Raw genomic sequence first — 72,089 nt, 5'->3', positions numbered from 1 at the left:
TGAGAGGATGGTTCAGACACTATGCGGAAAGGGAGGATGGTTCAGACATAATGAGGATGAAGGAGGAAGGATCAGACACAATGAGGAAGGAGAAGATGGTTCAGACACAATGAAGATGTAGAGGAAAGATAAGACACAATGAGGAAGTAGAGGATGGATCAGACACAATGAGGAATGAGAGGATGGTTTAGACACTATGCGGAAAGGGAGGATGGTTCAGACATAATGAGGATGTAGAGGATGGTTCTGACACAATGATAAAGGAGAAGATGGTTCAGATACAATGCAGAGGGAGAGGAAGGATCAGACACAATGAGGAAGTAGAGGATGGATCAGACACAATGAGGAATGAGAGGATGGTTCAGACACTATGCGGAAAGGGAGGATGGTTCAGACATAATGAGGATGTAGAGGAAGGATCAGACACAATGAGGAAGGAGAAGATGGTTCAGACACAATGAAGATGTAGAGGAAGGATCAGACACAATGAGGATGTAGAGGATGGATGAGACACAATGAGGAATGAGAGGATGGTTCAGACACTATACGGAAAGTGAGGATGGTTCAGACATAATGAGGATGTAGAGGAAGGGTCAGACACAATGCGGAAAGAGAGGATGGTTCAGACATAATGAGGATGTAGAGGAAGGATCAGACACAATGAGGAAGGAGAGGATGGTTCAGACACAATGCGGAAGTAGAGGATGGATCAGACACAATGAGGACACAATCACGAGGAAGAGGATGGATGGTTCAGACATAATGAGGAAGTAGAGGAAGGGTGGATGAGACACAATGAGGAAAGAGAGGATGGTTCAGACACAAATGAGGATGTAGAGAGGATGTAGGAGGATGGACACAACAAGGAAGGAGAGGATGGTTCAGACAACAATGAAGAGAGGATGGATGAGACACAATGAGGAATGAGAGAGGATGGTTCAGACATAATGAAAGGTGAGGATGGTTCAGACATAATGAGGATGTAGATGGTTCAGATATAATGATAAAGGAAGGTCAGACACAATGATAAAGGAGAGAGGATGGTTCAGACATAATGAGGATGTAGAGGAAGGATCAGACACAATGAGGAAGGAGAGGATGGTTCAGACACAATGCGGAAGGAGAAGATGGTTCAGACACAATGAGGAAGTAGAGGATGGATGAGACACAATGAGGAAGGAGAGGATGGATGAGACACAATGAGGAATATTTATTGAAAGGTAAACAACTGCAGTGACAACAGTGAAATCCTGAAACATTTGGAAGCTGTGATATTTTAGAAGGACATGATTCTGGTGGTAAATAGGTTCAGGGTATTTATCACCAGAGAAGGGAGACATAATTTACTGGATACTGTAGGATAGTCTTGTAACTATCACCTCCCATAAGCAATCAGTACAATTACAATAACACAAATATTATCATACCATTGCCGAGTTCAAATCCTGCAAGCTTGTATCCTCTCGACTTGGTGTAATTCATTAACAACATGGCATTTGCTGGATCCCAGGATCCATGTTCTCGGATCAACACATTAAGGTCAAAGATCATCTCCCAGCCAACTGCTGCTGAAAACTTGTTGATCAAATCCCAGTCAGCCGCTGTAACCAGATATATGTTAAACTATCAGTGAAAATATTCCATTTGATTTTCAATTCTATTAGTTCATTGTAACATCAACAAAACCTCCAACCAGTTATCTTTCAACATGGTAATGTTTAGACTATGTACATCTTTAGGAAATACAGCATCACTGTTCTGTTGTTACAAAATTTCCATTTTATATAACAATAGTTGATGTCTCAACACACAAGAAGTGAGCAGTTTAAGAGAATATAGACAATACCTGACAGCCATCTAAACTACTGAAACAGAACCATTCACTATAACCATAAGTCTCTGGAAAATCAGAAAAGACTTGGCAAGAGTATACAGACAATGAGACTCTATGTCTTTTGTACATGTGATGCATTATGATTTTGCTTATAAACCTCCAGTGACGTCACTCTATTGTGTCGCCAGGCTCTCCTTCTACCGAGTAAACCTCTACGGGCAGTTTCACGGGCATTCTCCAAGAAATCCCAGGGATTTTCTACAGAATTGCCCGGGAATTTTAGCCCTGAGTAAAATAGCCCTTGACTTTGAATTATTTTATTTGTACATGTTTTGAAGATTGATGTAACTTTGTCTGGCTATTACTGAATATGATCGTAAAATATCACAGAGCTGAAAACTTATATTGTGCTGATGCCTGGTTTCGAACCTGCAACCCTTCGCTTACTAGTTTGGCGGTTTTATCCACTAGGCTACAAGGGATCGCTATGAAGACCGTTCTTGTTTGTCAGCATGAACCATGTGTTCCTCACAAGATGGGGACTGTGTGCAGAGCACATGCTTTGCGCGTGCAAGGCACGCTGCCAGTCGCATCCCAGTTGATTTCAACAGCAATTAGAAAATATTAAAAGTATATCTTCGGTCGGTTTATAAGTTGGATCCTAACCTCCTCCTCGGTTTTGTTAGAAAAAGTAAGCCCTTGGCCTCTGAAAATTGGGGAGGGTTGATCCTTCACTACCAACCTGACATTGTGAAGTTCTTGTAGTGTTTCTTCAGCAGGAATTCTTGATATTTTTTAGCAGACCATGGTTTGTTTGGAACTGTCTTTTGAGGATCAAAGGTCAGTAAGTCAGCAGCAGTTCCTCCAAGACGCAGATAGCATGGTGCCAAACCATGAGCTAGGTTTGCAGTTTTTTCCAGAACATTATTGAGAAAATCTTTGTTTCCTAATACTGATAATAGAATGTTAAGATAGGTGTTACATTATGTAGAAAGGTACTCAATATGGGAGGCAACTCTTGTAGGCTTAAGAATGAACATTACTACATCAAGAGTTATCTCCCCTGGTGTATCAGACGGCTTCCTTTGTTGACATGGCAGATTTGACAGCAGAAGAGAAAAGAAAGCTGGTTCTAGATGATTTTGAAAGAGGTGTGACTAATGCAAAAGAGTTAGCAGGTAGACATGACCCCCCCCCCCCCCAGGTGATGGTGATGTGTTCCCTCCCCCAGGTCATGTGTTCCCCTACCTCAGGTGATGTGTTCCCTCCCCTAGGTGATGTGTTCCCCTCCCCCGGGCTGTGTTCCCCTACCCCAGGTGATGTGTTTCCCTTACCCTGGTGATGTGTTCCTCCCTACCCCAGGTGATGTGTTCCCTCCCCCAGGTGATGTGTTCCCCTAACCCCAGGTGATGTGTTCCCCTACCCCAGGTGATGTGTTTTCCTACCCTAGGTGATGTGTTCCCCCTACCCTAGAGTGAGTGAGTGATGTGTTATTCCAGCAGGTGATGCATGGGGACCCCAGATGTGTTCCCCTTCCCACATGTGTTCCCGGTCTTTGTGACGAGCAAGGCTTTAACCCTAGGCTACCCCCACCACCCAGGTGATGTGTTTCCCCTACCCCCCAGGTGATGTGTTCCCCTACCCCAGGTGATGTGTTCCCTACCCCTTGTGATGTGTTCCCTACCCCAGGTCATGTGTACCCCTACCCCAGGTGATGTGTTCCCTACCCCAGGTGATTTGTGACACCCCTACCCCAGGTGATTTGTTCCCCACCCCAGGGGCTGTGTTCCCTACCCCAGATGATGTGTCCCCCTACCCCAGGTGATTTGTTCCACTACCCCAGGTGATGTGATTCCTACCCGAGAGGTTTGTGTGGCCCCTACCTTCTAAATGCTTGTGTTTCTCTCCATCTGTGAATGTTATAATGACAGATAGTACCTATATATCGTGTACAGTGTTCACGAATAGTGTCTGACCCTCTGACAAATCCGTCAGATTCGCCAACGGTCAGACAGAAGTCTACAACCCGCCGGCCCCAGTGTCTGACTGTATATTTCACAATGACTTTGACTGAAGTTGTTTTATGTGACATGTGACACTTGTTTGCTGTTTATAAATCTTATGTTTGTTAATAATTTCAATGTCAATTATAAGAAATATTAAATCTGAAATGTGTGTTTAATTTTATTCCATGGGTCCTGTGTATTTTCAATGGGTCAGACAGACATCTGAAACTTACAGGACCCAATGTCCTGTGACTTTGAAACACCATTCGTGAACACTGCGTATCGTGCATCTATACTTACCCAAAATCAAATTTCAGCCATCCTTCCTGAATGAGGTGTGAATCTAGGGTCACAGCAACAAATTTTTCATCGATCACCTGCAGAACACTGTTGAACTCAACGTTTACCTCAGTTGCAAAACTAGCTTGAAATCCGTTCATCACGTAAGTTAATACGATGTGCAAAACCCTGATAAGAAATGCGTCCATATTTATGCTGTAATCGTTGATGACTCAGGGGGTATCACGTGAGAGTCTTGTGAGTTTTGATTTTGTTTGTTATCAAAAGCCAGGAAACAAGGATGTATTCAATTTGCTGATATTGTGGGCCCGAGTGTCACGTGTATGTCTTCAACTTAACATGCTAAGTAAATGAAAGCAAGAGATGTTTTTGTAAATGCTTTCTTTATGATGCTTTTTACACAGAAATTGAGGCATAATGTAGGAATGTAATTTTCATTCACGGGCTATATCGTTTGTAGTACCGTATGTACACATACATGTCTTGTTTACATGCCATTTACACACTGGGTTTATACCGGAAGTAAACACTGCCGGTCACGCCCTCTTGGACGAGAAACATAACTCTTGCAAGACTGTGAACATTTGAATCACACATAAAATATCAAATTGACGTCATTCATGTAGACAATACACGACATATTCGACAGTGCAAAAAATACCAAGTATCACCCAGGCGTAAAGTGACCCTAATATCCCATCAATACGATCTCAATCTGATGTTGTGAGTAGGTTTTAGTTTCGGCATGAAAGGATATACATAAATATAATTTGTAAGCGACGATGGTTAAAGGGAGATAACTTTTGGTACCCTTAATGTTAACACGCCTCGAAATGGCTTTTGTTGTACGCGTCGCAACTGTGACTCTTTCTGTGGATATTTCTGCTGATCACGTGAAGCAGTGTATGTGAAAATGCAGTTCACCAAAACCATTCCTTAGAGTTACAAATTTAAGTGTTTTAAATGTAATCATGTCATGCACGTTAAGGCTTTATATTCCAATTAATAAAAGAACAAAATATTTCGATAACGCTATAGTACTTGTTTCCATTCACCCAGACGTTTCGGGACCGGTTACTTTTCATTCTTATACTATTGGGTTAATCCTGACTGATGCTTATAATGTGATGTTACACGTACAGGTAATACTGGTGTTGACACTGGTGTTGGTGTCGATACCCCTAGTGGTGAGACTGTTGATGGTGATGATACCCCTAGTGTTGACACTCGATTGAGTGGTGAGACTGTTGATGGTGTCGATACCCCTAGTGGTGAGACTGCTGTTGTGATGATACCCCTAGTGTTGACACTGTTATGGTGTTGATAACCAAGTGATGAGACTGCTGTTGTGATGATACCCCTAGTGTTAATACTGTTATGGTGGTGATAACCCTCGTGGTGATACTGTTGTTGTGATGATACCCCTAGTGTTAATACTGTTATGGTGTTGATAACCCTCGTGGTGATACTGTTGTTGTGATGATACCCCTAGTGTTAATACTGTTGTTGTGATGATACCCCTAGTGTTAATACTGTTATGGTGTCGATAACCTCGTAGTGATACTGTTGTTGTGTTGATACCCCTAGTGTTAATACTGTTGTTGTGATGATACCCCTAGTGTTAATACTGTTATGGGGTCGATAACCCCTCGTGGTGATACTGTTGTTGTGATGATAACTCTAGTGTTAATACTGTTGTTGTGATGATACCCCTAGTGTTAATACTGTTATGGTGTTGATAACCCTAGTGGTGATACTGTTGTTGTGATGATACTAGTGTTAATACCCCTAGTGTTAATACTGTTATGGTGTTGATAACCCTAGTGGTGATACTGTTGTTGTGATGATAACCCCCTAGTGTTAATACTGTTGTTGTGATGATACCCCTAGTGTTAATAATACTCTGTTATGGTGTTGATAACCCTAGTGGTGATACTGTTGTTGTGATGATACCCCTAGTGTTAATACTGTTGTTGATAACCCTCGTGGTGATACTGTTGTTGATGATACCCCTAGTGTTAATACTGTTATGGTGTCGATAACCCCTCGTGGTGATACTGTTGTTGTGATGATAACTCTAGTGTTAATACTGTTGTTGTGATGATACCCCTAGTGTTAATACTGTTATGGTGTTGATAACCCTCGTGGTGATACTGTTGTTGTGATGATACCCCTAGTGTTAATACTGATATGGTGTTGATAACCCTCGTGGTGATACTGTTGTTGTGATGATACCCCTAGTGTTAATACTGTTGTTGTGATGATACCCCTAGTGTTAATACTGTTATGGTGTTGATAACCCTAGTGGTGATACTGTTGTTGTGATGATAACCCTAGTGTTGACACTGGTGTTGGTGTTGATAACCCTAGTGGTGATACTGTTGTTGTGATGATACCCCTAGTGTTAATACTGTTATGGTGTCGATAACCCTCGTGGTGATACTGTTGTTGTGATGATACCCCTAGTGTTAATACTGTTATGGTGTTGATAACCCTCGTGGTGATACTGTTGTTGTGATGATACCCCTAGTGTTAATACTGATATGGTGTTGATAATCAAAATGGTGATACAGTTGTTGGTGATGATACCCCTAGTGTTAATATATCGTGTTGATAATCCAAGTGGTGATACTGTTGTTGGTGATGATAACTCTGGTATTGATACTTTTTTTTGGTGGTGATAAACATTCTGAAGTGTAGTATGATATGCTATATCTAGCTGTGGTATTATATCCAGTGTCATTCCATGGTGTCGCGTCGCTATCCTTTGCTGTTGTGTAATATGCTGTGCTATGCTGTGGTCGGATTTAGTGTGCTGTGCTATATCTTGCTGCAGTGAACGATCCTGTGATATATCATGTTGTGTTGTAATATATTGCTGTGTAATAATATGCTGTGCTATGCTGTGGTCGGATTTAGTGAGCTGTGCTATATCTTGCTGCAGTGAACGATCCTGTGATATATCATGTTGTTGTGTAATATACTGTGATGTATCATGCTGTTGTATAATATGCTGTGTCATGCTGTGGTCGGGTTTAGTGAACTGTGCTGTATCTTGCTGCAGTGAACCATACTGTGATATATCATGCTGTTGTGTAATATACTGTGATATATCGTGCTGTTGTGTAATATGCTGTGTTATGCTGTGGTCGGGTTTAGTGAACTGTGCTGTATCTTGCTGCAGTGAACCATACTGTGATATATCATGTTGTTGTGTAATATACTGTGTTATGCTGTGCTGGTTTAGTGAACTGTGCTATATCTGTGCTACAGTGAACCATGCTGTGCTATATCTTGCTGCAGTGTACCATACTGTGATGTATCATGCTGTTGTATAATATGCTGTGTCATGCTGTGGTTGGGTTTAGTATGCTGTGCTATATCTTGCTGCAGTGAACCATACTGTGATATATCATGCTGTTGTGTAATATACTGTGATATATATATCATGCTGTTGTATAATATATGCTGTGTCATGCTGTGGTCGGATTTAGTATGCTGTGCTATATCTTGCTGCAGTGAACCATACTGTGATATATCATGTTGTTGTGTAATATACTGTGATAAATATCATGCTGTTGTATAATATGCTGTGTCATGCTGTGGTCGGGTTTAGTATGCTGTGCTATATCTTGCTGCAGTGAACCATACTGTGATATATCATGCTGTTGTGTAATATACTGTTGTGTAATATGCTGTGCTATGCTGTGGTCGGATTTAGTGTGCTGTGCTATATCTTGCTGCAGTGAACGATCCTGTGATATATCATGTTGTTGTGTAATATACTGTGATGTATCATGCTGTTGTATAATATGCTGTGTCATGCTGTGGTCGGGTTTAGTGAACTGTGCTGTATCTTGCTGCAGTGAACCATACTGTGATATATCATGCTGTTGTGTAATATACTGTGATATATCGTGCTGTTGTGTAATATGCTGTGTTATGCTGTGGTCGGGTTTAGTGTGCTGTACTATATCTTGCTGCAGTGAACCGTCCTGTGATATATCATGCTGTAGTGTAATATACTGTGATATATCATGCTGTTGTGTAATATGTAATATGTCCTGTGCTGTCTTCCCAGATGTGCTGTGCTGAGTGGACACTGAAACATCAACCTGGCTGTCTTTGGCTGAAATACATTATCCATATGAATGATACAAATTGTTACCAATTGTTGTTGATTTCAGCACCAAACATTCCTGGTGAATATATACTGTAGACAGCGGCGCTTTACGCCTGCAATTGCCAGTGTTTATTGCAGTCAATCAGACAAAAGAGAGAGGCTGACATTTTCCATTAAAATGACCGACTGAAAACACACTGACCACTGACACTTAGAGATTTATCTAAGTGAGGTGAAAGTCTCAGTGCTCGGACACACCTCGTTTAGCCCCAACATAATGGATAAACAAAGCACGCATGCGCATGACACTGATGAATGGGTTTATGGGTTTTCCAGGCTGCAGGAAGCGCTGATTCCCGCCAATCTTTCTTTAGCATTGACAAACATGAAAATATACTGTGAGTAAATAAACGACGCACTCAGTACATATATCTGTGTTTATACTATTGTTTCTTTATAAACGAATGTGAATATGTGTTCCAACAACTGCAATCACAACACTGTTGTTATACTTATGTTCCAATGAAACTGCAACTACAACAACAACAGCTGCTGTCGTCAATGCTGCTCCTAATCTACTACATACCCTGAATGGTTGTTACTGCTGCACTGCTGTTGTTGTTTCTACTACTGGTATTAAATTTCTGTTGCTGCCTCTTCTAGTACTTAACCAATGTTGCTGTTTCTAGTACTAAATCACTGTTGCTGTTTCTACTACTAGTACTAAATCACTGTTGCTGTTTCTAGTACTAGTACTAAATCATTGTTGCTGTTTCGACTACTAGTACTAAATCACTGTTGCTGTTTCTAGTACTAAATCACTGTTGCTGTTTCTAGAACTAAATCACTGTTGCTGTTTCTACTACTAGTACTAAATCACTGTTGCTGTTCTACTTCCAGTACTAAATCAATGTGGTTGGTTCTTTTGGCAAACAGCATATGCAGCTTCTACTAGTACTAAAAGGCCATTTTCTGCTACTTTACCCGTACGGTTTGATTTGTTCTGATACAACCTTCAGAAGTTATGGTACTTTTAACGTTTTCTCCAGACAGTGACCTTCAACAACAATTTATGGAATCTAGTGAAATTATCAAATTAAACCATATAGCTACTGGAAGATCAAACCACAAACTGTGATCATAGTTGACACTCTCAAGAAATCAGTCAGCAGCTCATACCGTGTGTATTCTGGAACAACGTGAGTTCAAGCTGACATTTTGGACCACAAAGGGTGTTTACTATTTTTATATATAGAGAGGTTTCTTTCACAGATACGTATTTTTCTAGCTCTACCTAGGACAAACAAATGCCTGCGATGCACCGGAGGGGTATTCCAGTATTGTCTACGGGTATTGCGTAGAGGTGTCTCAGTCGTTCCTGTAGACGTAGTTGTAAACTGTTGCCCCGTTAACATTATGGCTTAGTCCACCTCTAATCCAAGAGCAGACGTCACATATTTCATACCATCCCGACAGACGACACCGGTCTAGTCTGCCATTCAGAAGCAGACGACAATATGACGGCATCAACTTTCCCGCTCATCAGAATGGCCACGGATCGTGCAGGAGAGAATAGCCATAAAGACCGGGGTTGAAGATAATCCCAGTTAAGCTTTAGCGTGGCCTTCAAGACTAGATATTTACTCATCTCATCCCTAGGTATCAGCACCGAAATTGTCCAGATAGCGGTGCTAATTCGATATGTAAACAAGTTTACTGACAGCGAGTTTACCAGAGGTCCTCTCTCTAAACCGAGCATTGTCATAGTTGTAGAAACTGAACACAAAACAAGTAGAAAGGGGCCGGAGCGCCACGGCGTCATGGCGGACAGAGTGCGGACTATCCACAACGTCGCAGCACGTACACGCCAAGCTGGGGTCACGAGGTCACGTGCGTCTTGTCAATGTCATCAGGTACCCAGTCGCCTTCAAGCCGAAGCCCAACAACACGGGCGTTGATTGGGTGCAAACTGCAGTTAGAAGACGAACATTTGAAGTTTAGCATCAAAGCCTTACAACACGGGTCAATAAAATGGTGTCACAATTACCCCAGGGGTTACTGTGTTGGTAAAGTGTTGCACCAACTTCAGGAGCGTAAGATGAACATCTTTAGATGGTAATTCAGGGTATAGTCGCTGTCAAACAGTCAGTCTACATATTTCAGCTTCATCATTACAATCAATAGAAAGGTGGTTAATCTTCAAGGATGATCAAGTTACTCGCATTGCATATGTATTTAAAGTTTAGACAACACATTTGTCCGTTTGGTAATACATCCTTCTCGGTATATAACCCATGAAATAAATACCATAAGAAAATGTTTGAAAATATACAAGCATGTACAAGGGATTGTTGACATAGCTGCAAGAGGTTCCTCCTGGTGCAGCGCCGGTGTAACTACATATGTGGTTTCAACTCACACATTGAATCAAATTCAACGTTGTTGAGCCTCACTGTGCACAATGCCTCATCTCGTGTCTGAAGACACTGGTCTTAACAACTCCATGTTTCATTTTACACAACATTTGGTTTTGCTTAACATACACCATGTGGATAAAAGCAAATAATTTTCCCCAGTATTTTGAGGAGCAAACTATTAGTGATCAACACCCCAGCACCTCCACCCCAGCCCCTCCTTTCCCCTTCCCCAGCCTCTTCCCACAAGAAAAGTAAATAATTGATCATTAAGTGTCACTCTTTTAACTATAGTTGCTTGCCTAACCAAACGTTGAGTAATGGTAGTTCGTTCGAACATTTTAACATCATAAATGAATAGATAATATCAAATACGGTATGATTAAATTACGGCGACTGTTTATTGGAAATATAAGCATTATTGGTAAGAAACATGTTGTCTGTGTCTGGTGGTATTATGATGTAGACGTATCACACGCCGCAAACGCAAACGCATTTAACGCCGCACCTGAGCTCTCGTGGTGGCTTCTATACTTCATGTTCTTAACTTGCCAGCCTCAACATCCTGGATGTCCTACCGCTGATGGATTCGCGATATGGTGTTTATGTGCTTGTGCACCCAAAGCTCCACCAGTATTTCATGTCCATATCCGTAATAAAACATCATTGCTTTTTCAGAGATTGACTTCTAATGTTAAGACGAGATTTTTACACTGTCAGAATTTCGTAGAAAAACTAAAACCTTTGTAGAGTTACGACTCCATTTACCCCCAAGAACTTTAGAGGCGGGTGTAATTATATGGTAAAATTATGTTAAAGAATTACCAAAAAACTGCATCAGATAGCGTACGAGATTCAGATTATTTTGCTGGAAAAACATGGCGCGTTTTCACTTATGTCACGCGAGGCCATAAAGATGTCACTTTGTGAAACTTCAAAGCTAAAAGGCATCGGCCTTTGACCCTGCTCGCTACATGTGTCAGATTGTGGTATCCGATGCTTGCCGATACAAGCCGATTGCAACAGCGAGAAATCTCCCGTTATTCCGGGAATGCCCGATGTCGTAGGAGTAACTCATTTCCAAACAGCAGGCCTTGGCTAAACACGGCGATTTAATCTGGTTGGAATGATCCGAGGTTTGTGATGGAACAGAGGTATGAACACAATTGACAGTTGCGAGGTGTTGCGAAAATTTCCGAATGGTTTGGCGTGTGGCGCGCGATGTCTTTGAACACTACTGTAATAGCCCACATAATTGGAAAATTAACCTGGCATTTTCTACATAGCTTAGGTTATCGTAGTAGAGAGTCTTAAACATCGACAAAATCAGAGAATTTGAAATGGTTAAAATGACTGATCAAATGGAATATATGGGTACATAACAGCGCATGCTTATGCGGTTTTGTGTAAATATACTGCACCCTATACTGAGGGAAACAAGCGATAATTTATTTTATCCACATTAGCAGATATCCAACACTTCGGACACATGCCCACACCTTACAACACATGCCCACACCTTACAACACGTGGTCACACCTTACAACACATGCCCACACCTTACAACACGTGGTCACACCTTACACCACATGCCCACACCTTACAACACGTGGTCACACCTTACAACACATGCCCACACCTTACAACACGTGGTCACACCTTACAACACGTGGTCACACCTTACAACACGTGGTCACACCTTACAACACGTGGTCACACCATACAACACATGCCCACAACTTACAAGACATGCCCACATCTTACAACACGTGGTCACACCTTACATGCCCGCAGCTTACAACACGTGCCCACACCTTAAAGTACATGCCCACACCTTACAACACATGTCCACACCTTACATGCCCAGTTTACAACACGTGCCAAAACCTTACAAGGCATACCAAGACCCTACAACACATGCCCACATGCCCACACCTTACATGCCCACACTTTACATGCCAACACGTGCTCATACCACCCACAACTCATATCAACACGTGACAACACAAACACACATGACACATACACACATGCCCTGACTAGCCGACTAACACACTGATGTCAACAACACGTCTTACTGGGAGTCAAAATCTACCGGTGTAACACTAGCGGCTAGTCTGTCTCCACAACCGGCCATAACTGGTTCCTTGCCAATATCCAACACTACTTGTTGGCACTTCAAATACGTAGCTTCGAAGTATTTGTTTAGAAATTAAACCATTACGCTAACGTCACGCTATTGTTGCACTTAACGTTGCTGCTGACCCTGGAACACACTGGCCACTCTGGACGTGTATTGGAACAACATAAACTGCTTGTAATACAACATGAGTCACAGTAATCACCCAATCTGTTGAATCCGGAAGTAGTTCCGAAATCAACAGATTCTCATGATTTCTCCATTACAGAATACGTCTGTGCCGCTGCTAGCTGCACCAGATAATACCGTAAAGCCATTTTTTCAGGTACATCACTCTTTCCCCGAGTTGCCAAACCTGACGTGTAGTAATGTTGAGTCGCTCCTTGGCCTGGAGGTGTGAGCTGCCTTATCATGAGAAGTAAATAGCCAAGACGGGAGAACAACCGTGGAAAAACACCAGCATTTAACTGAGAGGAAATGATTTTCGACTGATACAACGTACATACATTTCCTGTAGCCCTCGAAAACGCTTATGAATCTCATGTTTAAATGGCTGTTACGAGTGAAGTTTATTTGTTTAACAGGGCGAAGAAGACTTTTCGTGTCATTTCTGTACTTGTAACAGTGAATCTCATTCATCACACGGCTTTTTGCGACTCTCTTGCTAATTTCTGGAACATCTCACTGAAATGAACAAGAAGCCAGTGACAGATTGTTCGCAATCTCTGCGTGCGGCCACGTCATATGGCGCGTGCGGTCACGTGACCCACAATGGCTGCCAGCGATTCCGGATTTTATGGAGTTGTGAAATCACGAAAGCGCCACTTCCCAGCAAAACGTGTGGAAAATCTATCATGGTTTGTTCCCGAGCCATACCGATGGTCGTTTTGAACGTATAAATGGAACGAGAGCTCCGCAAGAGCCGGCCATAAACTAGGAGATGTGATTTTCAGCAGACTGACGTGGTAAAGACTTAGACTTTGTCGATAAAACTCTGACAGGCCAGTGGCATTTTGTCTCCAGACGCCATACGTTCCCAGACGCAAACGTTTTTGTTGACTGTTTTCACACCTCATAAATTTTATACTCTGCTGAATAGCGGTTTGGAAGCACCGTCATGAGCCGGGTGTTTTTCTTGGAAACATCTAAACTTAACCGGAGCACTTTTCAGAAAGCCAGAGAAAAAATGATTTTCGTTTTGAGACGTTTAGCGCGAGAAAGGGGGAGACTTTGTCAGCGCTCACGTGTCAGGCATTTATCTATCAAGGAAAGTCTCACATTCTCACGCGAGAATGAACGAGACCACATGTTATTGTCTATTTTCAACTCACAAATTGAGACGTTCTTTTTTCCAGCCTCAGTCTAACTTCAGCAAACTTTGGGAAATTAATGTCTTTCCAAGTATTTTTCTAAGTAAAACATTAGCGCCTGAATGGACTTCTACCAAACATTCTGGAATCCATAAAGCGCTTTATTTTCAGAATCAATGGTGAGGGTGAATTTGGAAATGAAATAAAACACACTTGTATTTATTGTTTGAGACTTGTTAACATCAACAGCTTATGTCCAATACAGTTTAAGGACACGTAATACTAATTTGATAAGTTGAGAATACAATATGAAAGATACACTTACATGAAAAGAAGTACAGTTGCAGAGTCAACAAGAACATAACTCTCATTTTTGGTATGCAAGGAATTTAAACTGTTTCGATAAAATAGAAAGGCTCTTTTCATTTATAATGAGAAATATCTCAATCCATCGCGAGATTCCAACCTCAGCATAAACATGTATTATGAATCATCACGAAACAGTGTAGTCTGTCATACAGACCCTGAATAAAATATATCAAAGAAAGCCCACGCAAGTCTAGAAAATGTGGCAAGTCTAGATTTCCACAGCTTCTGAAAATGAAGAAAGTCTCAGGGCTCCTTTTCATTATATTTTATGTTTTTCACTATGGTTTTTTTCTGTAAAATATGTTCATTTCAGAGACTAGTTGTTAGTATAGAAACAGTGATGACACCAGACGTTCGCGAAAATGTGAGCATGTTCTGCTCCACCGGTGTCACCCGTCACAAACACACGCAAAGGCAAGGAAATTGTTTACAACAGCACGGCAACATTTGGTACAAGTGAAAATACGGAACAGCATCGGATATCAGTTTCGTCCCAGATGTGTCGAGCTTGGAAATGTCTTCCACGTGTCTTCCACAAACAGCCTTGAGAGCTCCACCAAAGCATTGAATGTTGTAACCCTGATCAAAGAACTTTAAGCAGGAGGTGTATGGCGCTCTTTTTCATTTCAGTATGAGGAGCTTGCTCGATTGTACCTTAAAAGCTGTGAAATGTTCACATCAAAGGATGGACATGCAGTCAGCTGTTGAAAGTTGTAGTCATCCCTTCTGTCACAAAATATGTTTTGTGAGATCATTCAGTTCTTCATATTATTGTACTATAGTATAATATGATAATGAGTGAACTTATATTGTGCCAAATTAAAAAAACAAGGTGCATACTCAAAGTGCTGACATTATTACCCGTTATTTCAGGGGGATCAGTGTGCACTACATACAACCCAAGCTCACCGTGAGGCGCTAGAAGGTTAACAAGCATACGGCCATCTCATCCCACCGGGTACTCATTCACTGCTAGGTAAACAGGGGCAATAATGAACAATGTCGTTTGCCTAAAGTGTACAAATTGTGCTTGCTCTTATAAGGGAACCGACGTATATCGTCTTTCAAAAACGTCAAAACGCGTTCTCTGATACGGTTGGGGTCGACAAATCAGTGGTCGGTTTTGAATAGGGGAGTATGCATTATACAGAATCTCATTCTGACGTTAAACGATATGACATTCGGCTACACATGGCTAAGGCTTCACACACTGAAGACAATCAAACCTACTACGCCAACTAAGCTACCCAAATACACCAAGTCAAACACTTATTCATTTTGTTTCAAAATCGAGAGGAAAATATATCAAATCGCGGCAATGATTATAAATCGTCTTCTCACAAACACTCGGACTGAGAAACTGACCACCTTAAATGGGCTGAGGAATCAAGAATAACTTCAACACTCGCCTTTTTTGAAACCGAACCTTGGATTGTCAGGTCACTTCGAATATTGCTGGTGAGCAACAGTACCTTATCTGTCCTAATACAGCTCTCTGGGGAGAAGAGAGTCTCAGACTTCAAGGAGGTGCATTCTTGTGCACCTTCTTGTCTATGTCTTCTCGTATGTTATACTATAGTCATGGTGTAGTGTACGTTTGACAACTACATTGTGTTTAATGCTCATATGAAACCCGAGTTTATAGGACGGGACAGACACAACGTCAAGCACGGTGCCGTGCCTCTCTGTGGGAACACATTAACTGTTAGGCTACCAACCATCCAGGCATCAAAAGAAACAGTTGAAGTAGATTTGAATTTTTATCATATCAACCGCCATAGTTGGAAGTGTGTTTCTTTGATATCATAATGAATTACTGTCGGATGCATTTGAAAAGAATATTTTTAGCGGCTTTTCCAGCCCGTCTGGCGCTGTGCATCTATATTCACCGTGTGCCGCTTCCCACTGCAGTGTTAAATCCTTCCTCACAACCAGTCGTTTAAATGATTTATACAGCAACAGCGCCATGACAATGTTTATGTTCAATACCTTGATCTGCCAACAGCCCACTTGGCTACAGAGAAGCTGAGCCGCTTCCCAAGTACCTACATTCTTTGTGTTTATATGGAAATGGACTGTGAATGAGTTTCAACGATTCGGAATTATTTAGGTTTCCTGAAGGAAAAACACATTTTGACTTGTTCCTGGGGCTGCTTGTCTCTGCATTGCTTTCATATGAGACGAGTTTCAGCTCTCACATATACTTGGGATGATGAGCAGTTAATTACAATAACGACATTGCATATATACGCTTTATGATGAGATTATGTGTCAGGCTGTTATTACCCTTTTTGTGTGACGGGTTTCAATAATGTTTTAATAATAACTTTATACTGCTTTTACCGCTATAAAATGATGAGACAATTTATTCGTCAGAACATGTTGGCCGATGTAATCTGTGTGTATCAGATTCTGATTTTGTCGCGTCTTCTTAGGAAGGAAGCTGTTTTTCGGCGTGCACATTTCACAAATATTTGCACTGGTTTACTTCTGACACAAGGCTACATTTACATCAAAGAATATCAGATGAGACAATATATTTTTCTTACTCACTGTTACACTCATTATAACCCTTCTTTGTACTCATTCTACGGTTAATTCAACACAGCCTTTTGACTTGTTTTCACGATCCACCACAGACTTCATCATTGCAAGACAAGCGTTTGTAATTGTTCCAGCCTTTGTGGCATGAACACCCAACAGTAAAGGCTGGAGCCGTAGCTACCTTGTTGCAAAATAGCCCCTAGGGCCACAGGCCAAGCCCAAACCTTCCCAACCCGCAGGTGTGCAACAGAAAACGTGCCCAACCGAATATTTTGGTTGTTTCTGCCGCTGAGAATTCCTCCTGCCATTTAGTAAAGAAGGCCGGAGAGAGACGGTCTCCCTGCCGTACATCACTATCTGCTGCGGGCTTTGTTAGCTCACACAACACATAGATCCACTTCTGTCAGCGCCTCATCTCCATGAGCCCATCACTAGCACATTGAGAGGGAGGCAAGATGCTTGATAAGACTCCAGGATAGACTGTGGCTAGTCTTTTAAACATACATTGGGAAAAATATATAAGTAGGCGAAGCCAACCATTGTGAAATAAATAATAGACGATTTTTAACATGGAGATATAACTGTAAAAGGTAGACTAATTGTGATCGTTTGTCCCGTCTGTGTGCCAGGTTGATTACCGGATGTAGCTATGTATCATGCCATGGATTCAGTCTTGTCAAGCATCCAAGGCTATCGTCGATATATAAACGCCTGATATATATGTACAACAAATGCTATGTACACATAAACTCGCACCTCATTCATTGAATATTTGGAAGACATTATCAGCCTGTGTGGGTATGTTTTAGAGGACTCTCAAATACCCTTGTGAAATGTGCTCACTCTATTGTGTGATGCCGCTCTGACGCAACGGGATTGATTGAGCAATTAGCAGGTTTGGTTGATGGTGTGCCCAGGAATAGTTTGCTCATGGACCTTCAGAATTTTCCATTAAAACACTCTACACGTATAGTAGGAGTACACACTGATGAGTCAAGGCATCACACAAAGTAACTCTAAGACCAAGGGAACTAGGATTATCTTTGTGTCGACAATAATAATCTGATAAACAATAATATAAAGACAACATTTCCCAGACCAAATGCATAGGGAGGGGGTAGACTGATGGTTAAAGCATTCGCTCGTCACGCAAGAAGACCCTGGTTCGATTCCTCTCGAGAGTACAACGTGTCAAACCAAATTATGTTTATACTCGTTGTGATATTGCTAGAATATTGCTAAAAACGGCGGAAAACCATACTCATTCGCTCCATCATTCGGGACCATGTCTATTGAGAAGACCTTGAACCAGCTGATGAAAGAAGGAAGGTTTTGTGCTGTCGTCCAGGTGTTGTGTTGTCGTCCAGGTGTTGTGTTGTCGTCAGGTGTTGTGCTGTCGTCCAGGTGTTGTGTTGTCGTCAGGTGTTGTGCTGTCGTCAGGTGTTGTGCTGTCGTCCAGGTGTTGTGCTGTCGTTCAGGTGTTGTGCTGTCGTCCAGGTGTTGTGCTGTCGTCCAGGTGTTGTGGTGTCGTCCAGATGTTGTGCTGTCGTCAGATGTTGTGCTGTCGTTCAGATGTTGTGCTGTCGTCCAGGTGTTGTGCTGTCGTCCAGGTGTTGTGCTGTCGTCCAGGTGTTGTGTTGTCGTCCAGGTGTTGTGCTGTCGTCCAGGTGTTGTGCTGTCGTCCAGGTGTTGTGCTGTCGTCCAGGTGTTGTGCTGTCGTCCAGGTGTTGTGTTGTCGTCCAGGTGTTGTGCTGTCGTCCAGGTGTTGTGTTGTCGTCCAGGTGTTGTGTTGTCGTCCAGGTGTTGTGTCGTCCAGGTGTCGTCCAGGTGTTGTGCTGTCGTCCATGTGTTGTGCTGTCGTCCAGGTGTTGTGTTGTCGTCCAGGTTTTGTGGTGTCGTCCATGTGTTGTGTGTCGTCCAGGTGTTGTGTTGTCGTCCAGGTGTTGTGCTGTCGTCCAGGTGTTGTGTTGTCGTCCAGGTGTTGTGCTGTCGTCCAGGTGTTGTGCTGTCGTCCAGGTGTTGTGCTGTCGTCCAGGTTTTGTGTTGTCGTCCAGGTGTTGTGTTGTCGTCCAGTGTTGTGTTCCAGGTGTTGTGTTGTCGTCCAGGTGTTGTGCTGTCGTCCAGGTGTTGTGTGTGTCGTCCAGGTGTTGTGTTGTCGTCCAGCTGTCGTCCAGGTGTTGTGTTGTCGTCCATGTGTTGCTGTCGTCCAGGTGTTGTGTTGTCGTGTCGTCCAGGTGTTGTGTTGTCGTCCATGTGTTGTGTGTCGTCCATGGTGTTGTGCTGTCGTCCAGGTGTTGTGCTGTCGTCCAGGTTGTTGTGGTGTCGTCCAGGTGTTGTGTTGTCGTCCAGTGTTGTTGTGCTGTCGTCCATGTGTTGTGTTGTCGTCCATGTGTTGTGTTGTCGTCCAGGTGTTGTGTTGTCGTCCAGGTGTTGTGCAGGTTTGTCGTCCAGGTGTTGTGCTGTCGTCCAGGTGTGTTGTGTTGTCGTCCAGGTGTTGTGCTGTCGTCCAGGTGTTGTGTGTCGTCCATGTGTTTGCTGTGCTGTCGTTTTGTGCTGTCGTCCAGGTGTTGTGCTGTCGTCCAGGTGTTGTGCTGTCGTCAGGTGTTGTTGTGCTGTCGTCCAGGTGTTGTGGTCGTTGTGTTGTGCTGTCGTCCAGGTGTTGTGTTGTCGTCAGGTGTTGTGTTGTCGTCCAGGTGTTGTGTTGTCGTCCAGGTGTTGTGCTGTCGTCCTGGTGTTGTGTTGTCGTCCATGTGTTGTGCTGTCGTCCAGGTGTTGTGCTGTCGTCCAGGTGTTGTGTTGTCGTCCAGGTGTTGTGCTGTCGTGGTGGTGTTGTGGTGTCGTCCAGGCTGTCGTCCAGGTGTTGTGCTGTCGTCCAGGTGTTGTGTTGTCGTCCAGGTGTGTTGTGCTGTCGTCCAGGTGTTGTGTTGTCGTCCAGGTGTTGTGTTGTCGTCCATGTGTTGTGCTGTCGTCCAGGTGTTGTGTTGTTGTGTTGTGTCGTCCATGTGTTGTGTTTGTCGTCCCAGGTGTTGTGCTGTCGTCCAGGTGTTGTGTTGTCGTCCATGTGTTGTGCTGTCGTCCAGGTGTTGTGTTGTCGTCCAGGTGTTGTGCTGTCGTCCAGGTGTTGTGCTGTCGTCCAGGTGTTGTGTCCATGTGTCGTCCAGGTGTTGTGTTGTGTTGTGTTGTCGTGTCGTCCAGGCTGTTGTGTTGTCGTCCATATGTTGTGCTGTCGTCCAGGTGTTGTGCTGTCGTCCAGGTGTTGTGTTGTCGTCCAGGTGTTGTGTTGTCGTCCAGGTGTTGTGCTGTCGTCCAGGTGTTGTGGTGTCGTCCAGGTGTGCTGTGTGTGTCGTCCAGGTGTGTTGTGGTGTTGTGCTGTCGTCCAGGTGTTGTGCTGTCGTCCATGTGTTGTGCTGTCGTCCAGGTGTTGTGGTGTCGTCCAGGTGCTGTCGTGGTGTCGTCCAGGTGTTGTGTGTTGTGTTGTGTTGTGTTTGTCGTCCAGGTGTTGTGTTGTCGTCCAGGTGTTGTGCTGTCGTCCAGGTGTTGTGTCCATGTGTTGTCGTCCAGGTGTTGTGTGTCCAGGTTGTCGTCCAGGTGTTGTGTTGTCGTCCAGGTGTTGTGCTGTCGTCCAGGTGTTGTGTTGTCGTCCAGGTGTTGTGCTGTCGTCCAGGTGTTGTGGTGTCGTCCAGGTTTGTGCTGTCGTGTGTTATGGTGTCGTCCAGGTGTTGTGTGTTGTCGTGTGTTGTGCTGTCGTCCAGGTGTTGTGCTGTCGTCCAGGTGTTGTGCTGTCGTCCAGGTGTTGTGTTGTCGTCCAGGTGTTGTTGTCCAGGTGTTGTTGTCGTCCAGGTGTTGTGCTGTCGTCCAGGTGTTGTGCTGTCGTCCAGGTGTTGTGCTGTCGTCCAGGTGTTGTGTGTTGTGTTGTCGTCCAGGTGTTGTGTTGTCGTCCAGGTGTTGTCGCTGTCGTCCAGTCGTCCAGGTTTTGTGTTGTCGTCCATGTGTTGTGCTGTCGTCCAGGTTTTGTGCTGTCGTCCATGTGTTGTGCTGTCGTCCAGGTGTTGTGTTGTCGTCCATGTGTTGTGCTGTCGTCCAGGTGTTGTGCTGTCGTCCATGTGTTGTGCTGTCGTCCAGCTGTGTTGTTGTGCTGTCGTCCATGTGTTGTGTTGTCGTCCAGGTGTTGTGCTGTCGTCCATGTGTTGTGCTGTCGTCCAGGTGTTGTGTTGTCGTCCAGGTGTTGTGCTGTCGTCCAGGTGTTGTGCTGTCGTCCAGGTTTTGTGTTGTCGTCCATGTGTTGTGCTGTCGTCCATGTGTTGTGCTGTCGTCCAGGTGTTGTGCTGTCGTCCAGATGTTGTGCTGTCGTCCAGGTTTTGTGTTGTCGTCCAGGTGTTGTGGTGTCGTCCATGTGTTGTGCTGTCGTCCATGTGTTGTTTACTTTCACTTCCACATCCCTTCTTCCAATTAGTCAACAGGCAAGCTGATGAACGTGAACCCTGCCAAACCCCCTGGCAACTCCTAACATTAAAGACGGGTGTTGTTAGAAAGTGTTGACTTAACCCCCTTTTCCCAGACGATAGAAACAATAAAATTGTCTGCTTGATAAGGTAGACATCTTTTATTGGAAGCTGTGGAATTTGTATCTGCAAACAGGATGTTTTGTAGCTTAGTATTACCCGTGGTTCGCTACACTCACAACGCGTCTCACAAGTACAGTTGGTTATATATTTTTTAACTTGGCTAACTTTCACTTGAAACACTTTCTTACTTCTCTGCAGGTTCATCACAGACGTGTTGCATTATTCAGTAAATGATTTACAGCTCGTTTTTAACTTTTGACGAGAACCTGACGGTATAACAAATTGCAGAATTATTGACATTACATATACTTAAATGCATGACAGTAAAATTTTATCAGTGTAATCTTAAAAAATCAGTCGTTTTGAAGACGTCATTTTATGAGGCACTGAAACTTGATCTTATCGGTACGACTACCATCTTGCCGAAAATTGTCATTGTTACTATATCAAACACTTTGCTTTGAGAGTAGACTATTCACAACATACTCTCCGAGCCCGAAGGACGTAAACTTGTTCTGCGGAGAGTAAACAGTATATAATGTCTGTTTTCTACGCTGATACACCGATACTGACGTCTTCTCGTTATCTCGCGCGAGATCGACAAGATGGCGAGATGATATGTCAGTTTTTCAGGCACAGGTGTTACCTCTGCTATGCTCCGTCTGTAGAGAGGACTCCATTCCTCTCATAACAGGTTTTTACGTGAGGGCGGTAGACGTGGTATAAGCATACGGTATTAGCATCAATAAAGTGACATTATTATATCTGTTAATAGTCAGCAATTAATACCTTTAAAAAATGCCTGATTTATATATATCTGTTCCTGTACGTTTTCAGCCTCTCTGTACTCCTTATTTAGAGTCGACAGAAGTAACAGACACTGTTTATCTTTGAAACGTTTGTAAAATGTCCAAATTGCTGTCCTTATTTTCGGTTTTAAGAATCTTGCCAACAGCGAAGTCAATGAGTACTTGTTCCAGACGCTGTGAAATACAGACCAGAATGTCGGGACGACATGGCTGGTTTCTTTCATCGGTCCCGGTTTGCTGTGTCACCTAACAAGCCGCTGACCAGCTCTGACAGTTAAACATGTTATATTGGTTGAGTCCCATTCTGGATTCGAACCCATTCTCTCGCGTCTCCCACAAAGAAATGGAAGTCTGACTGCCAGTTGTCTGGATCACATACTTTGTATACCAGTCTGAAGAGTATAAATTGGCACGGCACCCGTGGCCGAAGCTATGGATGCACAGTGTCTATTAGGAAGTGGTCAAATGTAACACATGTTATATTTGAGATCACTCTTTCTGAAATGTCTAGAGAGTCTGAAAGATGAGCATAACCCCAGTGTTGTCTCCCCTGGTGGTTGACGGTGACTTCTTGACAATCATTATACATTGAATGTTAGACGTTCCACATTATGACTCCAACTTCTCATTTAACAGATATATCACAAGTCTGTAACGTCTTTGTCGCATCAGAGACCATATAATTAAATTTATTATATGGTCTCTGGTCGCATTGTGTTATAGACAATAAAGCCCGCTGATTGTCTTTGAGAGAGAGTGAGTGAGTGCGTGAGTTAGGTTTTACGCCGCTTTTAGCAATGTCCCAGCAATATATCGTCGGGGGACCGAGAGAGATGAAAGCGAGGTTTCACACTGAACACTATTAATTTATAAAGTATTGTCACATGTAAAAATATGTGTCTCGAAAGCTCCGACGGTAATGCAATATTCTGGTCTGACTCCTTCAGCTATTCCTTTAATTCAACATTTGTATAGATCCAACAAACAGAGCATTTATTAGTAAATAAAGTACGTCACTGAACTGTGACACCTACTGGGCCCATTGCTGTACTACCCTTGTACGATTCCCTCTGTACAAGGAAAATGTTGCAATGTACGTAAAGTAAATACGGCGAGGATTATGAAAGCGTGCGCTAGATTCTGCTCATCTACAATCGGCTACAGATAATTGTATTCACCATAGATATCTTCAAAGAATTCGCGCATGCGCTGTGTATATGGCCTGAGTAATTACGTAAGGCCCACATAGGGTTTCCGCTTTACAGCAACACTGATAATTTGCTAATCTATCAATTCTGTAGCACTTATCTGGGTCCCCGACATGTGCTATATTTCTCCTGTTACACAAAGTCGAAACCTACACGCCCATCCTGGAACTTCGACAGCCATTTCAAAGCACTATCTCGTACATGAAACCGGCTAGATTTATTCTCTCGATGTACTGGAAAGGTCTGTTTTGTATTTGTCTTCCGTGGGGAGTATGACCACACATATTTAACGTGTTTTCTAAACGGAACTGATAAAATGATTAAGACTCAGTCCCATGTATACTGACTTATGTTATAAAGACTGATATCCGCATATTGCTCGCTATTTATTCAAGGCTGTATGCTGTAAAATACATTTACGCTTTTGATGCAGGCGAAAGGCAGATTCTTCTGCTCGTTACCGAAAGAAGTGTTCATTATTTCAGTCACTGGACACCCCTCCTGTCGAGAAATGGACCACCCCATGTCACGATGTAACGTACTAGCTACCATCCCTGCGGAAACGTGGACCAACCTCTGATTCACATCCGTGTTGTAGCACTGCCGCGGACTGCTGTGTGTTCCAGACTTTTTAAATGCTGCCTAAGAAATAAAACAAATGTATATTAGAAACCATCTACAGTTTCCTATATCCGGTTTGTGTCACACATCACAGACTTATCTTCTTCTTAAAGGAAACAGTATCTGAACAATTAAGTCGAGAGGGAAAATTAATATGAATCGCATGGAAACAATGGCGTTGGCCGTCAGCGGTTGGGCTGCGTGCTTGACATGGGAGTCGGTGCAAGATAGTCAACTTCACTGCTTTCATCTGAAATGAATCATTGCCAGCAATTGAGATAATTAGGTAGGGAGGTTGTGTTTGTGTAGCTGACTCTCTCTATTGACATTGAGATTGATACGTTACCATTATGACTGACGTACCAAAAAAAGGTCTCCCAACAAGAACCAACAAAAACAACTTAAGTTGATATCAAGCAGAATGTTCGTACGTTCGGTGTCTGCACCGTCTCTCATCTTTGGTTAGTCGTGTGTTGGATAGTCTTGTGGTGGATTGTCGTGTGTTGGATAGTCTTGTGTTGGGTAGTCTTGTGTTGGATAGTCTTGTGTTGGATAGTCTTGTGTTGGGTAGTCTTGTGTTGATAGTCTTGTGTTGGATAGCCGTGTGTTGGGTAGTTTTGTGTTGATAGTCTTGTGTTGATAGTCTTGTGTTGGGTAGTCTTGTGTTGATAGTCTTGTGTTGGGTAGTCTTGTGTTGATAGTCGTGTGATGGGTAGTCTTGTGTTGGATAGTCTTGTGTTGGATAGTCTTGTGTTGATATTCTTGTGTTGGGTAGTCTTGTGTTGGATATTCTTGTGTTGATAGTCTTGTGTTGGGTAGTCTTGTGTTGATAGTCTTGTGTTGGGTAGTCTTGTGTTGGATAGTCGTGTGATGGGTAGTCTTGTGGTGGATTGTCGTGTGTTGGATAGTCTTGTGGTGGATAGTCTTGTGTTGGGTAGTCTTGTGTTGATAGTCTTGTGTTGGATAGCCGTGTGATAGTAGTCTTGTGTTGGGTAGTCTTGTGTTGGATTGTCGTGTGTTGGATAGTCTTGTGTTGGGTAGTCTTGTGTTGATAGTCTTGGGTAGTCTTGTGTTGGGTAGTCTTGTGTTGGATAGTCGTGTGATGGGTAGTCTTGTGGTGGATTGTCGTGTGTTGGATAGTCTTGTGTTGGATAGTCTTGTGTTGGGTAGTCTTGTGTTGATAGTCTTGTGTTGGATAGTCGTGTGTTGGGTAGTCTTGTGTTGGGTAGTCTTGTGTTGGATAGTCTTGTGTTGGATAGTCTTGTGTTGGGTAGTCTTGTGTTGATAGTCTTGTGTTGGATAGCCGTGTGTTGGGTAGTTTTGTGTTGATAGTCTTGTGTTGATATTCTTGTGTTGGGTAGTCTTGTGTTGATAGTCTACGGTAGTCTTGTGTTGGATAGTCTTGTGTTGGGTAGTCGTGTGATGGGTAGTCTTGTGGTGGATTGTCGTGTGTTGATAGTCTTGTGTTGGGTAGTCTTGTGTTGGATAGTCTTGTGTTCGGTAGTCTTGTGTTGATAGTCTTGTGTTGGGTAGTCTTGTGTTGGATAGTATTGTGTTTGGGTAGTCTTGTGTTGATAGTTGGGTAGTCTTGTGTTGGATAGTCTTGTGTTGGATAGTCGATGTTGGTAGTCTTGTCTTGTGTTGGATAGTCTTGTGTTGGATATTCTTGTGTTGGGTAGTCTTGTGTTGGATATTCTTGTGTTGATAGTCTTGTGTTGGGTAGTCTTGTGTTGATGTGTCTTGTGGATAGTGGGTAGTCTTGTGGTGGATTGTCGTGTGTTGGATAGTCTTGTGTTGTAGTCTTGTGTTGGGTGTCTTGTGTTGGATAGTCTTGTGTTGGGTAGTCTTGTGTTGGGTAGTCTTGTGTTGATAGTCTTGTGTTGGATAGTCTTGATGTTGTCTTGTGGTGGATTGTCTTGTGTTGGGTAGTCTTGTGTTGGATAGTCTTGTGTTGTAGTCTTGTGTTGATAGTCTTGTGTTGGATAGTGTGTTGTAGTCTTGTGTTGGATAGTCGTGTGATGGGTAGTCTTGTTGTGGATTGTCGTGAGTAGTCTTGTGTTGGATATAGTCTTGTGTTGGGTAGTGGATGTGTTGATGGGTAGTCTTGTGGTGGATTTGGGTAGTATTGTGTTGGTTAGTCTTGTGTTGGATAGTCTTGTGTTGGGTAGTCGTGTGATGGGTAGTCTTGTGGTGGATTGTCGTGTGTTGATAGTCTTGTGTTGGGTAGTCTTGTGTTGGATAGTCTTGTGTTGGATAGTCTTGTGTTGGGTAGTCTTGTGTTGATAGTCTTGTGTTGGATAGCCGTGTGTTGGGTAGTTTTGTGTTGATAGTCTTGTGTTGGGTAGTCTTGTGTTGGATAGTTTTGTGTTGCAATCTATTTGTTTACTTATTCCAAGAATAATGTCTCCTGGAGTTTGTTTGTGAAGACATAATTTCTGTCTTTCATCAGTATTCCTATGTGTGTTACTTGCTTCAAGAACTGAATCTGATATTTCTGATTCATTTGATGTTTTCTGCCTATTTGAATGTTGATTCATTTCGAACTTTTGGTACCTCATGATTTAAATGGAAAAACAATGGGATTCCTTCTATCTGGTTGCTGTCGCAAATATTTCAAGAGCTCATCAACAGAAGAGAATTTAATTTCACAAAAGCTTTGCCTGTACACATGATGCACATACACACTTGACTTGAACCTGATTGGCTAATGTTGATGTTAAGCCTATGACAACGTGATATATGGAAATACCAAATTTGGTATATTTCTGCATAAACGACAATATCTGACACACTGCCGCAAAACATAGGTCGTGGAATTACGTTCTTACAAATACATGCTACTCCATTTGTCAAGAATGAAAAAACAGTAGGAACAGTAAACAGGAAACAAGTGACCTCTTTATCTGCATACTCAAGACATCGTATATGTACAAATTACCGTCAGATGAGGGCGGCATGGATGACAGTATCCCACAATGCTTTGGAGTTTGGAGTGAGTGAGTTTAGTTTTACGTCGCTTTTAGCAATATTCCAGCAATATCACGGCGGTAACACCACAAATCGGCTTCACACATTGTACCCATTTTGGGAATATCGAACCCGGGTCTTCGGCGTGACGTTTGGAGTTTGGAGCCTAAACGTCGTTAATTCAGTAGTCCGCAGTAACATATCGCAGCGTACATGCGTCTTAACGGATTTCTATCGTTGCACTTTCACTTGATGTTAGCGTATGTTTAACGATTATGTTTTACACCATAACTACTTCAGGTACTACAGCTGAGGTAACATGGAACTATTGTAACCCAGGGCGAACTAATAAAACTGCTGCTCGTGCACACTAACTGCTGCTTATATACAGCTCGACAGCAGGTAATTGCTACTACATCTTTTACAGCTGAAGCTGCATGTAACTACAGCTGATACAGCTGAAGCTGCATGTAACTATGGCTGATGCAGCTTCTGGCTGATACAGCTGAAGCTGCATGCAACTATGGCTGATACAGCTGAAGCTGCATGTATCGACGGCTGATACAGCTGAAGCTGCATGTATCGACGGCTGATACAGCTGAAGCTGCATGTATCGACGGCTGATACAGCTGAAGCTGCATGCAACTATGGCTGATACAGCTGAAGCTGCATGTATCGACGGCTGATACAGCTGAAGCTGCATGTAACTACAGCTGATACAGCTGATCACGTAGTACACATCATTGGGCAGGTCCATGGCATACACGTAACGTGGTGGATTGGTCACACATGGGGGGGGGGGGGGGGAGTGGCAGTGTGTGTGGTGGTGTTAGCCTAGTGGTTTAAGCGCTCACCACGCCGAAAACCTGGGTTCGATTCCACACATGGGTACAGTGTGTGAAGCCCATTTCTGGTGTTCCTCATTGTAATATTGCTAAAAGCGGCGTAAAACCATACTCACTCACTCACTCACTCACACACTCGCACATAAGGCCTTGATAAAGATCACCATAGCTATTATTAGCATACAAGTTAAACAATATATACTATACAGCTTATGCATCTATTTTTCCCCCAGTGTAATATGAAAAATGTCGTTACAACTGCATCAACAACTGCTACTGGCACAACGTCTGTTGTAAATGTCGCAACGACATTATTAAAAACGATTATCCTACAACTACTGTTTCAAACACTACTGCGACTCTATATACACAACCACGACAACAACAGCAGTGACATCTGCGTGACTTCACTTTGAAAAACTGCCAACCCATTATCATGTACTGCCACAGTTTCACATGCACACACCCCAAGTTCAACAACATGTAAAACCTTTTAACATTTCAAGCCTTTTATGTTTTCGCCGTGCTCCAAATATGATATAATATCCATGCAATTTCTCCAAATTAAAGAACAGGTGCCTTTAGTTGAAGCCCTTTGACACGATAAAATTTTGATTAATGCGCAGTGTCGCGAAAGGTTCGCAAACTCCGAACTAGTCTTTTGGTAAGTAGCACCTTGTCACATGCCCGGTAATTCCCCTTGACAGACTATCGACCCGATTTCGGTGACCTCTGATCCCGAACTGGATGAGATTGACAACGCAATTACTTAACACATGGCTAACGTGTCGCCGTTATGATGGCCTTTAATATTTACAACCAGAAAATCGAATCTGAAAATTTGCATTTTAGAAAGAGTGGGGTAAAATGTATTGTACATTGTATACCTCTCGTGGCACTAACAACAGCAAATTGTATGATGAGATGAGGTCATGTGGCATTTGAGGTGAGATATCAGCATCATGTTTTTGTTTATAAAATAATGTCTCCCCTGGCCTTTTTGGTGGGTGAACCCGACATGAAGAGCCTCGAGCTATGTGGTGATATGACAACAATAAGGGTGGGGGCATATGTGACACACACATGGCCTGTCCTTATCCTCAAGGGAATATTACATGGACAGCTGGACTCGACATATATGTATATACATAGATATATAATGTATGACCGTATCTGCGGCACTTACATTACATACAAAGCGTTTCCTGTATTTTCACTACAACAGATAAAATGTGTCTTGCCGTGACCTGTTTTGGTAGATAGTAGCCTGTACATATATATTCAGATGATGTTTCCTGAAAATAATCCGGTCTAACAATATAAATAAACGACACATAAATCAATCTTTGAGATGCCAGCATTGAACACCAAAGAAAAAAAGGTTCGATAAATAAGTCAGGGACCATATCGCAGTCCATAGGCGGATCCAGTATTTTCAAAGGGGGTTCTTTAGTTATTTTCAAAGGGTGGAGGGTCGAAACCCACACACACCCAGCCCCCAGCCCACCCCATCTTTGGAGGGCCAGGAGGGACATTATCTGTTTCACATTTGTCAATACTTGGTTATATGAGAGCTATTCTCCTTGTGTGTTGTGATTACATACAACCGGATATTTGACTTGATGAGGAAAACATATCCCCCCTTTCTCTGTGTGTCTGTGGACGCTCACGATTAAAGAGTATGTTGTTTATATGCAGTGTGTCCTGAGACATAGTGTTCTTCGGAAGATGTTTTCCTCCAGCATATCCTCAGGTCACTGTGTGTAGACACCTAGCTTCATGGACCCACACACATGTAATTCGCGTGCTTTGCATGTTTGTTACGGACTCATCTCCGATATGCTCTATGTCTCAATTCACCTTCTGGACTTGTTTTATGGGGCTGTTTTGGCGCAAGTTGCCATGACGACTGTTATGCAATATCTCTTTTTCGTGATGTTTTGTTGCAGACATTTGAAATAATTCTTCTTTACATTTGTCACAGACAACAGTACTGCCACAGACAACAATACTGTCAGAGACAATTATACTGTCACAGACAACAATACCGTCACAGACAATTATAGTGTCACAGACAACAGTACTGTCACAGACAACAATACTGTCACAGACAACAATACTGTCACAGACAACAATACTGTCACAGACAATTATACTATCACAGACAATTATACTGCCACAGACAATTATACTGTCACAGGCAATTATACTGTCACAGACAACAATACTATCACAGACATCAATACTGTCACAGACAACAGTACTGTCACAGACAACAATGCTGTCACAGGCAATTATACTGTCAAGGACAACTGTACTGTAACAATCAATACTACTGTCACAGGACAACTGTACTGTCACAGACATCAATACTGTCACAGACAACAATGCTGTCACAGACAATTATACTGTCACAGACAACAGTACTGTCACAGACAACAATACTGTCACAGACATCAATACTGTCACAAACATCAATACTGTCACAGACAACAATACTGTCACAGACAATTATACTGTCACAGGCAATTATACTGTCACAGACAACAATACTATCACAGACATCAATACTGTCACAGACAACAATGCTGTCACAGACAATTGTACTGTCACGGACAGCTGTACTGTCACAGACATCAATACTGTCACAGACAACAGTACTTTCACAGACATCAATACTGTCACAAACATCAATACTGTCACAGACAACAATACTGTCACAGACAATTATACTGTCACGGACAACTGTACTGTCACAGACATCAATACTGTCACAGACAACAGTACTGTCACAGACATCAATACTGTCGCAGACATCAATACTGTCACAGACAATTATACTGTCACGGACAACTGTACTGTAACAGACATCAATACTGTCACAGACATCAATACTGTCACAGACAACAATACTGTCACAGACAATTATACTGTCACGGACAATTGTACTGTCACAGACATCAATACTGTCACAGACAATTATACTGTCACGGACAACTGTACTGTCACAGACATCAATACTGTCACAGACAACAATACTGTCACAGACAATTATACTGTCATGGACAACTATACTGTCACGGACAACTGTACTGTCACAGACATCAATACTGTCACAGACAACAATACTGTCACAGACAATTATACTGTCATGGACAACTGTACTGTCACACAAAGCTCTATTGTCACAGACAATCCTGCTATCACAGGCAACTCGACTGTCACAGACAACTCTACCATCACAGACAAATCTGCTGTCCTTCATGAGATGACAGACATCACGGAGATGATTATATTTGTCAATGAACCAATTGTTACAAAGCTCTGTCATGCATAACGTTCTCGACTGTCGACTCATGGTTCGTGTTTGTGACTCACCATCTCTAGCAATGATTCCATAACGTAACTATTTACATCAACAGTATGACCACTGACCGAAAACCACAATTTGAGTGACGAGTAGTTTTCTATCAATCATTCTGGCCAACAGAAGGACGTGTTGTCAGACATACGTCATCAGGCTGGCACGTTGTTGGAACAATCAAACACAGACACACAAAATAGCTTTTTATAGCTTTATAAAATCTTCGCATTTTACATATATTTTACACAGAATTTCGATTCCCCTTCTATAGTCTATACTTACATACATATGTACACAGCTGTGGCTGATATATACTATTATGTACACCACTACTTAACACGCTCCACTGTGTTGCAACACTGCTGCTGATTACAAATTCTGAAATACTTTGCATGTTGTCATAAGTCATGATCCTATTCTTTCGCATTATGATTGGAATTACTATAAATATGAAAATCGATTTATATATTGACATGATCGGCCAGGTTCACGGAGCATGTTGTAAATTCTGGATGTATATTTAATACTACAGATGGACAACACATGAGAATGTACAAAATGGCGTGGAGTTGACACATAAATACGAAGCACTATTTGTCAATAAAAACACATACCCGATTTTATCCTAAATACAAACAAGACATTGTAGCTATATGATGTGTGATTAGGATGCACGTCAAACACACTTCATCTTGGTCAAACACATAAAGATCACGTGCTATGAAACTGATATCACATTTGAGGTCATAAAATGATATCTACACCAAGTTCATTCTTGAACAATGTTTATAATCTATAGGATTTCAGCACGGGGGAATTCTAGGGATCGCCAGATAATGATGGATGGGGGTGGGATGGGGCAGTTAAGATTTTGTTAAAAGTAGATGGACAGGTATAGTAGTAGAGATACATATATTTATGTAGGACTTCAAGTATAGGTGTTGGGAAGTTATTGGACATGGGTTAGGTGGGGATGTTGTCCGGGGCGTGATGGGGACCCGGGTGTAGTAGGATGGGCAGTATATATTACCAGGGTAAGGTGGGGCTGTTGTCTGGGGCGTGATGGGGGCCCGGGTGTAGTAGGATGGGCAGTATATATTACCAGGGTCAGGTGGGGCTGCTGTCAGGGGCGGGATGGGGACCCGGGTGTAGTAGGATTGGCAGTATATATTACCAGGGTAAGGTGGGGATGCTGTCAGGGGCGGGATGGGGAGCGGGGACACTGGAGGATGGGCAGTATATATTACCATGGATGAAGGAGGAAGCTTACCTAGGGTTACCCCGGAGGTACGTACACAGATGATTGATGGATGGGTGCGGTTGCCGGGCTATCTCGGCGAGGGAGGGATTTGGCTTCAACAATGCTTCCAGACACAAGCACATAGTGAAGAAGATTCTAAAAACATTTGCACCAGCCCGGTCGATATCTACAATCTGATATCTTCATGTGGTTAAATTCGATTCAAGTTTATACGCTTGGGTGAATGAGCATTCTATTACAGTGTTCAACACGACACCTGTGGATTGCCTAAATCTCTAAAATATACATACAACAATTCGTATAAATAAATAAAGCATGACGTCTAATTTACATATCATATTGCAACTTTGTACACACGTCTGGCAACGCCTTACTTTTCAATGTCTTTGACCCCAACATTGGGTTGATGCGTAAGTCGTATATATTACGTCCATCAATGCACGTGCATCTTTCCCAGACAGCGATAAATATTACTTCCGGTGCAAACACAGCTACTGGTCGTTCTAGATATTGACGTCCAGGACAAGGTGACTTCTAGTCAGTCTTGTGGTTTCCTGGCTTGAGAATTGGTACAGCGTAAAGTCTACCTCATTGCAAGTCGATGTACAATATCAGTTGCATCAACACCACAACCGACAGATATAACTGTCCATTTCAGTTTCGAGCATAAGTATGATATTGTTGCTCTCAATATGTCTGTTGGTGTCTTGAAGTGTCCAAATCTACCTTGACCTTGATGTCTTAGTTGACCTTGACCTTAACGGTGGTTCTGACCTTCAACTCAGTTACATATGTGCACGTCCACATCTCGCTCACATTTTTTACATTTCACATAACAGCACCAATGAAATTTGCACATGCACCGTTCAACAATGGTCTTTTTAATGGTGGTATAACCTCGCCCACAGCACATCAGCTCACAACCGTCTATTGCTTTTGAGGTCTTGTTGCAAATTCTCCCGTGGGTTCCAAGCGACCCAGTCCTTTTGTCAGGCTCACAAAAGTCCGGCGACCCGGCCATGTACACCAGATCCGCTTCTGTGTGTGGTTTGAACTGGTCGTTGAGGGGCACGAGGTCACCCCTTGTCCCCGTCACCATATGGCGAACCTCTGTGGCACCGTCGAACTTCTCCTTCAGAATGCGTCCTACTTCGCGGAAAGATGGCATCGCTTTCCAGCACGTTTTGGTTTCACAGGATCCGGAAACTCCATGGCACTTGCATTCTACTTTCATGAAGTCTTCTATTGCCTGAAACAGCAAGGCAGATCATAAGTAACCAGGAACACAATGTCATGAAAATAACGTCATGTGCAAATATCATAGATATACTCCAACTTATTGACCAAGTTCATGACCGGAAAAAACTATTGCCCGCTTTTCTGACATAATATGCATTATTAAAGGTTACAGAGATTTCTTAATTCTTTCATACTTTTCTATATTTCTGTAATCATTTCGTTTCAAGTTTGGCAGACAAAAGATTTCCAACTTGGACTAAGTACAGTGGCAACAAGACGGTCACCGATAACATTCCTTGTCAACCTCAGAAAGAGGAACGATAAATATTGACGACCATTTAGCCTCCCTTTGCAAGAGGCCATCTCATTAGGTATGTGTCCCTGTCTGAATTTTACACCCCAGACGAAGAATTACTGTCCCTGGAACCAGCCCAGCCATGAAATGCATACCACGTCCAAGTTCAAATCTGTGTGGCCATTTGGCTTTACGGGCGATACCATTGATTACACCTTTCACGAAAGTCGTAAAGTCGAAATAACATCGCTGTCAAATTTGTACGTTCATCCTTTTTATGGGCTTTACCCCAGAGCTATCAGAGGGGACGAAAATGACTCGAGGAATTCGATGCAGTCTATGATATGGGACCATGGGTTCTTGGGACCGCACACGCGTTGGTTAATGACAGCCGATACTATTCTCCCAAAGGCTGACAACCTGTCATTTTCGTTGCATGATTAATTCGGTAATTTGTACTGCACTATAATCCGTGGAAACCAAATTATACTCAAAGTATGTTATAAACATTATGCGAGTAGATTAGGTTTGTTTTTATTATCAGATTTACAACATATCTTGCTTCTCTGAGTCAAACTCCATGCCATAAAAGCTGGTGTGGTAGCAGACAACTTTATTCTCTTTTTTTGTTATTTTTGAAATATATTATAGGGTTTTGTAAAGATTTCATTGGTTTAAAACACATTTAAATACACATTCTTAATGATTTTGTGTAAGTATATGAAATGTTTCAAATACCGACTAATTTACAAACATACAATGTCACTGTCATGTTAACTTAATAATCACGTATAAGTTACTTGTGAGAAACATCTGGTATGTAACACGTGGGAGTTGTACATTGCACGTGCACAATTTTTGATTGGCAGGAAGTGTCACTGTAATGTACATCTTTTAGCCACAGATGTCCACTGTCTTATGTAACAGATGTGCCCACAAACACAACTATTTACAAGAGCTGTTGCTTACATTGAGCTGTTATCCACAACTATCGGTTGTCAAATGTTGATTTCACATGTGCATCCTAAACTTAATAATCACTGAAAATGACACGTGTCAAATTTGAAAGTAACGACGTCTTAACTTCCCGCATCTACACTCAGTGGGATGAATGGATGAAATGTAAACAAAATATATCTCAGACAGCAGAAGTCATGAAAACTTCAACCGTAGAACAAATCCCTTTATCATAATCGTAAACGTGCTTACAGCGAAACTTGACCCGAGAGAGTTGTGGCAAACGAACAGACCAGTGTTTAATTGTCGAGAAATTGGCCGCTCTCCGCCAAATAATAAAACTGTCACCAGTGATAAAGTAATTGTCGGACTGATACAAACACTCTCTCAGCAGTAACGAGCTGCTTTTATCTCACGTTTTCCTAAAAGTGGAGTGGCATGTTCGATTAGATTTCCTTCATCGGATAGGTCAACTGTACAAGGAACTTGCGCATAGGATTCAAATTAAGAATGAACGTCGGACAAGATTGGAGTGAGCATCGATACTGTTGGTATGCAATCTCTTTGTTGTGGCGACACAGACGACTTTCTTAAAGATGGTATTTTTTGTTCAAGCCATAAAAGTGTAAAAATACGATTCGGGCCAAATAATAAGAATCATAACCAGCTATAAACGTCAGACCTCGACGAATAGACGACCGTTCAATTCTTGGTGACACTGATTCATCGCGAGCCTGTGAGTGTTTATTACCGTGTCCCAAGTATGTGGTCCTCCAACAACAGATTCGGAGAAATTAACAACCGTGCAAAACATCATGTACACGGCTGAAAACATAGCTATTATTGCCATCAGTGACATAATTTATGAGCGGTGATTCTTTATAGTACTCCGGAATATAACCCGCAGACAAAGGGATTATAGCTACCTGGGTCTAATTGCGCGTAATTAGAGTTGGAGAGGCAGTTTTACGATGTCGTTCCACGGTTATGAAAGTCATTGAGGCGATTGGTTAACAGTAACAGGTGGAACCAATCAGTAATTATCGTCAAATTACGTCATATCGTTACCTAGCAACCAGTCATGATGTCACTGAGGTATCGTTATCATGCATTACTAATGCCATATTGTTTGTATAACGGGTTCATCACTTTCAAATTCCTTAATACGTAGTAACGTAAGATTCTGCTTGACAGCATAATGGAATCTTGGCGTGGCCTTCGAAGACGACTGGGATGGTAGAACTATTATTATGTTTACATATACTGTTAAATTTCTGTCTACTTGTACACAGAACCGTCGCGGAAGAATACGTGTCGATGTGTCACGCCTCACCACCCGGACTGGGTGTACGTCCGCCATCTAGATCCGAAATAAGACCCTCCTTTCACATGCTTCATATACAACCAAACAGCCTTTACTTTCAGTATTTACAATATTTTCCCCGGCCACCGATAATGTTTGTACAACGGTTGTCATTGAGATTCATTGTGGAGATGTTTTATTTATTTCACGTTTGCTAATCCGTCTCAAGATCTTTTTTTCACTAAAGGAATTCATTCCGAGCTCGCCAATCTTTAGTGTAATGGTTTGGGAAACCACGTCTGTTTTGCAAGTATGTAGATTTGGAGAGAGTTTAAACATTACCTCTCTAAGGTTGACTTGACAAAGGCTTTTGTGTGTCACTGAGTGGCATGTGGAAGGATTTCAAAGAAAAAGAAAAAGTCCTAGAGAATGTACGAAGTTGAATGATTGAAATAGCTTCTGAACACTGGTAATGAAATATTGATGTATATTATCTATCATAAAACGTTCACGTAATGGTTCCAGAGTTTTCCAGGAGTCAAAGAGTTATTTCCAGAATGCTATTAAGCACATATCTATGGCCAAACCAAATTTCTCTCTTATGAGTTATCTTGTTTCGTTTTGTGATGTAAATTGTATACAATGTTCTAAATATTTCTTATTTTTAACAACTCATGTCATTTTATGAGAACTGGCACATACAAGCTGTACAATTTACTTTGGAATGTGGAAAGCGTCGAAGCCATATGAAATGCCACAGGACGATGGTAAACGGCGCTTCGCTAAATAGAAATTTGCATTCACAAAAACATATTACACCCTTCATGGAACATTGGACATGAGTCGGAAGTTCTTTCTCCAGAAATCGAGATTTAATCGCCACTAATAACCGACAGAATTTCCAATACACAGGCCGCCCTTCGAACACCGTAAAACTGTCACCCAAACATAAAAAACATGTTTACGATGAGCCAGAGTGTAGTGTAGTAGGAATTCTTGCCGAGAGCTGTCTACAGTTTGAAATAGTTGCTTGTCGGTACGTGCTGGAACACCCAGGCAATATATCCCGAGTAGATAGAAACACACAATGTATCCCACGTTCAAGACAGAAACAGGCCAAAACATCATTAACCTAGGCAACTGAAACGAGGAACACAGTCGCGATGCCAGGGGAATAATAAACCAGTCAACGAATTAATTAGTAGGTTTATACCTGAGTTCCTCTCTGAAGAGAACACGACGTGAGTGAAGGAAGAAAGCACTCTTTGAGTGACTTACTGACATCGTGGTTTGCGGAATTAAATTCATCTGAATGCTCAAAAGAAAGATAATTTCGTCGGGGTTTAGATAAGGCATGCGTTGTCAGTGTATACGTGGAGAGATCAGTTCTATTACAGCGGGATCGTTGACACTATATTGACTTAATTTTGACCTGCGTTTGACAGGCATTGTATCCGAGCTGACGCGCGTAGTGGTAGCGGCGAATACACAAGGGATAATGGGAGACTATCTTATCGAAATGTGATACTGTCAAGTCTACATTTATTAATTTGATTAATCCGTCTAGTCCGTTTATTGCCAATGGAAATTGAAAGCTAAACAATTGCTTCTGAACTCTTTAAAATGTCTCTTCAAGATTAAAGAAGGTATGCAGACAAGTTAATACACCATTGGACCCTTTGAGAAAGCGACACTCCTATTTAACAATGTCTGACGTAAGGTACTATTGACATTACACACGGATGTACATGCGTCCATACTACATAGTGTTATCGTATGTAATTGCCCTGAAACTGGGGTTTGGCGATGGGAGCGGGGAAGAGAACGGTGGGTAGGAAACTGTGAGGTTGTATGGCTCAAATCCCAACCAGCATTGCAAGTAGCTATCCCACTTCCACCACACACACTAGAGCTGCAACTGAGGCCGAAGTTACATTTGTACATGGAATGGTGTTTGCAAAGGCTTGTGACATGCGTTTGAAATCTCAGAATAATTTCTTTTGGCGCCAGTCTATAGGCATAATGGAACCCTATTTATAGCGAACATAGACAGAGACGCTGCCCGCTAATATAAACTAAGCACCAACGTCCCACGTTGCCCTGCTATGTCGGACGGCGTGATCGGTGTATTCTTCACGTGCGGAATATGCTTTGTTTATTCTTTATATTGAATTGAGTTTGGGAGGAGAGTTTGAATATTTGCTTTGTAGCAGTGGCAATGGATTCTGGATGTACGAGTACTCGCCGGGACTGACGTTCGGTGCTAACGCCACTATTCCTTCCCAATTTTACGTCAACGTCAAACGTGTCAGGTTTACATGTAAATATATACAAAAGGTTTGAAGTTGGTATTAAACTAATTATGTTTATATGCATAGTGTCGCTTAGGTAGTTACCGGAACTGATCCAAAATAACACTACGATGATATGGAAAAACGCCTGGAATGAAATAACCGCCGTTTACGTTATGATATATACTGTGACTTACAAAATGACAAATTACTTGTGAGACGGTCCCTCAAACCAAATTTTCCTCTTATAAAGAAACGTTGGTTTTGATTGACATAACGAGAAATGTAGTTGGACGTTCCAGACCTTCCTGCTTCAGGATACTTCAAGCAAGAACGTGAAGAAAGGAATTTCAGATGGTATAACCATTGCCTCTCCACCACCATGGCCAACATTTGAGACTTTTAATGACTTGTGAACGTTGATTATTCTGCCAGATGACTACACCAAGCTATGTTACTTCGAGTCTGGATGCAAAGAATAGACTTGTGATAACAGGGAAGCGTTAGACACACGACGTGAAACATAGTTGACGCGTTTCATTATGTGTATGAACATTAAAGATGACATCCACTAGTCAAGTACAACGGAATGCATTTCATGACGTGTATCATCCACGGTGGGTACTGTGTCATTTGTGAGAAATAAATTCAATAAAACGTCATTGTACTTCAAAGTGTCATTTAGTGCAGTGGGTTTTAAAATAGCATAGAAATGTCTGATTTAGTTTTTAAGTGTCTGTTTGAGGTGAACGACTCGTTCTGATAAAACACGATACACTTTGATTAAATATACTGAAAATACACGTCAAGCTACGAGGTAGACACATTTGTGATGGCTGCGAGTACACTGGATTCTTAACTCCTCTGACCTCGTGTCATCTCGTGTCATCTCGTCATGTCTCGTACATCGAGATTAACGCAGCCTCCATGTTGGATGGCGAGGCTTGATAAATTTTCACAGAATGGTAACAAATGGCTGCTGACAGTTAAACCGTCATGACGCTAGGTGTCCTAGTTTTTAAAACACTTTTGACATTGATCCAGGAAGTGAAACATACAATCTCTTAGAAATATGCAGCATGAATGTTAAACTTCAAATTTCTTTCATTCCGCATATTTTCGCAATTCGTCAAAGGTGCTACGGGATATCTGTACAGGCGAGCTGTATATCACCCCATATGCCTCCAAAAAGTGGTGAATTTGTGTAAATACTGAAAAACATGACGTAAACTTGCCATTTATAACACACTGTTATCAGAGCGACTTTAAGATGTATTGAATGTGTCATTTCAGTGATATGACCATGACTCGTGCTTCTATTAAGGACTCCAATTATGCAAACGTTAATTGTATCGTTTTTCTACTGTATCGGTGATAACGTGCCTGCTTTACTAATAAAGACAATTTTAACTAGCAGACAATGTTCCCTGTTTACTAATGAGGACATATTTTACGAGTTCTGACAACATCTTAGCCTAATCAGGTAAATTTTGCCCGGGGAGACTTGCCAAGAGCATGGATATCAGTTATGTTGAAAAAGTTGGTTTACTTTCTGAAGTGGGTCTTCGGTAAGAAATTTGGGCAATTTGGCCCATTTGTACTCTTAATAGGTCCTGGCTTTAGACATCCAGACGACCTTCCTTTCATATCGATTAAATTGTTGGTCACAAAAGTATCAAATTATTTATATAACCATTCCATGAAAACTTTGTAAGAATGTTCTACTTCGTATTACACATGTACCGACGATTCTTTTAAATATTTTCTACGCCCCAAGTTGTATAAACACATTTCAGCCTTAATGTTGGACATGTTTCGAAGCAATCGCTGGTTATGCAGATCATTTGTTTAGAGAATAAATTCTCCCTGACGCGTAGTTTATTACACAGAATCGAATTTTCCGGCTAAAACATTTTATTCTTTCACGGGATTAAAATCAAATAGGCTGAGTGCATGGCGAAAGAGGCGTTTGAGAGATGAGAAAGATTTCCGTCTCCGTCAAACTTTACGACATATTTTTACGACAATGAAAATTAAAAGTGGGATTTGCAAGAGCGGTTGACGTTCTCTAGGTGGCGGATGAATCACACATCAAACTACATTTATTGCTCCGCGTTTCCGCCTCTTTGCTCAACCGTACATAGTCCTTAGTCTTTCTTCGATTGATCACGCCGTCTTGGGTGCCAATAAATTTGTTATTTCAAAGCAGACCAAACTGCCCCAAGTGTTACGAGGGACCCCCACCCCTCACTCTACCCTGGTGGTCTAGCCCCAAGGGAACTATTTTCAGACGCGGGCTCAGTCCGGATCAGTAAAATAGTTCTGAAAGCAGTCACACCAAGTGATCAGAAATGTTCAAGTGCAGGGTTAAAAGAATTAACGAGAATTTCATATGCAAAAGCGATCATGATTGAATAAAATGTGCAGTGAGAATTTATGGCCGCTCTGGGTATCTGTTTCATGCAGGCTAAAATTTTACTACACGAATACTTTCTTTCAAAAAGGGGCATTTCTACAAAATTATGCTCACATTCTGTGCTGAACATGAGCGCTCACAGCACTAAAACACTTCATTTCAAGTGATATTGAGCATAAACGAATTTAGGTTTCGATGTTCTCATTGTCGAACACAGGGGGAATTACAAGATGAAATGCGATTCTATATATACATATGTACATCCTCCCTATCTTCAAGCGTTCATCACTGCTTGTCAGTGTGTATGACAGAACGTCGTATATCTTGGAGCCGCGCACGCTGGAGTAAGAGGATGTCAAGACCCATCCATTGCTTCATCAGTAACAGAGATCTGTGTACGTGTTTTCCGTAGTCAGTGACACATCAAAGAGGGGGTGCCAGTATCGTTAAGTCCTTCAATTGGTCACTTGCAGAGGAAAGGCCGTGTGAAAATAATTAGGGTTAAATGGATGAACATGTAAATTTTTAGAACTGTTTTACACACTATCAGAATCACCACACCCACCGGGTCCCTATCTGCAATTTGCATGTAAACTGATTAGAACGAGATTGAGCGTCACCTGCGGGGCTCCCGTATGGCTTTCAAAGGATGGTATATGTTTTAAAAAACGTGTCTTATGATAATGGTGTGTCAGTTGAATTTAACGACTTAATAAAACTGGAAGAAACATTTCTTTGTGGATTGTACAGCCCCGGCAGTGGGTGGTCGAGATAGTTGCCCTTGCTGGAGATCAGCACTGCTAATTAACAGAGGTTAAATCCAGAGGCTATTTACATACTGAAGTCGATATCTTTGTGGGGATGCTATTCGAACCGGCCCGGGGGTGGTGATACTCGCAGATAGGGAGCCTGAAGTTGGGCTAGGGGGTGAGGTGGCTCAATGTGAAATGTGTAGGGGGGTGGCGATAGCATGATATACAGGTGGTGTCTGCGCCACAGCCTCATGTTGCATCTGCGTCTGTGTGGAGGCGGGATGGGGATGTATGACTGGGTTCTGTATAGGAAAGTAAAGTGGCTGTAGTACGTCGTTACGGTGGCAGTACATACTTGTAATAGATAAAACTACAGTTACGTTATTATAGTCAAAATCTTATATTTTTTAGATTATTAGCTGAAGTTTTACAACAAACACGCTGCTCTTACACCGTACAAGAACTCTGGAGAAGCATGGAAATGGAGACTCACATGGAGAATGACATGTACATCCCGACACTGTGTACGTCATTATCAGCTTCTCCGTGTCCATGGTATAAACATGCATGTCATTCATTGTGAAAACTTGCAAGCAAAACAATTATACGTTTCGGTAGCAGATATTTACACGCCAACAGTGTTAGGGATAATTCTAAAAAGCCATCATTCAGCTCAGTCCAACATATAGTACATTTCTTTATTTCCATAAGGGAGAGATGAGTGGACGGCGCTGACAGTTCGAGGTTTAGGTAGGCCACGTGTATACAAACACCCGTGTTACCTGCATCTTATTTGCGTGTGTATCACTTTAACAAATCGCATCACTTTAGTCTTAGACACGGGCCAGCGGAACCGAATCTGCGCTCGTTTGTCGGAGGTATTGGGTAAATGGAAGCAAGATGTAGAAAATGCGAGTTTGGTTGTAAACATTTATTTTCTCCCTCTGTAACAGCAACTGTTGCGGGTTTGGCTGAGTGAATCTGCGCTACTGATACGGTTTTATTTACATCCGTTTTGTTAAAGTAAATATATTTTCGTAAATAAACATCCATGTAATTACTTGTGTACACACATTATAATTCACGGGATTGGCGTCCATATTGTACCGTGTGATTTGTTACGACGTGGGTTGTACGTGCCATGCGACGAGCTTCACGCAATATTTGAAATTTCACATTTTTAAACATTGACAATGATGATTGAAGGGATAGAGAATTCCTTTGAAGGGTGTTGCCGGATTTAGGCTGAAGGTTCTACCATATCTTGCTAAATCCCCTATTTAGGCCAGTGTTTACATTTAAGGATCTGTCTTTGAAAGAAAATCGATGTAAATATCGTCCAAGAGGTGAATCACACTTATAAAAAGATCTTTACCCCACCTAAACATGATATGTCGTACCGGGCGCGCAAATAAATACAATACCGTTTTAACACTGAAACTGTTCTTAAGCAAATGTAAATATAATGAGAAAAAGTGACAATTTCTACAAAAGACTGAGGGAACAATTCTACTCAAAATAGATATGAAGAAAGCGTAAGGGAAAAGCTTTTGTCTGCGAAACGTCTCCGTTTCCTAGAGCTTCCCCGGGGACACTGAGGAACGTGCCTATATTCTTGTGCAGTTGTATCCTTTACGTATACAAACAAACAGCGGGCGGGCTTGACACGCGAGTGAAGGTGGGAGACCTAGCGTTATTTGTGCCAGCCAGTAACTCATGGCATCAGAGATGCATTACCTTTGTAGAAGAGTCTGTTACAGTTTAACCCAAACTTTCATCAATGTTTTTGAACGGACTTTTTATTTTCTTAATTTTGAAAAAATAAACACCACATGTGGTAATTCGTTTGAAAGCTCTTAAAATTCCCTTTCGTTTCAATAAAAAATCAAACAAAATCATTGAAAAAAAGTTTATCTTTTCCTCACAAAATTCAAACTATCTCGGATATGTAATCATAGAATGTTTCGAGTGACATTTGGTTGGAATCGTCGCGTTAACTGTGTGGCACACAGAATTAAAAACATATTGAGAATCATTTGAAAAGAATTTTGAAATGCACAAGTGCCGATACTGTAACGCATACCCTCGTGTCTATCTCCTCGCTGCTCCCCAATACCCTCGTGTCTATCTCCTCGCTGCTCCCCAATACTCAGGGGTCTAGTTCCCGGCTTCTGAGAGCCAGCCAAAACTTCTGGAGGCTATTTACATATATGTCAACAGCAAATGATGGATAGAATACAAAGACTGCGAAATACCCTAGCCATCCGCGGAATGGTAACATTACTCTGTTCAAAACAGACAGATTGTATCGAGGGATAATGGGATAGATTAATTGGCAAGCTCTTCTCTGCTATGTCAAATTGCTGCATTTTACATAATTGAAACACGTTCCCTGTATTAATACACCAGAGTAGTACATAGATTTATCGATTATTGGGGATATATATCTTAAAATTAAGTGAAAAAACACGTGCTTCCAGATTAATTCAAAGGGTTTAACTTGAAGGGACAAAATCGTACGTTGACATATTCAAGGCAATTTGGACAAGTAACATATGTAACTGTTTTAATTTATAAATATAATAAAATAGCGTTTCATCAAAGAAATCATAACAGATAAAATCACAAGACTTACTCATTATAACTGTGTATAGAGCAATCAAACATCTATTACTGTTGGGAATTTATTTTTTATAAATTGTTTGATAAATAAGCAGTCAAAGAAAGAATTTCATTGATGCTCCATGCAAAATTTGCTGGTGATATTATCACAATAGCCAACTAGCTAAAACTCAAAGCAATTGTGCCTGGCACTATGAATGCGATACTCCTGTGGCTCACAGATTTGGTACTGTTAAGTGAGTATATCCGGGATAAACGCTATAAACTTCATACAAATTACCCCCAGATCAAAGTGCCCGGGAGTTGGGATATTGCGCCAGATAAAGAGAAGTTTATAATCTAAAAATGCCAAATTGTGTTGACACTCGTTCAGGCTGAAACATGCATAATGTGAATACAGGTTGGATACGACCTTAACATATTAACACGAGTTGGTCTGTATTTGTAACGCCTAGCCACCAAACTGTCAACAATATTACAACATGCTGTAATAATTACAATTGATTTCCACAAACTTTTCCAAATTTCGTAAAGAATAAAGTTAAAAAATAACAATGATTTGTTTTAAACTGATTTCTTGTGATGAAAATGTATGCTTCGAAAGTACAGATGTTTAGAATATGTGATGAGGAAAACACATTGTACTGTTTTATTTCGTTATATTTCCGATTAATAATATTTAATAATTTAATAACCATTTCATTAAAGCTGTATTCGATCACATGCGACATGATAAACGTTTGCCTCCTAGTTAGATTCTACCCCAAGCGAGTTAAGTTGCTGTCTCCCATTCACACGAGCCAATGTTGGTAGTTGGACGTGCAAGTTAAGTTGCCTGTTTCTGCTAGATATTCACACGAGCCAATGTTGGTTGCTAGACATACACGTCTGATGATGAACATGTACTGTGGTAGTCAGACGTGCAAGCTGTCTGTCTCGACTAGAGGGACACTGACAGGGGCCAGGTAGATAGTCTGGTAGCTAGACGTGCGAGACTTTCCCCCAAATACCACCATCATGGGATCTTGCGTCTTAAAGCATTTGAAACTTATCACTCCGGTTAATTGTACCCTACCGGATACCACAAGAGGCTGCGTGACAGCGTTCCGCGCACCCAACCACGCTATCATTTTTAGATAGTCTGGCTAATCGGGGCTGTTGAGGAGGTAATCCTCTCTTCAAGGGTATCACCAAACAAATTAACTCGTGTTTAGACACTTGAACGGCACGACCGGCTTCGATTGGCGACTCGGTTGACACTCTGAGAGTCGTAAACACAAGTTGAAATGACGTGTGTCGTGCGTTGGAGACTCGACACAGACAATAAGGCAGGGATACTTTCACTTAAAACACTGCCCCCATTCCGTCCATTGTTTAATCGTGTAATTGTATATGTTTTTTTCGTCAAAACGCTAAGGAGGTATGTTTGAAATATCATGGCCTGTTATCTCGGTATTTTTCAACACAATGTCCTCTTTTGTAGGTAGTCATTTTAAAATGCATTCAGTGAACTTTTGCCGTGAAGGTAACGAGACTGACAATACGATCCGGCTCTTAGACGTACTTAACGGCGAAAAACGTGTCCATCTTAGCTTTAGGCATTTCCAAACACGACTCGGGGACACAGTGTGTACATTCAGCATGTAAACTATGCACTACAGATGTGCAAATTGCTCTCATTGGCATTATAGCCCTGAAAGCATTTTTAAATGGATGTTATCATCTACATGTCAACATATTGGAACGGATAGCGTGCTTCTCGACGCCAAGGGAGGTAACTCTAAACGGAAGGGCAACAATCAGGTGTCGACAGACAGGGGATTCTGTGTAGGCTGGAACCCGTCCTCCGCCCTCCTCGCGTGTCAAGCCTGGAGATATTTTTCAACAATGGGAACAAAGGGTCGGAAATGTTGCTAGTGACGATCATTCGCGTCTTGACGTATTTCAGTCCACCAACACTCTACTAACACTTACATACAATCTACTAACACTTACATAAACGTGCTAACATCTGATGAAAGAGCAAGCATACACTCCGAAACGTCGTGTTATTCATAATAAAGAAATTGACATCCATAAATCTTGCTTTTCTTGTGGTAAAACTGTGTTCATGTATTTGAAAAACGCACCATCGTGTTGTATAAGTAAAACGTACAATCAGACTGATCACAAAGATTATATTTGAATTGCAAATTAGATACATTTTAGCCTAAATTCCGCTTTATAGATACCTTACACGAAACTAGCAATACACATTTCCTTTTGTCTTTTTGCTTTGACTTTTTAGTCACTTTAAAGTGTACCTTTCGCATGTTTACAGATTTTGTTATTTTCTTTTAATTGACGTCACAGGACATATGGAGAAGCTCATAGTGTATATATCAACATATATATCAACGGAGTGAGGTTCTCCGTACATCGTATATCTTAACAACATTATTTCCAACAACCCCCGTTGGGCAGGAAGTCACATAGCGTTTGATTGACGTATTGCAATCTAACACAGGTGTAGTGTAATTGACAATGTCATTGGTCAAGGGTAGCCTAGTAAATTACCTCACGTATCAACATGTCGGACTGTCGTGGCCATCAACTGATGGCTTTCTCAGTTATCGACATATCAATCTGTCTGTCGGTCGACACTTCACCTTTCAAGGTGCCAACTTACAGGTACGTCGGACAGGTAACACCAATCACCCTTATGTTGACTTATCAGAGACTCTAGGGTGTCAACGCCGGGGAAACAGCATTGAACTGTCTACGTGAAACAACTCAATAAAACAACAATCTTCAGACCGTAATTGCGGAATCGGGTGTCTGTCTAGCGCTGTGACTGCTCTGTGTATATGTATACTCCCGGTGTTGTGTTTAAACCTCACACACCAATCTCGGGAGGCGGTCATTTATTTCACACCCATTGTTCTCAATGAACGAGTGCGACTTTTTGTTTCCACAACCGAGCGCTGGCGAGGTGAATTTCTCAACGTCGATCCTTTGTTAGATGTTGACAAATTTAGACAAATTTACTTGTAGATACAATTGTTGATTCCTTAAGGAATTTACTCGAACAATGAAGGTACGGCTGTAGCATTTTACTTTGATAATCAGATAAACCTGAGCGCGATTTGTCCTTGGTTCAGGTGACGTAAGCATGTGGTACGTTACTGGAGTTGAAGCTTCAGTGGGTTGTATTAACTGATACTGACCGTGTGTCATACACATAACACCACTGGCTTATTAAAATACAATATTTCATCAACTGTCCTCCTCGGTATGTTTCTACTGTTCTTTTAACGTGATGTATTTTGTAATCTTAATCTGTTAGTTGATGATTGGTGTTTTTTAACAAGGGGTATTTTTGTAGTGTTAAACTGTTAGTGAGGTTTGGTCATTTGGGTCGGGTAAACTTATATATTTAAACTGTACCTAACAAAACGCGTGTCGAGAACCCCAGTGCTCAAACCTCCTCGCCCCACAAGCACTAATGCGGCATTAAACCCCCAGCACTCCACAATAGCACGGCAAACTTCCTATTTTTCATTCAACAGACAACGCAAATCTCGACGAGTCCCCTTCTATGGGTCATAAACGTGACTGTACGAGATCTTGTTAAAGCACGCTCTATCGTCTCAACCTCATGTTTCTCTACTTTCCCTCAATAACGAGTTGCATTTGTAATTTCTCTGTCGTACAATGGGGAACATTTGGTAAATATATCTGTACCCGTGGTGCATTTCAGATCTAAACTAGACATCCATATGTCGTTATGTCTTTCAAAGAACAAAGCATTAATAAAAAATACAGTTTCGAAAAAAAACACATTTGAGTCAAAAAAGCTAAAAAAAACACCTGTCTACTCATTGGTTAAAGGATCATGAATATTCATGTAACCTAGCTCTGATGTTATGGTGACGCGTGTACATGGATGTCTACCAAAACCTTGGTGTTGTTATTTTTTAATGTGGTCATTTGGTTTAAAGTGCTAATTAAGTCATGTAACTTTTCCGGAAATACTGCGCAAGCGCAAACATCTACTTACCCTTCTTCCGGCTTCGTTGTTATGGAGATTCATGAGCGCACGTGCTGGGTTTTTCTGTTTGCGTTTCTTGCCTTTTTCCCTTGCGTCCACGAAAGCCTTAGAGAAAGCCGTTCCATAGGCAATATTATGAGAACACCCTGACCACTCAAACCCCTCGGGGCTCCAGCCCCTCACCGTCCGGTCACACCCACATTTCTGCAACTGACCGCTACTGCATGCACGTGTAACAGCGTGCGCCACCCCGGCAGATGATATTGCATGTACAAACGCGGCTTCCCTTGTACCTGAAATATAAAAAAAAAAATTCTCAATTTCTGAGATATTCTAAAATAGTTATTCTGAAACATGGAAAGAATAAATAGTTCAATATAAATAGAAACCTGAAAATATTTTTAAAAAATACAGGCAAATCAAACTGCCTTAAGATGGCCTAAAAAGTCCTCTGATTAATGCTACGTGCTGGTTAAAACGGACATAAATATATTATTTGTAATAACGAAAAAAGTATAATTATTGTATTATAGAATCCCGTTTTCACATTGCATTAGATGGCGAGTTGACATTTAATCAGGAATCGTGTAGTGGGGATTGTCATTCAGTTAGCCTGGCAGTATCTTGCTGTCCACTTTCTCAGTGAACGATACGTGTATCAAGTTTAGGAAAACTAGTGGTCAGGACGTTCGTCTAGCACTGACAAATTCCTTTAAGTCACAAATTTGTTATTTGCATTTAACTGGAAAGGTTGCGACTGTAAAAATAGGCCATTCCCTCCATAGGTTTTCGTACCGAAAGCAAGAAATGGGTGGTAGTCTTGGAACCCTAATTGATAATGCAAAGGTCAGCCAAGGTGAGAGTTATCTACTAACGAACCCAGCTGATACGTGAATAGTCATTATTCAATTATTCGGCGTGTAAACCTGTCGGCGTTTGAAAATCTCTCGGTGTCTACTGTTTAGGTACATTGACTTCATTGTCTATATGATACATCATTCAACACCAGCCTTGTTAGATCCGCAGTGTACCACAGCATAGCTCGTGATGCTGGATAATCTAAAAGCTCTCGTTTTCTCTGAATTATGTGAACCGCACAGAAACGGTAGTTGTAGTTTACAGCGGTCGTTATGTCGTCTTAAATGACGCCGAAACTAACGCAGGTGCACGTGCCATAAATTGGTGGAAATAAAGTTTTAAGTAGGTCTTATTTTATTGTTTAATCCTGTTAGTTCTGAATCCGGAAGCGACGGGCTATCTCAACAGTGTAATTTTTCAATGACAACAGCTCTTTTGCTGTCGGTGTAATCTCTAATATCAGACGGGAGCCTACTCGGAATTTGTGTAGAACCAATCCATGTCGGTTCTCATTTGGAAGAGGTTCCCCGAGATTAGCAGTAACGAGGAAAAGAAAGGCGGGTGCAAACATTCTTCCCTTCGCCATTTTTATTGCTTGTTTAAGATGGAAAATAGTTAACATTTCTCACTTTAGTTTCCTATTAATTGCTTCTAAACTACATGAATACGTCAGCTCATTGTCCATGTATGCATCGACAGACATTTCGTCTATGACACTAGCTAGATAGCATCGGATCCGTGTGAAATTAGGCCGTAACACTTATCCGAATTTCATTGATAGCTTATAACATCGTGAGATTGTAGCGCAGCCTATTTAACAAGGTCCCGCTTGTATCTGATACTGGATAATTGCGCTGCACGGAGCAGGACAAGCACAAAGAGACAGTAACTCTGTTTTAATCATGTGAATCCCTGCCCACCAGATTAACTACTCTAACCAATACTGGAACAATCGACGGTTAGCAATAACCTGATGTTAAGAGTCCAAAACAATCATTAAACCTTTCTTATGTCATCCATGAAAGTAACTTTAAAGTCTAAATGACACGTTTCGATTTAGCCTAGTCCATATCAACATTAACGAGTGTGGCGTCCTATTATACAATATATACTACCATTGTTGAACGAAAAATATATTCATATGTTACATTACCTTGTTTTAAAATAACATTCCCAAAGAGTCTTTTAGAGTCTGTTGTTGAGCAGTTCCAGCGTCGGTTTTCAAACTGAAACTGGCATTCTTCTATGGCTCTCTTTGCTCCAACTTTCACACTTTCCATAAGTTCAACATTTCGTTTACAAAGTTTCTTTTGTCTTTTTACTAGTCCTGCTAAAGAGTCACAACTTTCTTCATTCTGTATTGTGGTTGTTGACGACATCAGGGCACTGAAACAGGAAGTGAAATCGTTATCATATATGGCAGTATGACGTCATCCTCGATGACGTATGACAGAATATGGCGTTACTACACTGGCCGAGGAATGGCCGTATCAGACATGACACATTGTGTCAAGGAATATTTGTCTGAAGTAGTTGTGTTTGTATCCATGTCAATACCCTTGCAGCGTGGACTTTATCGTCCTATTAATGACAACGTGACGGTGATGAAGATTATGCCGACTTTGACGAAGTTGATGTCGACATGACTCGGTCAATACTCCAAGAGAAAATTAACCGTCAAGAATTGTGCACATGATTCAACACAAACAAGACAATTAGATTCGTTTGGCTGCCAGTCGGGACACACCTAGACGTCAGAGTGATTCCATTAAACATACGTTCATTTCGACAAACAAAGCGATATACTGAGATACCAGAAAGTTATTTAACACACACTGCTCCTATCCGTTTAACAAAATCAGAACTACAGGCACCAAGCCTTGCTGCTTCTGTTCGCTGTTATTCGGCCTAACCGAGCCCTTTGATGTGAGTTTCGTCCCGCTTGCAGTTCTATCGCTCATATAACAGAAAGCATATGATAGGCGTTCAGCAGAGGAAGAAATACAGTCGAGATTGTATCTGCAGTTTGCGGATCAGTTTCAAAGATGTACATTTCCATTATATGTACATTGCTGTCAGTCAGGACAGGTACATGTACACAGCGGCGGAAAGTGGGTCTGGCTGCTGTCGATAAAGATTGCGTGACATGGTTTTCTCTTAATTATAGATCACAATAAATGGTACAGACATGCCCTGTTTTACCACGTGTGGCTATGTAGATCACCGTGTACATCCTCAGTATCGGCAATATCACTTACAGTATCGGCGTGTTGGGGCGTCAGGTTTTAATTATGATGACAGGTAACAGCTACACACGTGTTTCAATGTGTAACGGTTGGTTATGGGAATATATCAAATATAGACAAAGAACACCACAGGTAAAAATGCCAATTCTTAGTCATTCTTTGAATTCATTCACAAAGTGCTCCTCCCTATACGTGCGACAAATACCATTACATAGATACAGCCGATGACGTGTACATGAACAGATAGTAATCGGGCCAGGCTTAAAAGGATTCAAACGCTTTGATATACAAACATTTAAGAGGGTAAGGAGAGGGTCCATCTCAACGCCAGGTCTTCCATTCATGCCATACCACCCTCAAGCAAACGCCCTCCAATCGCTCGAGGCCCTGCATTATATAGTGCCTGTTCTACCTACTCTACTGTCTCGCAAAGTGGATATCAGTGCTCTCGAGTCGGCCATTATAATCCAAACCTACTTAACCCAAGCTTTCAGCCTTAAACACCCCCGAACCATTGCCCTACCCAACAAAACAAAGGGCACTGCGTAAGACTAATTTGTGGGGACATTATCGATGCTGTACCCGATATTGAATCTCCATCCTCCTTCAGGAGCCGCTTAAATGATCGCTTTTAATGTGTATGCAATGTGTTCCTGTTAAAGTATAAAGATATACACATGTATGCTATAAGCAGGCGAAACGATTGTATGTATAATGCTACAAAGTTTTATCTCACCACTGAGAAGGTGACAAGTGATTATAGTATAGGGGCGAATATTAACAATTATCACAATAAAGTGATCGATTGAGACGTTCGCAAATTTGCACAGTGTATTTGAAGGGCCTTATATATTTTTATAAACTTTAGTTCTGGAATTACAATTACATTTATCGTAATACTTCACAAAATGAATTATTTGATGAAAAGATTACATTGGTTCACATGCGTGGCTCAACTACCATTGCGACAAGCTTTTGTTGAGGATTATCGAGGATTTTCATACTTCACTCTTGTTACAATCTACAACCCGTAAACACAAGTATTGGCAATATTCATCAAATTTCGAGATTTAAGATGTATGATTCTGGATTACAAGGATACACATTTCACATAAACAAGACGACAATTTACAATATTTTATCTATAACCCTTTGTCCTCAAGCTCCACATGTAACACATTTCAAACTGTCACTCATAATTTCTAGCAGATAATCCTTCAGCTAACAGTGAAACCCTTTGGGCGCCCGGTGATATATGCTTAAGCATGGTGGTATAGCGTTCCAGGGATGGACGTCAGGCTTTGTGTTAGGGTTCCGTAGGGTCAATTCCTAATTCGTAACAACCGAGGATGACATCTAAGCCCTCATATCACAAAGAGCCACACCGCTCAGGACCAGAATGCTTTGTCATGAATTGGAGAATATCTTAAACATTCTGAACATGTGACGTCGCTGACTAAACTATATTTATTTCACAGTATTGCACGATTTGGAAGCATTCTTGCATTATCATGCGTTGCGGGAATGATTAAAGACTGTGTCCTCTTGAATCCTTTAAGCCCGCTTGTGTAATGCGATTGTTGTCAATGTAACCTCCAACTATTTACCTTAGTTTCGTACAAATCGCCTAAGACGGTAAAAACGTCACCATTTCTGTGGAACTTTAGAAGAGTCATTCGGTCAAAATATTTGAGAAAATTCGCCTGTATCGATATATCAAGGGAAATAAAATCTACTTTGTACGCAACTAACTGGAGCCTGTGTGGATGAATGTATGATATTTACTTGTTCGCGGCGCAAGCAACATACTTAACATTCTTCTAATTTTGTAAATAATTTCACGTCTTCCGAAATTTTCTACACATGAGTTAGTTAACACAGAGCGTAATAATAAGCAGAATGCTTTAGAGTCAGCGTCAGTGACTGTTAACCTTGTCGAGATGGCGCTCTGCCACCGGGAAGCTAGTAAACACCACCGCCACAAGTTGACTTGATGGGAGTCGTGTGGCTATTTCCATGTGTAGGTCAGAGACTAGCATGTTATCGTAAATTTCACTTGTACCTTTCCTCACGTTTTCTAAGGTGGAACAGGGCCATGAAATCGACAACAGGCACACAGGCTCGCGAGCAAGAAGAGAAAACTCTTCGAGTAAAACTTGGGAAGGAGTATACACTGTACATATATTGTAGGAAACTAAAAAGATATTATACATAAACTATAATTTTAAATAATGTTTCGTCTGGTTAGATTGGATCATTGTGTTTAGTCTACAAGGAACGTTGTCTTGAACAACATGGAGTAGGCAGAGAATGACATGAAAATAACAACTGCAGTTGTTGACACTGTTCAACATTATTCTTGCAAAGAGTTGTTTTTTTTAATAACATATTTCTTTAAGATATTTTGTATTGTTTACGATATATTTCCCAACAATACATATATGGTCGTCTCAAGTACCTCATAACCATAAACAGTGTCATCACTTGCATGTTAATTACAGTGTAGAACAGACACTTCAAGTAAATATGGTAGCAATTGTCCTGTTTACGTCATCATATTAACACGCATGTGACAGTGGACGTGTACACAAAGAAACACAAGCACGGGACAATAACCATAAACAGCCCATACTCCAATACAGCATCATGTCAACTATGTAGAATATGTCAATTTCTTACGTATGTGTAAATTATCGGGAATGTGAGAGACAGCCATGTTGCAATCATGTTTATTGCAAATGGTTATGCGACACTTGTATACCACTTTAGTATCTTTAGAAAACAGCCGTTCCCGAGACAATGGCGAGTGTGATAGTACAGGTACCGCTCTCGGGCCTTTGTGAAATAGATGGGTTTAATTGACATGGTCCGCCTGTTCTCTGTGTGATGCAATGTGATATCGACATCGCTGTGAAGATGTACTTGACAGATAAATGTCAATTAACATATTTCCCTTACCTGTGTACATTAAGAATCGCACTTCAAAGTGTAGTAAATATATTAGGCAATGCACTTATCTCTAATTGAACATTTATATATAGAACGGAGGTAAATCGGTCCAATAGTATACCTGAAAAAGTGTATCCTTCATACAAAAATAACCTCCCATCCTTTAATGTTAATTGTACATGTTACTACTTCAGTTCCTTGAATTTATTGAATTATTTTCAAGTGGGCCTCAGACAAGTTTGCCTTAGTTAATTTTAACTATCATTTCCATTTATTTCATACGGATCCTCTGAATGTAACATATAGAATGGAATAAAACCGAAACAAGAACTCGTATGGAAAGGAAGGGTCAACTGCCGATTATGGACTGGTCTGGAATTATCCAGAGAGGTCGTTGTCGTAAGATGGGGGTGGTCTTCACGTTCCTGCTGTGGGAAGAGTAAATATGAAGATAAAACGGATCAGAGGCATTGAGCTCTGTTTGGCGGATAGTCGTTTTCCCAACTCCCTGTGTCTGTCAAGGTTTAGTTAAAGGGAGCATTGTGGCTTTATTTGCACGGGGATTTCAACTTAATAATCTTGTATTAATACTGGAGCTGAGAAGCTACACCAACCTGCACTTGATAACCTTTACATGTGTGTACTGCTGGAATAGTGTTTAACACAAATTGTGAAAATCTGCTTCGTAAGTGCAAAATATGTGGATCAACACAATATTTTTGTGAATATTATTCTTTAGGAATTTGACTTGTTTGAGGTTTGCCTTGGTCCGAATTAAAGAATAATGGTAATTTAACCAAAAGCTTAAATGTGGTGAAAGTGGTACATAAGTATGTTTGAACTAGAAGACTCGGGTGTAGGGTTCAATAACTTCCATTGTCGATGCTAATTACCTGGAGCTTGCCTATGTCGATGCTGAGTTGCAATAAATTCTAAGATCAAGCTCCTTATTTGGACATTTTAAATTGAATAATAACGAGACAAACCTGAAAGTTAGTTATCCATTTGCTGTAAAAGTATGGTGCCTTTTAATTAGAGCTCACACATGTGTTAGTGTAGGAAACCGAATTTCCACATCAGTAAAAGACATGCTTGAAGGAGCTGGCCGCGCCAGACATAGACTTGACAGACAATGAAACAGACATGTTGTATATATCAAGCAGCGATGTACATTTCGGAAGTGGGTTCTAACTTTTTCTCGAGTGTCTTCAGTTCTTCAGCTTTGTTAAATTTCATTTGAAACAGTATTTGCGCGTTGGTTGATGAGGATTTTCTTATTTATCGTGACAGTCTTTTCCTGACCTAGAGTAAACGAAGTTTAAACTGACATTTTAGGACAAATTCCCGAGTCAATAACCATCCACGTGATTAATCAGAGGGGGTGTCTTTTAGACAGGTTTTGACATTTGCGTGATCAAAATAAGATTTAGTGGAAATGAATAAAACCAACCTTTTTACACGTTTTCCTCCCGAGATGTTTACAAAACATCCATAACGTTCTTTCCCCTTTCCCCCAAGCTCCACCCAAAAACGCCCCTGCCCACACAAGATGACACATTACCGGAATTCTTCCCACCCTCACAACTCAGGACACCCACCCCTACCTAATTTAGCCGCTTCCTCCGACAATTCGACGTGATTCACTCAAAGTGAAATAGATTACAGCACGTGACTCTCGCGACTAATTGATGCGAATAGCACATGTCACTCATCCCAAGATTGCAATGACTTCGGCGTGTTGAGTCTTTACCCTGAATAACATTATTTCCACTATGTTTTATCTGAGAAGGCCAAATCTATTTTATGTCCATTTTTTATCTTGATAGATGAAAAGTAAATAAAGATCGTTGCCCAATGTCATTAGATCAAAGTCTTGGATGGAACAAATCAGTGTGATCTGGGCATATGCATGTGTAACAGGCGCTCTAGCGAACATGCTATCAACTATTTTTACGTTATATGCTGATTGACGTTTCCTGTACAAACTTATAAATAATACAAAAATGAGAGGCACTTATCCGAAGCGAATCTTGTATCTAACCTTTTTGAAATTACATGTCGAATCTTTAAGAGCAGCTGCTAAAATAAGATAACTTTCGTCAATGAATGCGGTTTGTGCGGTTTGTTCATTTATGAACCTATGTGATCAGCAACCGTTTATATAGACAACAATTCATAAAATATTCAGCGTATTCTACACAAGCATGGCGATACCTACCATACCTCCCCCAAGCGGGGGTTATTGATTTTCATTGATATGATGAAATAATAACATTATCACTAATTGAGACATATAATTGATTTGGTCTTAAACAACGTGTCATTTAAACAATGTGAGTCTGTAGACTAGAGGGATTGCAATGTAATGGACATTCCAGTTTACGTAAATCTCCTCCTTGTCACGCGGACAAAATTAACTGTCATGTGGTAGAGTTTTTATGAATACCCTGTCTTGACTCGAAAACGGCAAGGTGCGTTAATCCTTCGAGCTGTCACAACTCTATAGCGAGCAGACAATCCGTCGGCTATTGAACTTGTGTAGACAGCTACTAACTAGGCCTAATTACCCAATTGATGACAGAATAGCTCAGTCCACGCCTAATTTGTTTAGGTATTGTCTAATTAGAAGTTGTTACTGTCTTGTTAAGTAGTTAATGTCTATCGAATGAATGAATGAATGAATGGTACTGTCTTGTTAAGTAGTTAATGTCTATCGAATGAATGAATGAATGAATGAATGAATGAATGAATGAATGAATGAATGAATGAATGAATGAATGAATGAATGAATGAATGAATGAATGAATGAATGAATGAATGAATGAAGTCAAAGTTGATAAATGTTTCTCCCTCTTGTCTATGTCAGCTGAAATGTGCACCCATCATCCGATGTGACAGGTCTACATGCGATTAAGCATATTACACCCAGGAGAGGATGATAACATCAACTCTCTGACATGGGCTGCACATAAAACCAATTCCGAATACAAGCGCCAGAGTCAAATTACACTCACCCCCTTTCAGTTCCTCCCCTATGTTTATTTATGATTGTGTCACGTTTGATAACCCAAGACGATAAACCTTACTTTTTCTTACTTTAAAAAAAGTATATCTTTTCAACAAGTTTACACCTCTACTACGCTGAGAGTTTAATCTCAGGGTTGTGATTAATGTTTCTAGGGATAGTTCCGTGATATGTGGAGGATGTGCATGCTGGTTTGCTGTCGGTTTTATGTTCTGCTGGTCGATTTCATTTCATGACGTGGACATGTTGACATATACGTGTGTCAATTTCATGAAATATGCTCTTTGATCGCATGTATACTTCACAGGGTCGTGGACCACCACTTAGGGTATTTTGAAAATGCCAAAACAAGACGCCTACGTTGTTTTCAACTTTTGAGCATATGAAAAAGGTTATCAAGATATAACATTAATTTTAATGGATCATCAGATGCATGCATGCAGGAATGGTTGATATATCATTATCTAATGTGTTTATAGATAGGCACACGGTAAATGGCTTCAATATTTGCAAGATTCACGATGTTTTTCGGGTCGGTTGCTATTTCAGATACACACAGTACAGTGTTTAGATCGCGGTAATGCATTTGGTCCAGAACAGACGAATGATGAAATTATTTTGGAACTGTTTGTAACTTATATTTAAGAAATACAAAAATGTTTACCTGATAAAATGTACAGATGTATAATGTTTAGCTCGTTAAAGATAAACAAATCATTTTGCAACACGCACCTGTACGGAATGTTCTCTTTTTAAGAAAATAGGATGTCAATAAAACGTTTAATCATTTCCTTCCGGAATCACGAATCACAGACAAACGTCATTCTAATAGACTGGTTAAAGTTAACACGAATGATTCTGTCGCTCTATTAGATGATAAATAATAAAAAAAGATTGGAAAGGTTTAAAATTGTCGTGTCTCAGTATTAAACAATGACAGTTCCCGTAATGATTGAACACAAGTAAACAAAGTATCGATAAAGAAATCAATATACTTACAGCCAGCGCACGCCCTCTGACAGTCTTATAACGATTACTATGGATATTACTCCAACAAAGAAATGAAAAAGCGTGTCCTTGTTCATTGCTTGAAGCTCTCAGCCGTTCCCTAGATGTTGATTTCGGGCGTCAGATGAGTGACACAAGGTGAAATTGACAAGCGATCAGCTGATAATCCGAACTTGTTGATCCTGTTTGAAACATCCAACTGAAAATACACTGACTACTATTCCTCATTTCTTGGCTATCACATACTAAAAGAGGATGTGTTAAACAACGGTGAAATCCTCCTCGCTACCTTCCGTGCTGTCACCAACTTTATCCCACGAAACTAAGCAACATAACTGCTATAGTCTCCATGAAAATATGATACTCCGTAAGAATGAACAAGTTTTACCCCTCTGCTTAAACTGTTACCACGTGTACCGAGGGAGACCAGTGTTCTGACTAGATTTCAGCGAGCTACCCTAAGTGCTGTAGCCCTCCTACCAAGCTCCGCCCACTTTCAGTCGGAGGCACGCTCAGTGGTATTGCACGTGGGGTAGCGGCGCGTGCGCAAATTGTCGCGCCGTCAATCTAGCGCTATTGTCTCGGTTACAGTGGCTGGTCGCGGTGATTCCCTCAACTCTTCTTGACACTTGGGGAGGAAAAGTTGTAAGATATTCGTCCCCGTCTGTGGCACGATCCGCTTAAAGTCTAACTGCATACACGAACTTGACAACCAGCAAAGCATGTCGCTTGTTTAAACCCTGGCAGTTAGCGCTACACTATGAAGTATTATACTAAAGTCTATTGTCCGAGTTTAGCCCTGGCTGCTCCCAGAGTTGAACTACCCTCTTCAAACCCATTTTGTCATGTCTCCGATATCAATAAAACACAACATAATGGAGGTAGAACATTGAGCCAAGCTTTATCACATATGTTGAAACTCTCGTCTTAAAACACAACGGTAGGAGAAAAATTGGACTCATTCAACTCGTCCAGGTCGCAATCTCGGAACTTGTAAACAAGACATTATAGTAAACGTTAAATCAATAGTGTGTATATGCGGCCGATGGGAGTATATCCATAGATCATGTACCGGTATATGGTCCCTGGTGTATTCCTGTATAGAGGTGGAACTACAGTTATTATCGACGTCAAACGTCACGATATATCAGCTCGAACTTTGAACGCAGCAGGTGTACTTTCGGGTAGCTATTTTCAGTATATGCAATTGACAATTATTATTTATTGACAGACAGACAGTTATCCATTGTCAGTGAACTAGGGTTTGCCGATAGATTATACATATCAAATGTCAAGGTCATCTAAGGTTAACACCAATGCTATTTTGAGTTTTAAAAATCAGCTGTGTTTTAATTTTTTTTTATTTAGATAACACGTTAATTTTAAAGCATCTTAAAACTCATGAAAACATGATTTACCAAAATTCAACTTTCCGTCTGTTTTTTTCCTTGTATGCAATCTCTTGACTGAACATTGTAAACAATTACAACTCCGTTACCATGTCGACAATGACAAAGCTTAGAATGGTGATCATGGTGATAATAAGGATCATGATAATAAATATACATGTCAAACATTCACAATCTGCACTTTCTTAATGCGAGGACGTGGCTAGAGGCTGCATCCAGGGATCTCCAACAGTGAAGCCACGACGACAGTTCACCGACTAAACACGACGACGTCCACGGTGGTTAGTTGACAAATTATTACAAGCTGGAGTTGTTGACTTGAACATGTCACCATATCCTACTGTACAGGGAAGTGGACAATAAATACAGATACTTATTGTAGTATTTGTCAGTCAAACTTGTGTGTTCAATCTGCAGTGCTACAGAACTCTTGCTAAGTTTTGAAGTGGTCTACTTGTATTTTAATAACGTGTCAAGTAAAATCTTGACTATAGTGTCTCACAATAATAAAATATATCTCTTCCTGTATGGAACTATACAAGTAGGCCTGAACCTCACCGTTCTCTCAATAGCTAGGTCGACATGGAGGGCTTGGAGGCACACACACTCCTCAGATGCTGAGGTGAGGGGTTCGCCTGACAGGGTCTGTTGGTCCAACATACAAATAAATACAAATCAATGATGGTGGATGTTATTAATTGTTGTTTCCAAATTGTTCATAATTTGTGCAACGTGTGTGTTTGTGATCCAAACGAATTGACGTTTAATCAGGAGAGGACAATATTTCATTGTACAGGTTGATCATACCATCATAACGTCGGCATACGTGCTGTTGATGAGGAGCACTGGTAGAGGAAAGGTGAACGGACATTAACAAGTCAGTAACTTTGATAATTTATGAAAATGTAATCTTCTGATAGAAATATAATTATGTCTTAAATTATTAGTTGCTGTTTACACATTCAAATCCAAGTTTCAACTACAGGTCTGCACTTCACAGGATATGTTGTCTAAAGCAAAGCTACTCGTTACTGATTCGTTAACATAATATTTCAACACAATTCATGTAAAACAAGTCAAATGTGGCCCATAACCTAACTTGTTATCAATTTGTCAGCCAGAGGCTGGGATTACAATTATATGGCCTTTAATCCCAACCCGGTCGCTGATGGATAGGGGTGTTCCCCCATCTCATCCTACTCGTGGCATGCTCACCTCGGGGGGGTTGGGGATGCCAATACATAGCATCCATCACCCTGCTCCAAGTTATTAACAGTATGGTGTTGGTGACATTTATTGCATCTACATGGTGTCGTACATTTATTGTCAAAGTATGTTCAGATATTATCGAAACAAGAACATCATGCACGCACTGTAACAGATGTGAATCCGAACATCTGTTACATCATTCTGTTAAGCTGTTTCTTCCGTATATGTGCAACATCAAGACAGGTGAAAAGTGGGGTTCTTTCGATGTAAATACAACATAAAACAACCTCTTTATTTACTTATTTCTTTTGGCAAATATATACACATTCTGTTAGGTTGTTTCTTCCGTATATGTGTAACATCAAAACAGGTGAAAACGTATTTTCTGTACGATGTAAACCGTAAACACACCATAAAACAACCTCTTATTTACTGATTTCCTTTGGAAAATATAATTGAATAAATATGCTGTTAAATGTGTTCTAATTTAGAAAGGAACGATGATGTAACATTAAAGGTACTGTATATCTCGATATCGATACTTATTACTGGAAGTATATCTCAATGGTATAATGTATGCACATAGCAATGTCTGTGTTGATGTAGGAATGTATTTCACTATAGGTGTATGTACTCTGACAACACAGTGCACTAAACCGGCAAGTCTTTGTCAAGTACATTTCACCATACATGATGGTAATCCCTGAACCCCGTTGTAGATTAATGTTGTCAGTGATCGGGCATGTATACAGGGGCAACTAGTACCTCAACAGTAAATAAGGTGTACATGTCACTACGACCAAGATCCATGTGCATTACCCAGTCACACACGCTGATATCTGTTTCAGTCTTATGAAGCTATGGATATATCCTAATCGATTACAAAACAGTTTTATAACTTATATATTGCTTTATCAAAACGTCTGCTTTTTGAACAATTTATATAAACGAAACATTCGATAATTCTTTGGTGGCTGCAAATATTTTTTGAAAATCATTTAGCTGGTTTATTGGGCTTCAGTGACCATGAACTTTAATGCTCGAATACCGGTGAGTCATAGTTACCCAAATGGCCTGAATTATTTTCCACATGATGCTTTTGAAGATAACATAACTATATCAATCTCTTCACACTTACGTTGATTTTAAGCGCACAGTGAACTGACATCATTTGTACTTCTGTGAATAAATGGTAAAGTGTACAGTGTATATTAATTCACCAGTCCCCATTAATAATAATTACTAGCAAGGTTTATTTACACAGTAATATCAAACCGTTGTGAAAGCTCAACACAAAGGGATATTTTTCACAAAGCAGAAAAACACGAAACGCGCGGTTCAAATGGCAAAAGTCATTTGCAACGGGATAAACAAAAACGCTTATTGAGCACTTTTAAGTGACACATCTCGTTAATGCATATAATATTAAATGAAAGTTAAGTCACTTATTTTCGAATAAAAGTGAACACATTGGGTTAAACAAGACGAAAAAATGTATTACAAGAGTCATACTTGGAAGATTATCATTATGATAAAACATTGAAACCGACTATCAGAAATATAGACGGATTGGTGAAATGTGTAACATATACGAAGGCAATGACAGTGAAACCGACACACAAAAAACTGTACTGAGTTTGCTCAATCATTCAGTAATCTGTGGTCGACGGCTTAACCGTACTGGGGGATTATCGATGTTGACACGACGCCGGAGCAGATAGCGATGTCACAAATATGAAGTGTAGTAATCTCGCCCTCTCCCCAGTCACAGAGAACATGGCTGTCATCTCAGTACTGCTGACTCGACTGACGGCTAGGGGACGAGCTGAGATAGAAAGACGACGAGTTGTAGAGCTTGATAGTAGATATGGTACGTTGACAGGTGACTTGTACTTCCTCATCAGCTGAGAGACTTGTGAAATGTACATGATCTGGTTGTGTAGGCGCAGTGAGAGACACTCGCTGACAAGTGTAACGTGGCATTGACACATTTAAAACAGAACTTCTTATCAAACAAGGAGATCTTTAAAAGCCTGTTCAATAAATTTCAGAGAAAAAACATACATCCGGACCGATTCATTTTGCTGCATGTGATAAAACTAGATTTATACATGTACACGGCAATTGTCAGTAATGCATACTTCAATGCAATGTGATGTGTATGCATGTAGTAGTATGTATATACAGGATGGATGCATATCTGAACACGAGGGGTTACGAACCTAGATTGTTGAGTTGATATAGTTATAAATGTGCTTCCACTTCTAAGAAAGATGAAAGATAGCTTTGGATCGTAGTATACCACGCAATGTGAGTTAGAAATGGGGACATTAACGCACATCAAAGGGTTGCGCTTCAATATTCACCCATATCGGTTTGGATTAAAGGGGTATCTGTTCTGTTGTATGAGGGTCCAGGTTATCCAAGTCCGGATTGAATGGACATTGAGACATAGAACTTAAATACCAGTCTGACCAGATTACTGTGTTTTTCAATTCCTTGTACACAATTTCTGTTGACCAGGAGCGTTCATAAAGACAGTTTGTGTTCGGGAAAATGTTACCGCAGTGAAGTTTTGACGGTTAAACAGCAGCAATTCCCATACAAAGCTTTGAAGCTTGTACTTTCCCTACACTATTTCACGGCTCGAAGTACGCCATAAAATCTGTAGTCGCCGACTCTTCTGTCTGCAATGGTAAAGGCCGTATTTCATAGCTTTGGTTGGAGTATAATCGAAAAATAATGTCTCGTGAGAGTCGGTATAGTAGATACGCACATGGCGACCGAAGCGTGTATAACTCTGTTGCTTATATAAGTGGAGTTTGGTGGCTCAAAGTACACAGATTAAGGTAGTTCCTGGATAATCACATGCCCCTGTGAGTCAGTGGGTAACAGGCATAGGGTGTTTTGGTGTCATGTGCGACAAATGAAACACCATTTCCTCATTCGCCACGCTTATGATTTATTACAAAAATGTTATTATATTCATATTTATGACGCAATAAAATATGTTATAATTAGGTAATGTAGCGAGCAAGGGGAACCGTGTGCGAGACAGTTTGGTTTATGGTTAAAAACATCTTGAACCTTCTCTTTGGACTCTAAGTGTGCATGGCAGATCGTGCTGATACCTCGTCATGGCAGTGAGGCAACCTTCAGACACTCAATGTTTATGAAACATAAAAGCAGTACATGAAACACACACAGCTTCTGATTATACAAGATTCTAACTTGCGCTTTTACTGTCGATCTATGACAACAGTGATATATTTATGTATTACTCGTTTCTCATGACTCTTATTTTTAGAGAGTAAATCACAAACATGATAAAAAAAGGTTTTTCGTTCCGGATCAGGTCCAAAGTTTAGCAATCTCTACCGTCATTCATCTACCCGACAACCAAAAAGCTGAAATAACCTATCTCATCCGGAACGAAATCTGTTAATTATAACAGGTTCTCACAGTCTACATTCTACAAAGATAGACTGAATGTATATCTATCCAAATGTCCCCAAACGCTCTTTAGACAAGATTGACTCCATCCATTGATTGCATATCCAAGATACAGAGGCAGGCATACAAAAGTCGGGGAAGATCAAAGCGAGATACAAACTGCGGGTACCTGATGAAGCCTGTGCCACATACCGTCACATTGACAAAGTCGACGGCAAAGATTACGCCTCCATTTAGTGGCTGGTAATTGGCGAGCCAGTTTTATACCAGAAAGTAAATATGTGAAATAAATAGCACCTCTCCTTTGTCGGAAGCCACAGAGGTGAGACGGGTATGCTGACGGGGCCTATCTTCCCCCAACAGCGATTAAAATGCCATCAGTACCACGACTGAGGGAGTAAATTGTTCATATTAAGCATGATACACGATTGTTATGACCCGAGGCATGGAGCTGTTATTGAAATGAAACTGGGAGCACCTTGCTAGGAGTAGCGATATCATCTAAAAACGTTTAGTGTGTAGACTGACTCTATTGTGTGGAGTTTACCACTTGACATACTGTGTTCCATACATCGTTTACAGATTAACTGCATGAGATCTTGTGTTTGAAAACTGTAAATGCCGCCCTTCTACTTTAACTCCGAAATTAACTTTTTACGACTTTGAAACGATATCCTACGTCATTATTGTCATTTTAACGTTAGAAATCCTTTGTTAAACGCGAAATGTGCATTGATTGTTGAGGAATTAAAGATATATTTCAATTGACAATTAATAGTCGATATCGTGAACGAAGTAGGTTTTGTTATATTGGTTAGATGACTCGTAAGACGATGTTACTATCAGATCATTAAGGTTTTGTGGTCAGTTTACAATCAGCTTATTTTTAATGCTTCAAAGGACAACTGCCGACACTATATATGTTAAAAGTGCCAAGATTTAGTTTTCACTAGAATCTTACTTTGTATATATGCTTGTTGTATCAGTGAACACATATAGGCATCTGTCTTACCGTTTTGTCTTTTATACAATACTTCTTATTTGATAAAATGGAAATCGACAGTGCCTGAAAGATGGAGACTAGGTGCAGATACATGAAGTGCTCAACTAAGTGAGACGTAAATGACAAATGCAGTTTATTGGGATATGTAGGACGTGCGCACACGCACACGCAAGTCCACACCGACACGCACACATATACGCATTTAAAGAGTATTTTGACATAATTAGTATTCCATTTATTACGTGCTAGGTAATTGTGGACATTTAATAGAGATGCGTTGTCTACAATATGTTCATGTTTATGACATGTTTATTTATTTCTCACTTCTGCAACATATTTTAAGTTTGTAAGTCGGGAAGAAGCACAATATAGCTACTCCCGGCGTTGTGTGTCTATCTTTCTGGGAACCCCTGTTAGGTCAAACAACGAATCTTCAAATTTACATATTCAAAAACTGAAAACTAGGATAACCTTTGAGTTCAAGAGAACAATTTTAGACAAACTGGTAGTGAGTTGTCGAATCTATTTCGTTTCCGCTTATTAGAACCAAGCATGCATAAATCAAGATATTGCCCACAATAACTGCTCCCTCGATGACAGGGAGGTCAGAGGTCAGTCGAGGGAGACAAATGTCGGCTCGATACCATCTGCCTATCGCTGGGCAGGTATTAGCATACAAGCGAAAACAGATAGCCTACTTTTATGGTAGTTTAGGAGCAGGCTTGTCGACATGCGATTGTTTTTATGACAACTGTTCGACAGAAAACTGATTTACATGTCAAGGATAAGATTAAGTGTGTTTTATTTCGCCCAATTAATGCTACAGAGACAATACGGTTAAAGCTTGCCCACTTCACGTCCTCTTGACCCCAAACATTAGAATAATGGCGTTTGACCCCATTAAAGTGACACCGACTTGAAAATGATGTCTCATGTCATGCAGTTGGCCTGACGTCTTCTTTCATGCGACACCATCTACCTGTCGGACATGAAAAGTTCATTCCATGTTGTGTACAGCGACAGGGACGTCCATGTACCACAGCTGTAATATTGACATGTTGACAGCGATCTGTGATGACCCTTAATATGATAGATTGGGAATACGGGAAACTTGGGTCATATAGTCATTTGTTATTAAACCGTGGAGCTGAGCTGACCAGAGTGTTGTGAGGGCGCCATTTGGACGCCACGTTACTACAGTCGTAGGAAATAGTGAGTGAGTGAGTGAGTGAGTTTGGTTTTACGCCGCTTTTAGCAATATTCCAGCAATATCACAGCGGGGGACACCAGAAATGAGCTTCACACATTGTAGCCATTCGGGGAATCGAACCCGGGTCTGCTGTGTGATGAGCGAACGCTTTAACCACGAGGCTACCCCACCGCCCTCGTACGAAATGCACCATGTCAATCAGTATTGTTTATATCATTCAGTATGGAATGCCATGTTATTCAATACTAAAGTCATGTCATTCAGTATGGAGAGTCATGTCACTCACTATGGGATGCCATATTCTTCAGTATGGGATGCCATATTCTTCAGTATGGGGTGCCATGTTATTTAGAATGGAAGGCCATTTCATTCATGGCCAAAGATTATGTTCTCAGAGTAAAATTAGTATGTTTCTCAGATACAATGAAATATTTTCCTCGAAATAAAATTAACCTCCTATCTATTTCTTCCTCAAATTAAAATTTGACTTCAAATAGTTCGCTCACAATTGTATACATCTCACACCTTGGAGGTTCAAAGACATTTCCTAGTCAGTTTGTCTTGTGAGGTGTGAAAGGTTTCGATCACGAAACCGTAACATAAACAAATTTGTTTACATTTCGACTTCAAGAAAATCAGAGCATGTGACTTGTTAATTCACGTGTCTCCAAAAAGACGCATCATGTCAAATTTGTCTGTCTGTGTGTCTTTCCGTCTGCCATGACATACAAAAATGTTGTTTCACCAATATCAATCCTGATTGGTTGACGACATGATGATTGACGAGAGGCCAGATCGAAGACGGTGTTAGGAGAGGATCCTGTGATCTTTGGTTGCCAATCAACAACGCCGAGACAAGCCAGGAGCCGACAATCAAGACTGGCCCTGAGATTGTAAAAGCAGACGAGATAATTAAATCAAGTCCATCCCACCTCTATCTGGTATTTGACGGATTTTCTTATGTAAACATGTTTATTGCCCCAATCAAACTTAAAGCCGGATTAAATGTGTCTTCTATGTCCTGTTTTTAAGTCTTTTATTGAACTTAAGAACCCTATTTAGAAACATTGGGTGACAGAATTGCGTAACGCTACAAAAAACGAGCGGCGACTGTTTGTGTTGAAATTGTTTAACTTGATTGCCAAATAAAAGAAACAGGAAACGCGGGACAAATATCGTTATGAAGCAAGAAAATATTCAATGGAAATATAGTTTAATAGGATGCTTCATCTATATCATTATCCATGTTGCGTTGCTTCGCCGGGTTGCTTCTTTTAATTAATCGTAGCCTATTGACGCAAATTTAAAAGAATCTCTATAACTGAACCTTTTCTGCAGTTATTTATAGAAGTTATTGAGCGATGTTTTTGCATCTATTGCAACAAAGAAGTTGTTTATACATAACAAGTGTTCCTCTTCATCATACCAGCTTCTAGATGCAGAAGTTGTAACATATTAGCTGAAATGTTTTCATTGTAACTCCATTTATACAGGTATATTTCCTCGATCTGATCTGTCCTTACAATCCGGCCTCGTAGCGAACAGACAATAAGTGAAAAGACGCAGTCTCTACATATTGTTTTATTGTTGAAGAAGGTAATACGCAGAAAACATGACACTAATAATCAGGGAAGCAATACGTGTAACAGTTTTGTTTAAAAATCCATTCCATCCATTTGTTGTAGTGCAGGAGTTGACAAATTGGCCCGTCTGTACATCTATCATGTGGCAGAATTCCGACAATGTTATCACAACAATTCCCATATCAATTGGTTGACGACAGGTGGATTGGTGATTGACAAGACACATCCCTGAGATGCTCTGGCCAGCACAAACTCACACATACACTACCTTGTTTAGAAGGTGAGTTAATCCGAGACCTAATTGCTATAATCCATTTATTTGACAGATTAACCTAAAACAACACCTTTTATTACCTTAATTACAATTAAATCCGATTATCTGTCTGGTGGGCATCCCTTAACGACATGACGAAGTGTAATAATTGATGTTAGCTTGTGGCGACGCGACACTTCTAGGAAAGGACAGAATCCCAACTGTTGTGAGAAGTGATTGACATACAAAAGAAACTTTCCTTTTGATCACCGGAAAGGTTTACATGCATATCTGCTGAAATTGTTCCATGTGTTATGATAACCCGCTTTGATTGAACTCCGGTGTGATCCATGTAGATATAGAAACGTGCCTACAATTCTTTACATTTTAAAGAAACATTCACATATTGAAGTAACGTTCCCCCTTTCTTGATATGTTACGTGACAACAGACAGAACAAATATAGAAATCAATATAAATCTCTACTCCAAGGTTACTAAAAAATATCTATAACCTCGAAAAGATGATTATCTGAACATGATGTTCAAGTTTATAGCATCGTGTATATGATAAATATGATAAACAAATGTCCATGTATATACTGTGTTCGTGAAATTGCAGGGCATCGAAGGCTGTCTGATTATACAATTAGTTATTGCGAGCGTAAATCCACAAGAATATCCTGAACACCTCAATAGTGAGGGTACACACAACCCATTTTCTATCTGTTGCTGCAGGTGTGATGTGAGTATAGCGTCTCATCTGTAATGGGCGGATTAAGTGTAAGACAACACCTTTATGGTCTCTAATTACAATTAAGCTGATTCCACCCCCGCGGGTCTCCTCCGTAGTGCACAGACCAGGTTCACAAACTGTAGTGTGTATACATGTGACATGACTTACACACTGACAGCTCAGTCGGAGTGTCTCCACTGATGCAAGCCGGAGGGGAAGTTGAGTTATTTTTTCCGACGTTCAGAAATTAAAGCCGTTAAAATTAAAGTTGTGCAGAGTGAGTTCAGTTGGTTGGAATTTGTAAACCGTTTACGTATAGGCGTTTGTTATGAAAATGACGGCTTGAAACTTGAAATTATTCGCTGCTGAGAATAGACTTCAGACATGTTTAACGTCTTCGCAGTCAAACAATAAATCTCACCTGACAGGATTTAAGACTTTTTTTGTAAAGTGCAATATTTTCCGACGATTAAGTCACGGCAAACATGTCACACGAGAATACATCTGTAGCAGTTATCGATATCGCAGCAGTCGCTATCATATCAATCCACAAATAGATGCTGAAGGAAAACAAGGTCTATTGATAGTCAACTTCTATATAGCACTTGTTAGATAACGGTGTTCGTATCTACTCCGTAGGGTCGCATTCATTGCAGTAAAGAAGTCGAAAATCCGTAGAACTTAGTTTTCCTTCATCTTTATAAATTCTAAAGATGCATCACAAAGTAGACAAATAGATGCTGTTTGATATGTTACATTATCAAAGAGTTGAAAATGACAACAGCCGAACCTGAAGCTTCCTAGATACAACCACTCCATGCTCAAGTGTAGTATGTGATATATTCACTTAGAAATCTAAAGTTGGAGATTTGTTAATGATGTCCGACCAGCACAGAAGCCCACAACAACACGGGTCACAATACAGACAATGACATTTTGGCCTAAATTTCAAATCTGGGTAATGTCTGGGAAACAACCGCATGATGTGTTCCCCCTTGTACCTCAAGGTGTGGAAACAGAGCTGGGGAGACAGGCAGGTCTACCAGAAATACTGCAGTTGTTCTTAATCTGATTATTTATAGAGTTATAATATTCGGTATATATATGATGTAGATTTGTAGGGATTGAACCAATATGGCCTGTCACATCTTAATAAGGATTCGGTTCATGATATTGATTTGCGATTAAAGGTTTCAAAGTGACTGAATAGGCCTGATCTGGTCTGACGTATGTCGCAATAGACACTCCATAACACCCCACTCAGAGATTAAATTATCGCGCTCCTTACACAAATACACATCCGTATATTTGACAGATTAAGCGAAGACCAACACCCTTTATGACCTAATTACAGTTTAAGCCGATTACATTTCTTGCGGGCATCCCGAGTTGAAGACACCGCGATCAGCTGTAAGTGTAATAATTGCTGTAATCTCCCGGTCGTGTGAGGGCCGCACAAAGACACATCCAACCACTGTGTACACACCACTGAACGGTGTATACAGAAGATTCTATACACTAGTCTCTTGTTGTGAGAACATAATGCAGAAATTGTCGCAAGGCCGGAATTAACAATAATTATGCGATTAATGGATAGAGCTTGGGTGATACAAAGGATCAATCTTTTGTTTTAATACCATAAAAATACACCCTTTTAGAAGTAAATAAAATAATTGGTTTACTTCGGAAAGACAATTTGTGCACACAATGGGAAAACTAACATAGAGCTGCGATTGCATTCGTCACTTCTCGTCCCTTTCCGTAACCTACAAGGATACTCGCCCCGAAATCGATGAAAATTACGTGCTAAAATACAAACCAATCATTATGTGTGTATGACTTTGTGAGTATGAGTGAAATGTGTATGAAATGCCATTTAGAAAGTGGGCAAATGTAACGCAATGTTATATTTGGGATTACATTTTCTGAGTAAAGTTCAAGTGGCTGAGTGGATTAGATGGCTGACTTTGTGTGCTGGCGATATGGTGCCTGACTCTGAGAGTATGGGTTCGAATCCCGGATGGGACTCAACCCAACAAAAGTACTGGAATCTGTACTTTACTGAGAAGTCATAATTCCAAATATAACATGTGTTCAAGTAATTCGGGCAAAGAATCCTTATGGAATATTTTTTTTATTTTACATATACCTTGAATCTAAAATTATACCCCAATTACAGTAAAAGCAGTTAAAATGTGTATCAACTTAAGCCCGGTGTGGTTTAAATATCATGTATAGCTGTGTATGGAAGAAATATTCGTAACCCATTCGTGACACACATAGATCAATATATTCCCAAATGTAAAATATGCCACATTCCGCAATAGTAGCCCCACGAGTTTACAATACTTTAAGCTGTGCCCGAATGCGCTTAGACGGAACGCAGTCACCAAATGGCTTCGAGAATTGGACGGATCACTATTCGACTTGACTCGGAACAACACCCGGTGGTCACGAACATATTGCATTGATACTCCTTGAATACCCCAAACCGCTTTCATAAACATTGATGCAATAAAACAATTATTTACATGCACAATTTGAATACCATTCGTTATAGATAC

General features: G+C 40.9%; 2 protein-coding genes and 1 long non-coding RNA gene across 3 annotated transcripts in view; 1 reads left to right on the top strand and 2 right to left on the bottom strand.

Annotated features, from left to right (window-relative positions):
• LOC124279724 (heparanase-like) overlaps window positions 1-4,669 on the bottom strand; it is an 11,216-nt gene extending 6,547 nt beyond the window's left edge. Inside the window, exons 1-3 of the mRNA XM_046715587.1 lie at window positions 4,139-4,669; window positions 2,577-2,771; window positions 1,428-1,601 (exon numbers count right to left, since the gene is read on the bottom strand). Coding sequence (XP_046571543.1) covers window positions 1,428-1,601; window positions 2,577-2,771; window positions 4,139-4,328 — 559 coding nt within the window. The 5' untranslated portion in view covers window positions 4,329-4,669. The remainder of the gene's footprint in view (window positions 1-1,427; window positions 1,602-2,576; window positions 2,772-4,138) is intronic.
• Window positions 4,670-23,721: 19,052 nt separating this feature from the next.
• On the top strand, window positions 23,722-24,295 carry LOC124279685. The gene is made up of 2 exons (XR_006899448.1): window positions 23,722-23,863; window positions 24,108-24,295. It is a non-coding gene; the product is annotated as an uncharacterized LOC124279685 (long non-coding RNA).
• Window positions 24,296-31,616: 7,321 nt separating this feature from the next.
• LOC124279703 (protein Wnt-4-like) lies at window positions 31,617-59,186 on the bottom strand. The gene is made up of 4 exons (XM_046715539.1): window positions 58,663-59,186; window positions 50,597-50,829; window positions 48,595-48,878; window positions 31,617-33,929 (listed from the first exon to the last, which is right to left on the bottom strand). The coding sequence occupies exons 1-4, from the start codon at window positions 58,746-58,748 to the stop codon at window positions 33,462-33,464; spliced, it is 1,071 nt and encodes a 356-aa protein (XP_046571495.1). The 5' UTR covers window positions 58,749-59,186; the 3' UTR covers window positions 31,617-33,461.
• Between the last annotated feature and the right edge of the window lie 12,903 nt (window positions 59,187-72,089).

Source organism: Haliotis rubra, unplaced genomic scaffold (assembly GCF_003918875.1).
Source record: "Haliotis rubra isolate DU_JTF1 unplaced genomic scaffold, ASM391887v1 Scf255, whole genome shotgun sequence".
NCBI classification, from domain to species: domain Eukaryota; kingdom Metazoa; phylum Mollusca; class Gastropoda; order Lepetellida; family Haliotidae; genus Haliotis; species Haliotis rubra.
This window is presented reverse-complemented; position numbering and strand designations above follow the sequence as displayed.

Excerpts from the sequence above, each read along its gene's own strand:
- LOC124279703 (XM_046715539.1), bottom strand. The coding sequence starts at position 58,748 with ATGAACAAGGACACGCTTTTTCATTTCTTTGTTGGAGTAATATCCATA. Across the intron at positions 50,830-58,662 it reads TCAGAGGGCGTGCGCTGGCT|TGCCCTGATGTCGTCAACAA; the intron begins GTAAGTATATTG and ends TTCCTGTTTCAG. Across the intron at positions 33,930-48,594 it reads ACAACGAAGCCGGAAGAAGG|GCAATAGAAGACTTCATGAA; the intron begins GTAAGTAGATGT and ends TTGCTGTTTCAG.